Below are 72,089 nucleotides of genomic sequence, written 5' to 3' on the forward strand. Positions count from 1 at the left end.
TCACTGTACAGTGTCCAGGGACCAGCTCCTGATGTGGGCCAGTGCCTTAACCAGGAGCAGTGATAGGAGCACCGCAATGTACATGTGTTTGGCTGTACCCAGGTAAAAATTAAGAATATTTCAATGTACTAAAATGTACTTTAATATCAACAAGTATATTTCCAGCACATTATTGGTTTGTGTGCTAAATATAAGTTCAAAAAATATATTACAAATGTACTAATTACAAGTGCATTTCTACTTCAGTAGTACTTCAGTTTAATTAATATAAGTACACCAATTAGCACTAACACTTAAATTGATATTCAGTGTATTCACATAAAATAATAATTAATAAATATACTATCATCAAGCGTTCTGAAGTGCTATGATAACACACAATTAAGTTGTATTAAAATCAGAGATGGCAAAAGTAAAAGTAGAAGTTCTCTTGCTGAGAAAATATTGCGCAGAATTAAATTATCTTTCCTGAAAAAAACTTGAGTAATACAGTCACGCACTGTTTACAAAAACGGTTGTCAGTTTAACTCTACTTTTTTCTTTCTTTCTTCTTTTTTGCAAGAGTACTTCTACTTTTACTTTTTCCATCTCTGCACGGTACCATGCGCGGGACAGGGATTTCTTCTTCTAAAAATGGATGTCAGCGAGAAGCGAGCGATCCAAGTTGTTTGTCTGTTGATTTGCAGCCAACAAGGGGGGAAAAGAAAAGAATATACCTTGATGTTGTACAACTTCTCCCCCGGGTTTCCCTTCACCCTGTGTCTTGCGCACTCATTGGCTGTAGCTCGTCGCCACACTCACTGCCGGTCACAACACTTTTCACACTACAGGATTTGGACTCCCTAACAGGTCCACATATTTAGCCTGCTAAATATCTGTCAGGCATCGGCGGGTCTCTTGGATAGCGTGTTTGAACAATTCACACATAGCGATGGAGAATCAATTTGCGAGCCTCGAGCGAATGCTGATTTGCCTGTGATCTGGGGTTTTGTCGGTGATCTCCAAAAACTTCCCGCGAGTGGAAAATCAGGGCTAAAATCGTGTAGTGTGAACTTAGCTTTAATGGTGTCTCAAAATAGTACAGTCAAGTACAGTAAGGTGTATTAAGTGTCTTTAATAGGACTAATGATATATAATTAGTACGCTTAATACATAATTAGTACATCAAAAATAGCACACCTTTAGTACATTAATCATTTAATTAAGTATAGTTCAGTGTACTTTCTTTTCGCTTGGGGTGGGTAGAGACAAGGGGTTGACCGATTTTTTTTTTCTGGGGTATACAAACTCCACACAGAATGAAGTCATGACTGTGACTTCTAACCAGAACCAGTTTCTTGTAACCACAACACCAAAATCTCTTGCCCCTGATCAGAAATCAAACCCAGACTCCAGCAGGGAGAGCACCAGGGAGTTAAGCAATATGTAAGTGAACTGTGGTTCTGACTGAGGTATGCAGTGAATTAATATGATGTAACAAACTGATAAATGTGCCATGTATACATGAGTGTGTTCTAGCTGTTTGTACTTATGGAGTAGCTGCATTACACTACTGAAGATAAAAACATTGCCTGTTAGCCGTTAGTTTATTACTGGCTAAATCAGAGGAGCAGGTTTTGTTTTGAATCTGTGAGAGACTGAATGCAGTACTGCTGTGTCATTTAAATATCACTCTGCAGGATGTCAGCCAGTTAAACCTTGAGACTGATAAAAGATACACACAGTCACGCTTCTGAGTTTTCTTGTACTTTATACCCTTACATCATTCAGAGTACTGAAATTGTCCAACAGTTTTAAACTCTCACATTGCTCACAGGGCTTGCTTTACCCAAGAAAATGCTTTGAGCAAAACTAGAGAGAAATCTGGGAAACATCTGAGGCAGTGGTTCACAACTCCAGTCCTGAGGGGAGCCAGTGTCCTGCATGTCTTTGCTTTAACTCTTCATTATTACAGTTAGTTGAGCTAATCAAGGGGTTGATGAGTTAAGACAAAGATGTGCAGGACAGTAGCCCCCCAGGACTGTAGGTTGAGAGCCACTGACCTGAGGACAGTGTTTAGGGGAAAATTAGAGGAAAAGAGGGTGAAGGAGGTATTTCAGGTGAAGGAAACCAAAATTGTGGACAGGTAAATAAGCCCAAAACAAAACAAACAAAAAAACTGTCTCTATATGGTAACTGGTGGCACAGGCAGACATATTCTGTCATATATTAATCAAGTTAAACCACTAGCCACACCAGATTCGTTTATTAGGGGAAAAGGGACACATGATACTGCAAATATGGAAATTCCACACAGAATCAAGGTCTCTTATACCTGTGTATCACCATAATCATATTTTACAATATGTTCCCAACAATATGGACCCTACTTTTTCAATTTTAAGTACAAGTTTTAACTAAAACACAAATTTAAGCTTGTTTGGTCCGAGTTGACCAGTTGACCACAGTGTTTAAGAGCCGGTGTGGGAACACATGTGACCAGGGAGGGCTCAGAGAGGCAGGGGCCCATTGTGTTCCAGAGGTCAAAGGTAAAAATGGAAGATGTACATTGAAGAGACTATATGATGTAAGCCACCCCTTGACTAGCATTTTCCCTTTGAGTTTACTGATGTTTTAGGTGGTTTAGGAATGATTGAGTCCAGAGATGGCAAAAGTAGAGGTACTTTGGCTAAAAAAAAAAAATTACTCTAGGTAGAATTAAAATATCCCTCCTGAAAAAAACTTAAGTAAGAGTGAAATAGTCACTCACTTACACTTTCCAAAAACGATTGTCAGCTTAACTCAGAGTACTTTTTTTAGCAAGAGTACTACTACTTTTACTTTTGCCATCTCTGATTGAGTCTTTATTAGTTGGGGAAGAAACAGCAGTGTACAAAAACGTGGTGTGTAAACACTAAGGTCCTGTCAGAGGTCACATGACAAGCATGATGTCATCAGTCAGCTTGTTTCAAATAGGCTAATACTGTGTTTGGATGTGCTGCTATGTCAGCTTGTCATGTTAGATGATCTTTTCCAAAATTGTCTTTATCCTTTTTCGTAATTCAAATAAACAATGCATGAGGATTTGGTGATCCTCATTCATGTTGAATTTTTAGAATTACATTTGTGTTAATTTGTTATGTCTTCTCAACCTGACCACTTTACAAGTTTAATTTGTCTGTTAAGCCTTCCACCTCAAATCTTTAATATTAGCATTACTAATGATCAAATATTAATCAACTACACATTAATCTTCAAACTGCTGATTTCCCTTTCATACCATACTGATGAATTAGACACAGTTCAAAGTGAGGCAGCAACTACAGTCTGAAAGGAAATAAAGTTTAAGAGGAAGTATTGCTGAGAGACAGTAACACAGAATTGTCTGAGTGGTGTTTAGAGAAACCCATCTATGTATTCATTGCTCACTAGAGTTAACCAGGCATTTGTGAATGTTTAATACTTGTCCTTTTGTGCGCTCGGTGGCTCTTAAAATTCACACATTAGGGCTGAAGTATGTACATATCAGAATATGAGCTCAGTTGTTGTTACAGAGACACCAGGGGGAGGCCTAAATACTCATCTCAGTTGAGTTAACAATATGTCTGTGTGTGTGTGTGTATGTGTGTGTGTATGTGCATGCACGTGTGTGTGTATGTGTGTGTGCATGAGTGTATGTCTGCATATATGTGCACAGGTGTTTGTGTTTATCTGAGACTTTCACTGGGACAGGCACCTGAGTGAATCTTTTTTTTTGCTTTGCTTTGTCTTGGGTGTTTTTGGTATTGTAATATCTGGTCATGTCTGGAACAAATGGACTGTGATCATGCTCTGATAAAGGCAGAAGTGTGCTACAGCCCACATGCTCTGTCTTTACTATGCCAGACACACACACACACACACACGTGTCCATGCCCCCAATAACCACAAACATACTCTACACACAAACAGACACACACTCACATACACTCGCGCACACACGCACACACACACACACGCACACAAGAAGAAGAAGAACAACAACAACAACCACACCACTAAAGAAAGAAAAGAAGTCTTGGAATGTCTAATTAATGAGAGATGAATAGAACTGTGGGAGGGAATAAAAGAGGAGTGACGAGGAAGAGAAATTAGAGCAGTGGAGACAAGCTGAAACTTGGAAGCAGGAAATTTATGAGTGGAAATTTATGTGAAATATTTGCTGGAATTTCTTCTCAAGCTGAGCTAAAATAGTTTCCCACCCATACCGATAACCTAGTCTTTACCCAGATTACCCAAACACTCACTTTATTGAACTGATACACAAAAATGTGCAGAGGGCAGAGCAGTGTGTGTGTGTGTGTGAGTGAGAGAGATAAAGAGATAAAGAGAGAGAGAGAGAGAGAAAGAGAGAGAGAAACAATGAAATAATGTGAGAAAGTCATCAGGTGCAAGAGCAAACTCCAGGTGGAGGGTCATGGGTAAAAGTGTGTGTGTGTGTGTGTGTGTGTCTGTCTGTGGGAGAGAGGAAGAAAAGTTGCAGGTGTGCAACTGGTGTTTTACCTGTAGACGTTGGTTTGTGGTCATTAAAGCTTTATAGGCTGATAAGAGAAACTGCTGATAATTTTCTGCAAACAAGGCTGGAACTAACCCACCATTTCCATGACAACAGATCTGCCTCGACAGACTCCCTTTCCAGCATAAGTATTTTGAGCTTAGTTATTTCTCATGATGATTATGACAGTGGTGGTGACAGTGTTCTTTATCAGACATATTTTATCCTGTGCATATAAACATATATTATCTTCTGTGTTCATTATCGTGTAAGACAAATATATTTTGAAACCCTCAACTCCTTTACAACATCTGCATACAACAACCTGAACATTTTGATTCTCTCTCATTCTCATATTAGAGGAAAAGAATGATAGTTGGGTTGCTGGTTCAAATCCCAGACACTGGTACCCTGGCATGTTGAGAATCACAGAGCTGCTCTTTCTGCCTCTGCCTTGCCTCTGGCTGTCAGTGTACTCTTAGGCAATAAATGAACAACAACAACAAAATCCTTATTGATGTTTTACCCCATCAAATAAATGTAAAAAAAAAAAACCATATTGATGTTTTACCCCATCAAATAAATGTAAAAAAAAAACCTTATTGATGTTTTACCCCAGCAGGAACAGCAGTTTTTCCCTCAGGAGAAGAATCAATACGTTTTCAAAGATTTTGGTACAAAGTTTACCATAGTACTGCTCTTTCCCATAGTCTTCTACAGTCATGTGGTCTGTCTGATGGAGAGCACATGATCTCATCCTTTGCTTTCAGAGGGCATCTGGATTAGAGCTTGAAATTCAAATTCAAGCAGAAATTGCTTGAGATCTCTATTTTCTGTAAATTTATTTTTCAGAAAGCCCTCTGAACTCTATTTTTTAGTCTGTTCACTGCTACATTAAAGTTCCATGTGCGTGAGCTCTCTCTTTGACCACATGATTAATATTACATTACCCTCTGAGTGTGCTTTGACAGCCAGTACTTGGTGAATATTTGTGTGTATGATGGTTCCCACACTTCTTTTTATCAGGTTTGAAAACGCTAACTAGGTGCCATAAAAAAGGGCAGAGATAAGAGTGGGCCACAGAAGCCCCCCTCTACACACACACACACACGCTCACACCCCTGCATGCCTGTCACCCCTACATACCAAGCAGTAAATATCACTGTAAGTTTGCTGAGATTATGAATGACTGCTGACTTCGGGTTGAGTTTGGACATCACTGAGAACAGAACTGGCCATGTCTGGGAGAGTCAGTGTATTATCACACCTCAGTGAACCCCAACATCAGTGGAACACCTGCAGGCAAACCCAGGGAGACAGTGTAAGCAGTAAGCCTCCACATGCACTCCCACAGAAACATGAAAAGAGGCTGTGGTTGACCGTGCATGTATCAGAGGATGGAATGTACGGGTATACACTGGCCCACAGATAGTCACAAAGAACACAACAAACAAAGGCAGTCTTTTAGTGTAAAACTCTCTCCCCCTTAATCCTGTCCTAATGTTAACCATCATGAAGGTAATCGCTATTTCATGAGATGTTAGCACAGTAAGGACATAAAGGAAGAGAAAGGAGGAACTGAAGTCATCAACCAAATTCCAATATTCTGAAGAATTCCTTTACTTGTAATTGCTTGTATTACAATTTTTGACAGTTTCTGCTACTTGGCTTCTACCCATCTGTATGTACATCAGATCTTAGGTTTAGCTTTTTGGTATTAAATGTTTGTGCAGTTGAGAATGACCAGAGATGGAACTCACCAAGACATCACACTAGTACTGTTGCGTCCAGTTAAATGGGAAAGTCAATGTATCTGACATGCTGAGAGAGGACAAGAAATGAGGTTAAGGATGTGATGTGCACAAGTCCATTTAAACGCAGAACACTAACACTGTTAACACTGAGTAACTTGTACATGTAATACCATTCACAATAGATGAACATACCATTGAAAGACATGACTGAGGTATAGGTCATCACTAGAGGGCGCTGAGAATTTGGGGTTAATCTGTAAACTATGAAATCGCTCAAAATTAAACGCCAGTCCAGTTCTGTAAAGTGAAAATGATATGCATAACTACTTCGGGAATTTGCAAGTTAGACAATACATTTGTTTTTTAAATGCCAACATTTATGTGCCTACCGTGTCTATGAATTTGTCGACAGAAACTTAGAGAGAAAAGTATTGTATTCAGATTTTTTTCCTGTGAAATTGTTTTGGCCAAATGATGAGAACCCCAGCGATTTATGTACTCCGCCCTCGAACTTTGTGGTTGGCTTTTTGCAGACCCTCCGCAACTGTTGGAGTAGAGGGTTTGGGAATGGTTTGTTAAACTGCCAATCAAACGCACAGCGGATAGCTCGCAGTTTAGTGATCCGGTAAGGGCTGTGTACCACGGCAGGACCGTATGTAAGTGGGCAAAGTATGTAGACGTTTGGGTAGTGTCGACAGTCTTGCCTGATCTTGCATATTGCGCTCATCGGGAACGGTATTGGACCGAGTCAATCCCCAGTCCGTATCTCGCATGCATGGATTCAAGGATAACAGACGGAAAGCAGCATTATTTTCGAGGAATAACTGTTTATTCTTCTTCATAACACATGACACTGTAATCATTTATGAATCATGTGGAGTTATCTAGGCAGTTGCTTTCTGACAGCGTGTCTACTTCTGACACTGTGTGTGAAGGTAAATGAACTCCCGTCCTGCTTCTGAAAAATTAGATTTTGTTCGAGAGATACGATCAGTTGCTTCAGAACTTTGAGTCTCTTTGTCCTTGAATAGAGTTCTTTCAGCTTTATGTTTTGAATGTTTAAATTCCGACGCTAATTAAATTATGCTGTTATAGGTAAAATGTCTGACTAAAGTGAATCTAATTTAAAGGGACGCTTTGATGTGAATGTCTCTTTGTGCGCAACGCATCATACAATTTCAAACTTAAACATTTTTAACTTCTATTGGATGTTAGCTTATGTGATAATAAGCGCAGTGACTTAATTCAGTTGTAAATAGACAGTAACATATTACAAAGTTGAGTGGTCGTAAAATGATGTGAGTGCTTGACTTGTCGCGCGGATCGAACCTAACAAAATGGTTTGATTACAGACTTGCACTAGGGAACATCCAAAATCATAAAATTGATATATGGCGACAGTTTTCCTAGTTTACACTTAACAGTCGTTTACTACTGTAAGGTATTCGTATTTATCATTTTAAATGTTATTTATAGGTGTCCCAGTCATCGGGTTATTTCCTGCTACAGCTTGTAAGTGTGGAGAACGAAAGCGGTGAACTGGCGAGTGGGGAATGCTGCGACGGCACAAGGAGCCCGCAGGACAGCCGTTGCAGTCAGGACGAATGTGACACGTATTTAAAAGTGTGTCTTAAGGAGTATCAAGTGGAAGTCACCACTTCTGGCTCGTGCACGTATGGAACTGCGTCCTCAAACGTTCTTGGTGGAAATTCGTTTCAACTGAAAGGCGCTAATGATACCCCAAACAAGATCAACGATGTTGGAACGATCCTGATTCCCTTCCACTTCGCCTGGCCGGTAAGTGTTGTCTGTTGCGTACTTTCATTATTTGGAGACAATACCGTCTCTGAGAGCTATGCGCCTCAACAGTTGATACATAGTGCTTAATTAGCATGCCACAGAAATGTTGGATTGACGCGGATCGGTTACCTGTGTCTTGAAAGCCCCCTTTTACAGACCAGTAAATGAATGCAGAGCCTTCATTTACAAGGGCAATCCTGATATCTTGTACGCAGATATTTCCCATGTACAAGTGAAAAAAAAGCTACAGACATGTTGACTCTTCAGTGTAAAAGTGCGTTGCATGCGTGTAGTATGAGCTTACATTAGCTGTCAGTGAAGAGCTACGAGCGGCCGTCTGACCGTTGTCAGCGCGCCTCTCTTTAGGACTGCATGTCCAATAGCTCCGGTCACTCATTCATGTTTCACACACCACGTGTGCTGTACACAAGACGTATTTTTGACATGTTAAGTAATTCAGAGTAACATGAATACTTTTTTGTACTGTGTAGATGAGGAGGGCATTGCCGTTTACTTTCCTCAGCCCTCGTTTGGTCAATATGAAAACAAGTGCACACCCTGTGCTGTACTCTCTCTCTCTCTCTCTCTCTCTCTCTCTCTCTCTCTCTCTCTCTCTCTCTCTCTCTCTCTCTGTAACATTTGGAAGGGGGATCAGGTACAGAGGAAGATATATGTGTTTGTGGCTAGAAACGTTACTGTACTTGAATCTCTCAGATATGTGTATCAAAAGTGATGTTGAAGGAAAACCAGGCCTTATGCATATTTCTTGGTGGTTGAAATTCACGCAGTACAATATTCTGAAGTGGAATTTCTCTTTGGCTGATTAGCCTGCATTGTTTGATGTCAAGTAAACGTTTTGTATGTTAATAAATACATAAATTAATTTGCCATCTGAAGATACCATCATTAGTCTATTACTGAAAAAGACAAAAAAAAAAACCCTCCAAACCACCCAACCAACCAAGAAACAAACAATCATGTAACTCCAAAACAAAATTAGATTGCTACCCTTGATGAAAGTTATTGCATATACTATGCAAGCCTATTACCACTACAAAATACATTAATGGATGAGCATCTAGTCAGTACAAAATTATTTACTGCACACTGCTGGAAGACTAATCAGGCAATTGGCCATGACTGCAGATTCATACAATGTGCTGATGTCTTCACTCAGGATGATAATTACTAGTTAAGTTGCCATCGGTCCCCAGGACCCATTCTCTTGGACAGCATGAAGTCAAGGAAAATGGACCAAACACATTCACCCCAGTGTAGCACATCTCAGCTAATGTCAGCTCACTTCATTTTTACAGCAGTCACAGATCCAAAGGAGCCCATAGAAACACCCAGCTGGTTTTCATGAAAACTCTCACACAGGGTCCTGCTTCAATGCTAAAAACGGCACTGGGGTTCATTGGACTCATGCCCCAGCTGCATAATTTCCTAAGTTCATGCTCAAAACATTACTGAAACATTACTACACTGCAGAAAAGAGAACATGTCTAGAGTAATCATGATGTCTCTTAGCTCTATTTTCTCCTAAATGTTGAAAATCTTCAAAGGCACCAGTTTGATCAGCATTATAACAAGTTTCTGAAAAGGGAGACTCTACATCAAGCCATGCCACCATCACGAAGCAGCGGCGGGTGTGATGGGAAGCGAGCAGTATCTGCTTATGGTTTAACCAATAATGATGAAACTAAACAGAAGTATTACCCATATACAGGCAGGTTTGGTCTAAGATCATACAGGCATGTGTCTAACTCTCTAGTGCCTCCTTTTGGCCATACAAATTGAAAACTCTTTGCCACACTTTCACCTATAGGTAGGAGACTTACATCTATTCATTCATTTTGAACTTGCCTCCACTACAGTGAATCTTAGCTTCTTTGAAGACATCGGATCAAAACAGGAAGTTGGCTGTATCTGTTTCAAGTGTTTGCCAATGCTGCTGAAACCTTAGGGTCATGTCACTTAACAGTCTCTGACCATGCAGGTAGAACATTTTTCTGACTCTCTGGTGCCATCTATGGGCAAGGCTGCATAAAGTCACCACATTGCCCATAGTTATGAAGTCTACATTCAGTAGTTTTGGTTTGGGATTGTAAATGAACCTTGCAGTCAAACTTGACGAGCAGGCGTGTTTTTTGTAGAGCAGTCTGGGGCTAGATCTGGCTTGCTTTGAGGAGAAAAGAGACTCAGAGCTGAGTCCACGGTAGAAGGGAGGGAGTTGCCAGAATGATCGTGTTTCAGTGAAGAACATTGTTGTTAAATAGACTATACAAGATACTGTCAAAGATTAGGGACAAGATCATGCATGAAGAGAAAGAGATCTAAACAAGGAAGCAAGAGCTCATGTGATTCCAATGTTAGTTACTGTAGCTGGAGTTTATGCATACTTATGTGGGCTATTGTAGCTGGAACTGATGTGGTTGTAATGTTAGTTATTGCAGGTGTGCTATTGTGAGTTATCCACTTTCTACTTTGAAAATAGTAGTGATCAGTCTTAGCCCCAGATTCAGTTCCTCTAGTTACGGTGACCCATTTGAACGTTCATATTCATTATAAGCCAACACTTGACACACTTAATTCAACCAGTCAAGGGCCTGACAAGTGAAAGAAATGAATCAGGTGTCTTGCTGCTGGGCGAGAACTGAAAAATGTCACACCACTCCTTCCCAGAGATTAAACATTTCATAAACTCTTCTGATGTCCTGAAGTGCTTACCCAGTATGACTAGGTTATGTGACAAGGTAAGGGCACAAGTAAGCAGCCTTGTTGTCTCTCTTCAGTGTGTAACTACCACTGAGTTGGTTCTATGGTAGGCTTGACATTCCAGCCATCATAGTGATGTGTTACCACTCTGCATTGTGTTTCACACTGGACTCGAAACAGGGATGGGAAGCGGGCATGCTAGCGAGAAGGCTAAAACCCATGGGCGCTAGTGTCAATTGCAAACACGCCAGAAGTGAGGCATACTCACTGTGCAGCACTCTACTTGTTCGCTCGCTACCGTTACATATGTAGAGTGCTGACACAAAGTCCTTCAGTGGAGTTTTTTAACCTTCACACAAATTTAATACATTAGTTGTAACCTTACTCTGTCACACCTGGTTGACCTTGTTGCTGAATGTCAAGCCCTTTGTTTGGATGTTACTCAGTTATGGTTTTGTCCAGTATTGAAAAGTGAGAGGCTCAAATGCGAGGGTTAGGGTTAGGGTTAGCGATTTACATACCCACCCATAGTAAGAACAGTAAAATCAGTCCCTTTTTCAGTCCCTTTGTCTTTTGAGGTATTTCAGCTGAAGTTGGTGATTATGTGCATTGTGACTCATAAGTGAAGCAGTTTAAGTGTAATGTACAGTAACTTTGGAATTCAAACACCAACACAAAATGACATCTGCTCTTAAAATCATTCGGGAGTTGGTACTGGTTGCTAGGAGACAGCCTTAGTAGCCTTTTAGTAAGTGGAACTCTAAGAGTGTACACATTTATACATACATGCATACACACTGACCAACCTACACATCACCTCTTGGATGTGAGAACGGAGCTGGTGACAGGCTGGCAGGGAGATGCATGGAAAAAAAAGTTCTGCTGGTGTTTGGTTGGCTGTTTCCTGACATAGTGTTGTGGTTGTTTTGTAAGGAATTTAACCATGTGGACATGTTTTTTGTTTTTTAAATCAGACACAGGAGAGATCGAGTGAAAGAGTGGAGGATGCTGGTGAAAATGGATTTCCTCCTCAGCCTTAATGCATTCCTTAGTCACAAGGGAGGGGATATTTTTAGCGACTGGTTTCTTCACAGAGAGCGAGTGAAGAATCTCCAACCCTGTAAAAACGGTCTTTCTTCTCTTCTTCTTTCACCCATTTAGTCCACTGATTATTTTTAGACTTGCCTGTCCTCTTTTAACCCACCTTCTTCTTCTCTAAATGAGGTTAGAGTCTTTTCTTTCAACGTTATTTTCTTGAGTTGATAAGGACATTATAGCGAGCATAACTCATCCTTCATAGATTGTCCAACCAATGACAATGTGGACTGTGACATTGCACATCATAACCTTTACGATATGGACTGTGCTACAGTACGTCATTACAAGAGGGTGAACCATGATCAATTTCATCTTTAAAGTTGTGGGGCAGTGAATTGATACCTAAACAAATCAGCGGAGCTGCCCTCATTAAAAAAAAATCCTGAGACTTGAGTATGCTTCACCTGATTCACCCGACTAACACTGAGGGGTCAAATGGCCTACATAAAGAACCTTACAGACTGTTTAGAGAATCAAAGTGGGAGGGGCCTGTTCCTGACCTGAACTGCTTCTAACTGGGCTGCATTTCATCAGACAAAACACACTGTACACATTATATGTAGTGGAGTGCACTATAGTAAACTGACAATTGGATGTATCTGTATTTATGTGTGTGTGTGTGTGTGCGTGTGTGTGTGTGTTTGTGGTGTGTGGTGTGTGGGTGTGTTGTGGGTGTGTCTGTGTGAGTGTGTGAGTTTGTATTTGTGGGGGGGAGTGTGTATGTCTGTGTGTACGGGTGTACTTTTGAGAAACTCAGATGAGATGAAGTGTGTGTTTGTGGCCAGGTTCAGACTTTTCTCTCCCTTAGTTACTCTCTCTCTATCCCTCTGTTTCTCTCTGTTTCTCTTCCTCTCTCTCTCTCTCTCTCTCTCTCTCTCTCACTCACACACACACAGACACACACACACAGTTTGTTGTTTAAGCTGGTTACTGACTACGACATTTGGATGTGTTGAGATATTGTGCCTGAGTATGTACAAGGAAAGTAAAGTCGTTGAAAATGTGAAATGTAAAGTGCTCTGTTTCTGTCAGTGTTCTGCCAGTTTTGTAAAACTGTATGGTTTGTGTGATCTGAAGTGTGCAGACAGAATCCTGTCAATAAGAGGAATCCCCTCATGCATAGAATACAATGTTTATTTGATGGAACTTCAGCTTTTAATGAATCCAGCTGTTAATTAATTCATCTGTGCTGGAGGTGTTCATGAGCTCTGTGATTTTGCCTGATGGAAGCCATGCGTTGAATGGATTCTGTTGGATGGATGCTGTTCCAATGCGTAGAACCAAAAGCCTTCTTGAAATTATTGAATTTGAGATGACAGGGCTTTTCCATTCCAAGCAGCTATACTCTGTGTTGTTACTCAGTGTGACTGGATGGCCCATGCAGACTTTCCCTTTCCTGAAACCAGTTCGTTTTCTCCTCAGATTTTGCTTGCTTGGTTTCCTTGTGTTGTTGATCAGCCATGGTCTCAGTTCTTTTTTGGATAGATCACAGTTTTCTCAACTATCGCTTTGTAAGTGTCCTGTACTATCTCCTGTTTGGTTTACACAAGGTTTTTCATTTGTGGTACTGAGTTTTTCTATCAAGTTCTTCATCCTGGTTTTTGACTTTGTGTTTTCTTTAACCTCAATGACATTTTTTCAATGGCAAGATGGTGGTCATATACCTCTGCTCCTCAACTGACTCCTTTATCAATGGTTGATGTTTTTCCTCTTGGTCATTTATGATGACGTGGTCAGTTTGGTTTCGGATACCCATGTCGGTATGGGAATAATCCTGTGAGGGAGGAGTGTTCTTCCTGTAACCAAGCTATTTCAAGGGCAGGAGCTGGCAAGCCCCTCACCATGTTCTTTCACCTTTACCCATGGTCTGTGTGTGGTTAGTCTTGTCTCTTATAATAAATGGCATGTAGGGCAAGAGGTGATTATAAGATTACAGAGCACAGGTATTCATCTGCTTCATTTGCTGATCGATAGCATTGAAGAATGATTAGTTTGCTGAATTTTTTAAAATTATAATGGCCACTACCTTTCTGCGACAATCATCCTGTACAGTGTGGATCCATTGCAGTGATAATCCCCTAGACATTTTGTGCTTTTTAGGATATTGGATATAGGAGGTGCACATTTTAGGTTCCAGTAACATTGTTGTGCTTTGCGTTCTGGCATCTCTGTTTCCCCTTTCCAGTGTCTCTCTGTGGTTGGGCTGGGACATGCTTCCTGTCACATGGCAAGGAGTCATTTGGTAGTTTGGCACAATTAATGTGCTTATTACTTTTCTATTGTTGCTAGTTATGTTCTACTGGATGTGACATTGTTCGGTTTTCCAAGGTGGGGTTATTACAACCATATCCAGTCCCCAGCCTGAAGGACAAGGGCTGTAATAAACCCACACCAACATTTTGTCTGACTTTTACATGCTGACAAGTCCAGCATGGTTTGACCTGCTGGGAACAAAAAGTCCCTCCAGCATTGCTCTCACAGAGGTACACAACCACCTCGACCACGGCGAAGCAGAACCAGTGACCAGACACATGTAGAGAGGAGGAGTATGCACTTAACCCCTCCTGTAACTATGTAACCGCCTTTTGTCAGTGACCGCTGTGAGGGAGACTGACTCAACACCCCCCTCCCCCCAAGGGACCGTGGACCGTTGTGTTGTGGTGGACTCCTGTCTGCAGTTGGCAAGTGTGGCACAGCTGGGATTCCTGACTCTAACCTTGAACCCTGGATTTAGGAGCTAAAAGATGCACAAATATGTGAGCCATGGGAATCCGAGGAAAACGTTACAAGTTTTAAAGGGAAAGAGCATTCAGATAAACATCACTAGGCTTTTTCAGTTCCTCACAAATCAACAGGAGTAAATCAGTGTTTGAAATGGCTGGCAGTGTTGTGTTGTGCCTTTAGCTCAGGGCTGGGTGCTGCAGTACATCGCTTGATTTGTGGGAGAATTGAAAATTTGAACTTGTCATTTAGTTTTGTGTAATGGAAAATGATCATTCAAAGGTCTCCCCCTTCACACACATGCACGCACACACACACGCACACACAAACACACACACTGAGTTAAGCACATGTGTTTGGTATCGGGTGTCTGTCGGTAAAGGTCAGCCACCACTCTTTGGGTCACTCAGACACAGCGTCGCATCCACCACCGGTGCCCTCTTTCACTTACACCCAGCCTCAGAGACGCTCGTATGCAGGGAGACGCTGTAGTGTAGACAGACGCTCTAGTGTAGAGAGAGCTTCTACTGTATAGAGGTTGTAATGTAGAGGGAGATTCTACTGTAGAGAGATGCTCTAATGTAGAGAGAGGTGGAGAGTGTGGAGAGAGGTTCTAATGTACAGAGATGTTCTAATTTAGAGAAACACTCTAATGTGGAGAGAGGTGTTCTAATGAATGGAGAGGTTCTAATGTAGAGAGAGGTTCTAATGTAGAGAAACACTCTAATGTGGAGAAAATATCTAATGTATGGAGAGGTTCTAATGAAGAACGAGGCTCTAAAGATTCTATTGCTGGTAGAAGTTCTCATGTATAGAGACATTTTTTGGAGGAGAGAGACAGAGTAATGTAAGGAGACTAAGACAGGTGTAAATCAAAGATCAGTTGTAATGCAAAGATATAATAATGAAGAGAGAAATGAAACATATAGGATTTGTACTGTGTATTCCATAAAGAACAGATAGAGTAATTTGAAACATGACACATTATACAATTACAGAAATGCAATACTGTTATGCCTTGTTATATCCCTGTCTTTCCCTCAATTCTGGGTTGAGACCCTCTTGATAAAAATACCTCCCACCTCTTTATTTATATGCGATGTTCTTTATCAGTAAACATTCAGGGCATTTTAAGCTTTAAACAAAAAAACATGGACCAACAGTACACGACTATATTCAGTCTCCATACAGTGGAATGAAATTGATCTTTTTCATGGAATTCAATGCCCTGTAATTCCAATTTAGACACAGTTGTGTTTGAGGATTTTTTTAAAGTCCAAATCAAATTAAATTAAGCTCTGCACTTAAATTAGAAATGATGATTTCCCTCATGAACTGACTGCATGCACCTATGATACATGACACATACTCTATATTTCTGTTACCATGTGCTTTTGCCACGGTGCTGTTTTAATGGATTCAGTAAAGTACACAAGTCCAAGCTCGACAGGGGCTGTGCTAGCAGCTTGATTTAATGTAATCTAACAGCCGAAAGGTTAATAGAAATTTCCATAGCCTGTGATAAAAGTATTAAGGAAAAAAGAAATAGTCATCCGGAGAAAACTTAAGTTTAATGGAGTCGTCACTGGCAGGCATATGAAAGGCTCAGTCAAAAATCAGTGATTGAAAATGAAAAATGGTGTGTGTGTGGAGAGCTATATGATTTAAAACATGTCTTCTGGTCTCCAGAAAAGACCAAACTAAGACCAGACTAAACATTTCGGAGACTTGATACTGGTACGTTTTCTCAGGGTTCATAGTGTGTGAGAGCTGGATGTAATGAATTATGCACATATTAGTTTCTTTTGTGCTGACTTCATCCCAGCCTTGTCCCACTCTCCATCTGGTTTATTATCCAATAAGTTATAGATAAGTGGAACCAAAGTAAAAAAAGCATTCACACACATACACACACTCGCATGTGCACAAACACACACACACACACACACACACACACACACACACACTCTGAAAAATGTGACTTTTTTTAAAAAATTATTTTAAAATGAAAAACCCTGATGGCTGCAGGGTGAAAGGGATATCAGACAAAGGAGGACATTCACCCATTTCACCTCATTTCACTGATGTACCAAATGAGAGACAATCATTAGTATTATTATATATTTACATGCTTGAGTGGACTTGCTTTGAGAATTCTCTACTGGATGATGGTAAAACGTTACAGTTATTTGCTTACTTCAGGCATTGGGGTTAGGAATTGCAAATTTGTGAGTGTGTGTATACATGTAAGCAAAAGCGAGTGAGCGAGACTGAGAAAAAATAAAGAAAGAAAAAGAAAGAAAGAAAAAAAGAAAGAAAGAAAGTAAGAACAAGAATATTGGGCAGATCCTTGAAGCTCATATGGGATCAGGTAATTTCAATGCAGAAAAAATACCAAGATCATGAAACTGACAGCCATGTGTCCTGTAACTGTGCACTGCGTTTCCCATTGAAAGGGTTTGAACAGAACATGTGTTTGATGAGTTTGTGGTTGTGTGTCTGTATTAGGTGCATCAAATGATAGAAGAATTGTATCGTTTTGACTGGTTTGACAACAGTTTGCATCCTGCAATATTTTTTGAGTGTGTATATGTGTGTGCACATGTGTTTGAGCGTGTATTTGTGTGTATGTATGTGTATGTGTGAGTGTATGTGTATGTGAGTGTGTATGTGTATGCGCGTGCATGTGTTTGTTTGCTCATGCCAATAGATTCTTTTCTTACCCTACTGACTCTCTCTCTCTCTCTCTAACTCTATTTTTCTCTTAGAGAGCATACACCCTTATTGTCGAGGCATGGGACTTTGATAACGACACACTTGATGACAGCAGTAAGTAATCTTGAAAAAGACATTCATTTTTCTACAGTTTGCTGTGACTCTACACATTCAATACTGATCTTACAGGTATTCAGATATTACCTGGGTTACTTGAATTTCAGTTATTTGAATCACTGAACCGTTGAAAATAATTGTGTTAAAACTGAATGACATTACTTTTGACTGTCTACTCCTACATGACTCGCTATCTGGATGTCTCAGCTCCAGGCATCTGTACTATTTGAGTTGTTAATAGCGCTGTGTTTGTGACGACACATTACTCAGTGGAATTCACTGGAAAACCAATAAGTTGCACAAAGCACAAATGAGTGTGAAAGGCAAAACTAGCAGAGAAGTGCAGCAGTGCAAAGCAGTTACGCCATGTGTTGAATTTGCTGATTTTATTTATTTATTTATTTTCTTATTGCCAAGTTGAAAGCAATGAATCTGATTACATAGAAGTCTACAATAATAAAACTGATTATAATTTAATCTCATACTCTGGATAAGACAATGTAGTTTCATGTGAGTTTAGAAAAATGAAAAAAGACAAGCCACGCTCTGCTTTTTTTAAAACCCTTGTTTAAATTTGTTTTTACATTGACATAAACCCAAAATGATGCTTTAAATCTAGAAAAGAAATGCAGTAACACGTCCTCTCTGAAGTCTTCCTGGAAACAGGTTTTGATGTTCAAATGTGTGTTCAGCGGCACAGTAGAAGTCTGGAACAATGTGACTCACATAAGAGGGAAATGCGGCATGACGGAGATCTCCTGTTTTTCTCAGGTAGTCGTGTCACATTTGGGAACTGAACCAGAAGGCAGTCTGATTCATATCATTGACCTGTGTCACACACATCAAGGAGCTGTTTGTTGTTTTCTTGAAATGAATAACATCTTCATGTGGCTGTGTAATACTTGGTGTGTGATTTTTTTCCAAACCGTTAGAAGTGAATAGGTATGCTTAGGCGTATGATATTTAGAAGTATTGTGGTAGGCTAAAATGCAAAGTAACCATAATGTTTCAGACTTGTTTAGAAACATGCATGTTGGTACTCATTCAAACACAGCTCTTGAGCATTCTTTATCCAGCTCATTTGAAGTTAACTTATAACCCTCCTGCCATTGTCTAGGGATAGAGAAATGACTGAAAGTAAATATAGTAAAATATATTTTGGGTGAAATCTCTACCATAATTCCAAACCCTATACATGAAGTGAAATACATTTATTTTGAAATTTAGGGCTAGATTCTGTCTTGGTATTGTGCTGTGTCTTGTATTGCAGATGGCTGTAATGGCATTGTTTTTTTTCCCAGGAATTATGACGTTTTAATGATTTTGCCGTGTTATGATTTTTGGTAATTTAGCAGGCTAGTTTTGGGCATTGGGTTAGTGAGGATACTTCCCGCTCATTACCAGTAACATTACCTGTTTTGCTTGATTGTGCTGCCAAAGGAGAGAGGAGAACAGTAAGCATTGTGTGAGCTAGCAGGTGAGCCACAAACAAACAAATAAATAGTACAACGATGCTGTGCAGAATATGTTACCTTAAAATGAATAATGAACTCTGAGATGATGCGAGAAGAGGATTAAAAGAGAATGCAATAAAGAAACCACCATGCCACCAACAATGAGTAGTAAGGAGAAATTATGAAAATACCACTTGATATCTGGTGCCCCAGATCAAACTGGGATCCAGACAGACGTATGGAGTGTAGACCGGGTGTGATCACTGACTAAGTGACTGCAGGGTTGGGACACGACAAGCTTGTTGAGCTGCAGCTCAGGCAGTGATGTTCCTGAATGAACTGAGCAGTGTTGTGGAGGTGAGATAAAATCACGGAAGAGAACAGGTCTATGGAAAAGACATGAAATATGGTCTAGAGCATTATGAGTGACTGACAACCAAGTTAGCCATCTCAAAAGGAATGTTAGGGTATTGCAGCTTGACCATCCTTTATTGGTTACACTGGGGATGATGGCTGCATTGCCCTAAAGTAGTTATTCTATCGCATGACCAATTTAAAGAGTGTAACTGATTCTCTAAACTGAAAAATTCAAGGAGCTGGTGATTAGCAAACCACTTTAAATGTTGAGACATTTTGATGACATCATTGTATAGGAAGGAAATGCCATTCCAATGATTGAGGCACAGATTACAGAGTCTCAGATCAGAAAAATACCCATCATGCAGTGCAACCTCATGATGGATAAATCCAGCTCGTGAGTAATGAATGTATTTGTGAAAGCTGTGGTGTTGTGGGACTGTGAGGCGCTGGTCATGTTTATCACTGCCCTTAACCTGGTTTGTCGGCCAGAACACCACTTAAGGCCAGGATAAAACTTATTGAACACAGGCAAAGACTTCACCAGGAGACCAGAATAAAGACTGATATTAAACTGTATTCAACCTTGTATGTGTGGATCTGTGAACAAACAAAGCAAAGCAATGAGTACATGTACAAAGTAATGTTACACGTACATGCAGGCATACACACAACACTTGTACTGTTATCAGAAAAATATACAGGCAACTTCAAACAGAAGCATACGAAGCAGCACTCTTACACACACACATACGATCAAATATATCTACCGAAAATGTGCTCAATAAACTACGAGCAGAGACTGTTTAGCTAACTTATTACAACCTGACATACAGAGCGAACTATAAGTGTATATGCGAACATGTTCCATTCATGCTATAATAACTCTCGGTATTCACATTTAACTGCTTATGCGAACTTAATTAATGTAGGAATCGCATAACTTACTTTTTGCACTAACGCACAACGGAGAACGCGAAAAGTCGTGAAAAATCCGAAGAATCGCAACACGCCATGCACACAATGCTGTTCTTTCTACAAAGTCTATTCCTTATTACGCAAGCACTGCACCTGACTCGAACACCATCCAAATTAATTAACTTAAAGAACCCAAAAGTGTAAATTAAATTTATTTAAACTAAGGATTATTACAAACTGAAACTAAATTATTCTGTCTAACCCGCATCCACAAACAAACACAAAATGAAACCAAATAAGTTTACGGCCTTTTGAACAGAATCAGTGGTCTTAAGGGATAATTCACATGGCAAAATTTCAGTGACCCAAAACAGGGAGCAGGTCCCACCTAATTATTGGTTGGAAGGTGAAAAATTGAGAGTAAATTTCACAGACACATTTTGGCATACCTCAGGGGGAAGAGACTTTCATGTTGATAATCTCAAGGGTAGTGCTGGAAAATTACAACAAGGCGGAACAAACTACTGCCCTCTCTTACGAACGCATTGCAGCCAACTTATTCAAAGTGGATTTCAGTTTAGACCAGTGGCAGCTGGTGGTTGTAAAATTAGGGGAGGAAGGAAGATTGGCTCGGTGAAGTTTGGTGGTGGTGGTGGTGGTGAGGGCATATGCTTGTATGTAAAACTGCTTTAGACACATCTAAAGCAGCAGTAAGACGTTTTGGTCAAAAACTAGTGAGCTAACTACCTAAAAAAACAACAACAGCATAGTAAGCTCTGATAAAAACTTGCTACCATTCTAACTGGTGTCTTTTTGGGATATAGTTGGCAATGTTGTGCTGTTAAAGCTGTTCTTACATTTTCAAAGGGTGGTCTGACCACAGAACCACATAGTATAGTTCTAGTTATAGTATAGTTCATAGTATAACTGTCTGCCTGGGTGGCTAATGGGAATGACAGTTGTGTTCTGTCCTTTACATGACCACATACTATAAAAATGAATTTGAAGATAACACCAAAACTACTTGCCATTAAAAATATACCTAAAATGTGGTAAACTGCTGCACGCTACATGCTAGAATTTAAAAATAGATTATTATATTGACTGAATTCACTGACTTTACCGTTTGGTTTGTTAATCTCAATTTTTGGAACTGGTCTGCCTGCTGCATTGACCCTAACCTTCTCATTGTAGTCCAATGAGTTAAATGGTGTATTTAATAAAACATGGACAACGTCCTCTGCTTCCATTGTGGCTTTATTAGCAATCAACAAAGCTAGCTTCCAATAGAAAAAAAACTTCTTGACTAAACATGACAATTCTTATCCTTGCTGTATGACTGATGGCACAAGACAAGATTTTTGCATGATATCATTGATAACCCCCTCTCTCAAAACTCTGATGAGGTATTCACCAGCGCAGTCAGCTCCGCTGATTGGTTCACTGATGTTAGACGCTAAATCCAGAGCCTCTGGCTAGACCCGCCCAAAGGGAGGTTCTTCCTCTCTTACTGCCATTCACCCCCGTGTTAAAAGCCAGGACTCACGAGCTGCTGGGGTAACAACCATTTATAATGGACATCAGTGGGAGGCCTGGGGTCAGACCTCTGTACAGTAATTTTCAATTGCGGTAGGGGGTGCTGTTGGTATTTTGATGTGGGGGGATGATTTTTGTGATTTCGAGGTGTTAAAACAGTAATATTATCAATTCTTTAACAGATTAGTCTGTTAAATTTACATGTATTTATTTTTCTCTCTATGAAATTTTAGGGAGGATGGTCCTCCCTTTCAAGTTTCAGGTTTCAAGTTTCAAGTTTATTTGGAGCCCAGTATCACTGTTTACAGTCTCAAAGGGCTTTACAGGCCACAACAGTCAAAATTAAAACAGGACGGCAACCCCTGACTTAATCCTCATGGCGGGCAAGAAAAAACTCCCCAAAAACCCAAAAGGGAAATGGGAAAATGGGAGAAATCTTGAGAAGGACCACAGAGAGAGGAGACCCCTCTTTGGCCAGACAGGTGTGCAATAGATGCCGACCCAGCGGGCAGTTACAATTGCGAGTAAATTGGAGCGTGAACAAAGGGGATGGCGATGCTGACAGGAGGCTGACAGGGGGATGAAAGATGATAAAACCAGGATGGATCAGTCCAGAGGGCAGGAGGAGTCAGGATCACTGGTATCTCAGGAGTAGCATGTGTGGCAAGTAGCATGTGTGGCTCGACAGAGAGAGAGTGAGAGAAAGAAAAAGAGAGAGAGAGAGAGAGAGAGAGAGACATTGTTAGATGTTCATTTCCACATAATGGTTAAGGGAAAATATACATCGTGTACCGAGTGCAGGCAGGGACTCCAGCAAGACTAGCTATTACAGCATAGTTAAAAGGGAGAGCTAGAAGGTAATACAGACATGAGGGCACTCTGGGACACAAGGCGGCCACCCACTCCACCGTCAACAAACCTGAGTGAACATGTTGGGGGGGGGGGGGGGGGGCACAGCATCCAAACATCCCAGTTCACCAAACATTCTATGCCCGAGAACCCTCCAGATCTGCTCCTTTACCTAGTAAAGAGCTGTTAGCAAAAGGCTTGGCTAAACAGATACGTTTTCAGCCTTGACTTAAACATAGAGACTGTGTCTGAGTCTCGAACATTAATTGGGAGGCTGTTCCATAACTGTGGGGCTCTGTAAGAGAAGGCTCTGCCCCCTGCTGTAGCCATCAGAACTCGAGGTACCAACAAATAGCCTGCACCTTTTGATCTAAGTAGGCGTGGTGGATCATAAAAGACCAGGAGTTCACGCAGGTACTGTGGCGCAAGACCATTTAGTGCTCTATAGGTTAATAGTAAAATTTTATAATCAATACGAGATTTGATTGGGAGCCAGTGCAGTGCAGTGGATAAGACAGGAGTGATGTGATCATATCTTTTGGTTCTAGAAAGAACTCTGGCTGCTGCATTCTGAACTAACTGTAGCTTATTTATACACCTAATAGAACATCCAGACAGTAAGGCATTACAATACTCTAACCTAGAGGTAATGAAAGCATGAACCAATTTTTCAGCATCTTGAAATGACAATGCATTTCTTATCCTGTTAGTATTTCTAGGATGAAAGAAGGCTATCCTGGTAATGGTATCTACATGAGCTTCAAATGAAAGACTGGAGTCAATAATTACACCAAGGTCTTTTACTGCTGCACATGATGAAAGAGAAAGGCCATCCAGAGTTACTATGTGATCGGAAAGCTTACTCCTAGCTACATGCGATCCTAGTACAAGTACTTCTGTCTTTTCAGAGTTAAGTGAGAGGAAGTTAGTAAGCATCCAGTGCCTAATATCCTTTAGACATTCCTCAATTTTGTTAAGCTGGTGTCTCTTGTCTGGCTTCGCTGAGACATACAACTATGTGTCATCAGCATAGCAGTGGAAGCTAATACCACGTTTACGAATAATATTACCTAGAGGTAGCATATATAAAGAAAAAAGCAGTGGGCCTAAAACAGAACCTTCCGGGACTCCAGACTTTACCTCAGTATGTGCAGAGAAGTCACCATTTACATCAACAAACTGATAACGATCAGTCAAGTAGGACCTAAGCCATAAGAGGCCGTTCCCTTAACTCCAACAACATTTTCTAGTCTATCAAGGAGTGGTGTCAAAGGCTGCATTGAGGTCAAACAACACAAGCAAGGAGACACAACCCTGATCAGAGGCCAGTAATAGGTCATTTGCAACTTTAACCAGTGCTGTCTCTGTGCTGTGATGAGGCCTAAATCCTGACTGATACATTTCATGAATGTTATTCCTATGTAAGTATGAGCATAACTGCTGTGCTACAGCCTTTTCTAGGATCTTGGAGATAAAGGGGAGGTTAGATATTGGCCTATAGTTGGACAACGAACAGGGGTCGAGGTCAGGTTTTTAAATTAGGGGTTTGATGACTGCTAGTTGAAAGGATTTAAGTACGTAGCCAGTGCTAAGGGAGGAATTGATTATTTTTGGAAGAGGTTCGATGACTACTGGTAGTACCTGAAACATGTAGGTAAGGGATCTAATACACAAGTTGGTGATTTTGATGAAGAAATTAGTGAGGTTAATTCGGTCGCTTGAAGGGGAGTAAAACATCGCTGATCTGATATAGTTATATTGTTATCTACAGTGTTAGTTATCAAATTATCTGGTTTTAAATTTATAGTCTGAATTGTTTGCCTGATATTTTCAATTTTGCTATTAAAAAAATTCATGAAGGCGTCGCCACTGTATATTGATGGTGTGCCTGTTTCCGAGGTGCTCTTATTCCCAGTTAGTTTTGATACGATATTAAATAAAAATCTAGGATTATTTTTGTTGTCTTCTATTAGGGTGGAAAGATACATTGATCTAGCGGCACTAAGAGGTTTTCTATAGCTCAGGAGGCTCTCCTTCCATGCTAACTGGAATACTACTAATTTAGTTTGGCGCCATTTACGTTCTAATTTTCGAGTGGTAAGTTTTAAGGTGCGTGTGTGCTCATTATACCAGGGAGCTAGTTTTTTTTTTCTCTGATTATTTTCCTTTTAAGTGGGGCCACATTATCTAAGGTGTTGCGGAATGTTGACTATAAAGATTCAGTTGCCTGATCAAGTTCTGTGGGGTGTGACAGTGATCCAATCAAAGTTGATAACTCTGGAAGATTATTGATAAAGTTCTGCGTAGTAGCTGGCGTAAACGTACATTTATTATGATAGTGTGGCGAGGTGCATATATTATTACTAAGAAACATTTTGAATGAGATAATGGATGAGCCCTTCTCTGGTTTAGACAATGTGGAACCAGGCAACAGTTGAACCATGGAACAACTGTGAGACAAAAGTCTTAGGCTGATCAACAGTATCCAGAGCAAAGCCTCAGATAAGACACTAACAAAACAACAACTACTTGGGCATTCCAGTGTCAAACTGACAACAAAATAAGACAGAGATTTGCACTGGACAGCAAACACTGATTTTGAAAGTGGTCATAATGTCAGTGTTGACCAGCGACACACCCTGACCTTTGAGTTTAATTAGACTATTAACCCTGTTGACTGAAGTGCATTATGAAGAGTATGGTATGAATATAATAATGTTTTTCACCCTAGAATGGGCTGCAGCTCAGAATGGACATATTGAATATTTACTGCTTTTTCCCCACAGTATTTGTGAGTGAGTTCACCAATGGGAGTAGTGTAGACATCAAAAATATAAAAACCAAAAAAAACAAAGAGAGAGCAAGGTATCCTTTATGAACCTTTATTATAAGCTGTTTGGACACGTTGTAGACTCGTTTAGTGTGGGTTACAAATTCTTGCAGACCAAAGTTTTTTTTAAAGGAGCATGGCTGAAATGCTTTTGAACATAAATTGCCTCTTTCTCTGAGCTGGCCAAGAAGATCTTGGAAGATGAGGGCATATGGATTTGGGAAGCAGGTTCTTACTTTTGGCAATGTTTGTCAACAGTTGGGGCTCTGAGAGGTGGCCATTTAGGAGCAAAGGATGAAGAACTAAAACTATAAATGCAAGGGACATGAAGACCTTGGATGACAGCTTTTGGGCACAGTCAAGTGGGGTGACCAAGAGAACTGCACATAACTTAAGCCAAGGTTCTGTGTCTGCCAAAATGCCAGAATTTGGTATCAAGGATTGACCAGTGGAGCCTGACTGCAGGAGACCTCCCTTAGCTGAGAATATTCAGTGCTATTCATAGAAAAGTGACCTACCACACCTAAGGCTGGCTAATGTCATGGATGAGGGCTAAATATGAGTCTAGGTTTGGTCTTTGTATAGGATGAGCAGAGCAGATGATATATCTTTAGACAGGGTTAAGAGGCTCTCATCAGAGTGCTGATATCTTTGGAATCAGTGACCTGTCACACACATCAGTGGGGCGACTGCATTGACGTGAGACTCGTGTCTTTATTTTGCAAATGCTGAATGTGAAATTGCAGTGGAACTGCAGCAGCTGGTAAAGTGAAGGATGTGTCAGGGGAGGAGCCGGAACTGCTGTAGTGGAGGGTGAAGCTGTTGAGACAACATGGAGCAAATCCTTGCCTCCTGAACTCCAGCAGTCTCTGTGATGTCTCGAGAGATGTCACAGCTTGTATGAAACCAGAAGCCGCCATGGGTCGACGAGGAGGGTGGGTAAGTCGAGGACATGGGTGGAGCACTTGGCTGTACTGGGAGCATGGGTGACCTGGAAGGGAACGTTATCAGTGGGAGGATCAGGAAAGAGAGCAGGTGGTTTGGAGGGACCTGGCAAACCTCAGGCTTTCAGAGTGAGCTGGAGTGAGAGATTCCAGGAGCAACAGGAATTCCATGTTCTTCAGACACAACATGTTCCGACCACTAGGAAACATCTGAGGAGAGACAGACGATGTGCTAACCCTGATGTAGAGTTGCTCTGTTCTGATCAGCCTGAGGACTCTGAGTCTCACATATCTGCTTGCAACATTAGTAACATTACTAAGAACTACATTACTACAGAACTTCTGAACTACATTACTAAGAACTAAGCTGACAGTGTCTGAGTTGTTATGTAAAGTTTGCCATCTGAAACCCTGTGATGGTTTGGAGCGAGAGGTTTTTATTGTTCGTAAGCCAGGCGGTGTTCCACACGAAGCTGTTTCCTGTTTTCCTTCATCTGTACTTGTTTTCTGCTCTGGTTCTGTACTGCTATGGAAGCAATCCTGGCAGGAAGAAAGGTTAATGAGCTCAATCTGTGTGTGTGTGTGTGTGTGTGTGTGTGTGAGTGTGTGCAAACGTGTGTGTGTATGTGTGTATGTGTGTGTATGTGTGAGTGTGTGCAGACGTGTGTGTGTATGTGTGTGTGTGTGTGTGTGTGTGTGTGTGTGTGCGTGTGTGAGAAATATAAGGCCTTTGGAGAGATCCAGATATGACCTCTCTGACATCTAGACATGTGGAGTGAAATAGTATGGCCTGCTGCTCAAATACACATCAACCTAATTTCATCACCTGGTGTAGTGTACAACTCACTCAACAAGTTCCTCATACAAGTCTACCCCGCATCACTGCTGGTGCTGGAGGTCTTCAAAGCATCCTAAGGAGCGGCAGGAATTTTCTGATCTCTTAATGTCCGCATCAGAGAATGTGCACAGTTATTATTAAGGTTCTGACAGTTTGAGTATGGAGTACTGCTGGTGTAGTTTATGACAGCTGAGATTATATGGAGTGAAGTCATTGTCAGATAATAATAATGTTTAGTATAGTTTTGTAATGTAAGGTTTGGTTTAATGTAAAGTTTATAACATGGGCCATGACAGTGGGTTTGTTAAAGCTGCCACTGTAGTACAGCGTCACATTAACATCTAACTGCAGTTAGACATTGCTGTGTCTTAATGGACATGGTGATGGTTGTGAGTGCTGAGTTTAGCTCTCACTGCTGATGCAAATGTGAAATTCCTTGCTGCAGGATGGAGGTTTGAAGTGAAATGAAGTTGAAGGTTTTCTGTTTGGTTATATCACGAACTTATGGTGATGTATGAGAAATGGTCTGTGACTGTTTCATGCCTTGTGTGATCACACAAACCCTCTGAGGGATTTGGAGTCTATTTAAAGACGGTGAGAGCATTTCTTCTCCTAAGCCATTAATTATTGTTGGCTGCTTGTCGTTTTCCACTGAAGTCTGTGTACTGATTACCAAGTGAACAGCTGCATAGCTACTGCATGCTAATTCTTCACCCACCAGTGTGTTTCCAATGATACACCCCCCCCCCCCCCCCCCCCCCCCCCACACACACACACACAAACACACACAGACAAACACTCACTCTCACGAACACACGTGCACACACACACACACACACACACACACACACACACACATGACACGCATACACACAGAGCAGTGGGAGAGACTGATCAGTCCCTGGTTTAGTGGGAGCTTATGCTGACATTTCTAACAATCCGCGGCCAGAGATGAAGTGGAGCACAAATCGTCATGAAAACTAGCTCAGTGTGGCTAGATAACCTTGTCATACCAAGGAGCTGAACTGGCAGTCTGCTGGTGACTGGTGGGATGGGTCCCTGCAGCACAGCATGCACTAAGTGAGAAGAACTTTAAAGCTCAAACACTTGGGTTTGGTTTCCGATTACTCACACTGACATTCATTTAATCCAGGATGAGTGGATAAGCTGAAGTTAAATTTATGATTTAATTTAATAACAGTCTTGGAAATGGAGCATGGCCATGTTGGGTTCTCCTGCCTCATGCCCTGCTAAATTCCAATATTGAAAAAAATGAGATTTTATTGTTGTTTCATTTGGCTTTTGATTTTAAACCTCTGAGGCAGCATGCACTGACAGGACAAGATGGAGTTGTCATCAATCAAACATAATGGATTTAAAACAAACCTTTTTTCCTCATTACCTTACTTATCATTTGAACAAACGTCATGTTTTTTCAGATTAATCAAAGTTCAGAAAACAACTTTTGAATAGGTTTGCTCCATGACTCTATCAAGCCTAATATAAAATCACAGAACACTCAGGTGTCTGTCCTCAACACTGAAATGAGATGGGTACATTTTTTTTTGGGCCTGTTTAACCTCAGGAGAGGAAGCATGTAGTCAGCCCATGCAGTGTCTTACTTGGCTGGATGGAGCTGGATGATTCAGTGAGGTCATAAAGTTCTATGGCACACTTAAGATTATAAAAAAAGAAAAGGTCAGATAACAGTGTGGCACAGTGTGCAGACTCCCAGAGGCAAAGGTAGCTCAGGCTTTGTGTTATCACAACATGGGGCTGATGTTGGCTGGATGTGGATCTGAGAGAGCCACATTTTTTGCTCTATCCTGGGCAGTGGGCAGCAGAGGCCCTAGGAAGAGAGAGAGACATTATGCTGTTTACCTCTCAGGAAGTCTCCTGTGTCTGTCTCCATGTTTGGAGTCTAAACATGAGCCAGTGCTGGAAATATCAGTCCCATTGTTCTGGATGAAGGCTGCATTATTAGTGATTATGCCTCTTAATTCACTGGTCACATGTTTTGGAAACAAAGACAGGAGGAAGCAGGGATGCAAGGATGGAGGGAAGGGGAAGAGAAATACCAATTTACCTGGACTCGTCAATGAAAAATGAGAGAAAGCATGACACTCACACACGCATACACTCACCAGAGGTGGCAAAAGTGAAAGTAGAAGTATTCTTTCTAAAAAAAAGTACTCTAAGTAGAGTTAAACTGACAACCGTTTTTGTAAAGTGTAAGTGAGTGACTATTTGTCATGCCCTGGTCCCTCTGTCTTCTCTGTGGCCCCTTTTTTGTTAGCTCTCCCTCTAGTGTTGAGTCTGGGTTCTGTTTTCACTGTTTCTCTTGTCCCCTCCCTTTGTCAGTTTTTGGTTCAGCCCTGTTTTGTCTTTTAGTTCAATCATTGTTCTCACCTGTGTTTAGTTTGTTACAGCTGTTTTGACATGTGCACAATTTATCATCTCATCACATGGGCGGAGCTTCCCAGCATGCCTTGGGGTGATGAACTGTTGCCCAGCCCCAGTTAATTATTGTCCCGTTTATGTTTTCCCATTGTGTCTAATAGAATTGTATGTGAATTGTTCATCATTTAGTCTTTGTGTTGTGTTATTAATTCTAGTGATAGTTTAGGATTATCTGTGCATTGTGAATGTAACTGTCTTTGTGAATGGTGTAGTTCCTTCTCGCTATATATTTATATGTCATGGTTGTGTTAGTGTGGTTAGTGACTCTCTCAAACACAAAAGAAATGTAATTCTATTATGCAATCTTACTTGATTGGTTTGAGGCATTGAGCTCGCCTGAGAGTTTTAAGTTAACTTATTGACTTTTACAGTGTGTACTTGAAAAATGCAATTTAAGCTAACACATCAGTTTCTCTAGTAAGTTGTGTAAACTTAAAGTGTCTTTATGAATTCTACTGACTTCAAATTTTGAAGTTGTTATAACACATAATCCAATCTTGAGTTATGTAAACTAAAAACTTTTCATTCATTTCAAATCACTTTTGGATTAAGTAAAGTTAACTTCAGATTATGAAGTCACTATAGCATGAAATTCTGGAGTTCCAACATCATACGTCAGCTCCACGGTACATGATGGGGGGCGCATCCGCATACATTTGACTCAGCAAACTTTCTACAGTGATTGGAAAGAGTTTTTAAAAAAGAGAAAGGTCACTACAGTTGTCATTACAGCTACTTTGGATTTGGTGCAAGCTACCATCTGTGATATAATGACTGAACGCCTCTACCTCAGAATCTCGCCTTCATACAAAAATATGGTGTAGTGATGGTCACCAGTTAATGTGGAACAACCAATACTCACTAAGTTGGGGTCCTTCTCTGAGCAAGCAACAGCAATCTAATGCTCCTAAACAAAACATGAAATAGGCAGCATTTTAACTTAAAAGAATAAGTTGTTAACTCTATCATCTGTCACTGAAATATTACATTATTTGTACATATTACTAAAATATTTGAGTTGATATAATCAGTAATTTCATTTAACTTAAGTAGTACCAGCAATTATAACTTAAAAATTGCAAACTTCTTGCTTTTGAAGGAATTAACTGAAAGGTTTTAAGTAATCAGTTGCCTTAATTTTTTTAAGTCCTGCTAACTTATTTGGGTTTACAGTGTACTTGACAAACACAAGTTAAGCTATTATAAAAAGATCCATGCAGCATGTTGCCTTAATTTTTAAAGTGGTTTCAATGCTTGTCTCAATTGACAGGGCTAAATAAAATTAGTTTGACCAACTCAAATTTTCCCGATAAACCAGTTGCATCAGCTTGAGAATTCTAATTTTTGACACAAAGATAAAATAAGTTGAGCTACCATGTTACTTTCTAGCTGCCCTGAGTTAAATAAAATGATGTATCCAATAATGGCATGTATGTTCATTACACTTAAAAATATGGCAAGTTAAACCAACGTAAAAAGATCCATGCAGCCACTTGACTACATTTTTTTAAATTGGTTTCACACATCAATTTTTAGAGTACAGTTTTAAACATGACACCATGTCTGTTTGATAAAACAGAAGTTCATATTGAGGGAATCATTTGTGATGTGACTTGTAGACCATTTTCAACACAATGGCAAACTGTTAGTTTCATTTATGTTCTAATGGTGGACCGATTGAGTTACCAATAGAGATGTGGAGATCATTGCATTTGCTGGATTAAATCTGTTACATATGCAATGTTTTTTTTTTATACTCAGAGCCCCTGGGTACTCAGACTTAACTGAATCATGTCAGATTCAGATGCGGAGTCCCAGAAGTATGACAGAAGTACAAAAAGATCTACACTGACGCAAAAAAAGATCCACCCTGGAGCTGAGAGGATCTGCTCTGAAGCCAAAAAGATCCACAATGAAGCCATTCCAGATTTTCCTACACAGGAACACACACCCCACTGACCCCTGAACATAGAGATAGATGTCTTGGTCTGGTTTATATCTTTGTCTGGTTTACCTGTTTATGTCTAGGTCTTTTTTTATCTGTATAGGATCTTATAAGACTGTTTCATTTCGAGGAGTTTGCATAGTTATCCGCTGTTTCACTTCTTCAGTTCTATTCTTCTATATCATCTGAACTATTAGACACTCTTTTGTTGGCTTTCTCTACCCTCTGCTCCTCTCTTCTCTCTCCCAGTCCTGCCACTGTGGCTGCAGGTTTTGGCAAGGTCACTGTTTCTCCACTGGAGAAGTGGCTCTATTTCCTATGTTACTCTTCCACCCTGTTACTCATGAGTATAGTTTCCCCTCTGGCTCCTGAGCTGTCTGAGTGGAGACTTCCTTAGAAGCAGGGAAACTGTGAGAAACAGGGAAAAGTGAGAAACAGGGAAAAAAAAAACCAAAACACAACACAGCGGAGGGCCAGAAAGCAGACTGTTCAGTTATCAACCCCTCCCAGTCCCTCAGCCTGTATGTGCCTGTGTGCCTGTGTGCGTGTGTGCGTGTGTGCCTGTGTGCGTGTGCGTGGATGTGTGTGTGTGAGCGCGCGTGCGTGGGTGTGCATGTGTACCGTGTGTGTGTGTGTGTGTGTGTGTGTGTGTGTGGGTGAGAGAGAGAGAGAGAGAGTCTGTTGTGAGGTACTGAATTTGACGTGGAGTTGCTCTGTCTGATTTCTGTAGGAAGACATAAACAATACTTGAAATGGCCTTTTATGGCATTCCTAGACAGCAGTGTTGCATTGTGAATGATAGCAGACATAGAGTAAACACATAGTCCTATTAATAAATACCATATGAGCCAGGTTATAACACATTTACATGTGAAATTTGCATGTGAAAACAGAACTAGTAATATTGTTATAGCCATTTTCGTTTTACATATTGAATTAAGAATTGTGTTTAAGATATGAATACTTATTGAATAATTGTGATTGGTAGTTTTGAATTTATATTTATGTTTCACGTGCCTAACGTCGTGTTTGATGCCACGTAAGTTTATATGACATAGGGCGCAGTTGAATTTTGGGGTTGAGTCGATGGAAAAGGGGTAGCTTGGTTAAACACACTATTTTGACCACGTTTCTCCTCACCAATTCATGTTTTTCGTTAGGTATGACTACAAGGATGAATTTACAACCACTTTTCATTCAATTTTTGTTGCTGTAAACTGACAAAATAAATTATATTTCAACGGTACCCAAGGCGAGCGAGAGGTGTGCGTTAATCCAGCCAGGCTTCTACGTTTTTCCATTGCATGGAACGAATGGTCGACACAAATATGATGGATAGCTGTGTGGTCACAGCTCTTTCATGTGAGTTTGACAGACTGAGAGAGTCAATGCTCCGATGATCAGACGAGTGACGCTGCATTTGGAAATGGATATGTAATGTATTCTGTTTTCCACAGTGCACTACTCAGCACATCTCAGCTAGGTCTTACCAATGAACGTGCTATATCCATGACACACAAAGACACAACACAACACACACACCACCCTATACCTAACCTCATCTTCTCTCTCTCCCTCTATTCACTCAGGTGAGGAGTTACTGATTGAGCGGAGCATTCACCGAGGTGAGATGAACCCAGGTGAGGAGGGCCAGCTGCTACGGCATAACGGCCAGACGGCCATCCTCTGGTACAGCATGCACGTGCGCTGCGACCGTCACTACTACGGCAGCAAGTGCAACAAGCAGTGCCGCCCACGCGACGACTATTTCGGCCACTACACATGTGACCACCTGGGCAACCCCAAGTGCATAGAAGGCTGGACGGGAGAGGGCTGTAAGAAAGGTGTGTGTGAGTGTGTGTATGTGTGTCATGATGGCTGTATGTGGTGAATGAGAGTTTGCACATCATTATCTTCTATGTAGTCTTTCCTGGCAGATTCCTCTGCTGTCTCTACTCTTGTCTCTATTGTCTCTACTCTTGTCTCTATTTGAGAAAAACAATGTTGGAATAACTTCAGTACATGACGTGAATTGTGATGACTCTCTGCCTGTGGTCTTTATGATTCTGGTATATAAACATTTTCTCTTTTCTCTCTCTCTCTCTTTTTTTTAATGTTTCCCTCCTCAGCTATTTGTAAACAGGGATGCAGTGAACAGCACGGAGGCTGTGTGGTACCTGGCGAATGCGTGTGAGTTTGATCCTCTAATCTCTCTCTCTCCCTCTCTCTCTCTCTCTACCTCTCTCTCTACCTCAGTCTCTCTCATTCTCTCTCTCCCGCTCACTCTCTCTCTCTCTTTCTCTCTCGCTATCTCTCCATGATCAGAGATTGCTCAACTGAACACATTGTCTTGTCCAGTGGATCAGGTATTTGTTTTTCCTCTGGTTGTTTTCCTGATTTGACTGTTTATGACAAACTGAATGAATTTGTAAAGGATCAGATTGCTCTAGAAAGTTCTCCAGGGTTTCTGATGTTTCTTTGTTGATGTATTAACAAGTCGTCAAAGAAACACTCCTGTCCAATTCCCTTTTCAGGTTCAAACATCACTTTTTGCCTCATGTGATTTTCTTCTTTTGGTCATAATTCTTCAGAATAGATATGGAATTGAACTTGATGCATTCTTTACATGTGGTCAGAGTTCAGATCACTCCCCTGCTGATCATCACTCAGTGGGACTTTTGTGGAGTGAAAAATACCTCACAACCCCCAAGAATGAAACAGAGCTCTGGACAGGAATGTTTTAATCTCTTGGTTGGACTTGGCTCTGTAATGTATGTGACCATATCTCTCCTTACTCTCAGTCTGTCTCTCATTTCCAATCTTAAATTTGATGTAATTCAGTGTTAATTTTAGATTTAGAGTGAGCATAAGAGGATGATGAGGCTCTCAGAACAGTCTTTATCAGCACTGAGTGCTGTCGTCTACATTATATGACAGAAACAAAACAGTTCTTACCTTTTCTGTAGCCTTTGCAGTCTCTGATGTCTTGCTGTGAAAGGTATTCTTTGTTATAACTAAGTCTTTGATGTAAAATGATTGTTATGCTGTAGATTGAACAGGTTTGAGTTGTGGTGAGTCAGTCAATTCTGCAGTAATTCGGTTGAATAAACTGCAGCTGTCAGGGCAGACTGGTGGGTTGTGTTAGCGATTGGTTTCTTTCAGTCCTCTGTATTTTCGTGTTGCCGTGGAAGCCTGTTTGTCTTACGGACACATTGGCAGGGTGTACATTGAGCCACATGCTTGGCTCTGTAGCTGTCAGTGTTCAGAAGCTGATATTGTAATTCTCGTTTAGTGTCTTCTTGTTGTCAGGGCAAACAGTTGCCAGTTTGGCAGAATGTAGTGTAGCGTGGACCAGTTGCATAGACAGCTGGTGTGCAGGTTTCAGACTTCAGGGCTGCTGTAGTTAGTATAGCATGGCTGAGTAGTTGTTTGCTCCTGGTGTGTAAAACTGGAGACACTATCCTTCTGTGGCTTTGTGTGTATGCATGGCATGGCCTGGTTAAGTGGTCTGTTAGCACGCACGGGTTAAAGCATTACTGTGTTGAGAACTGAGAAGTTTTAAATAGTTCTGAATGAAGTGAGGAGACAGCTGGAGCGAGGTTGACAGAGAGCCAAAGGAAACCGTCTGATTGGCTAACCCATCACCAGCCCTCCTTTAAGTCTATGAGTGTGTGTGTGTATGTGTGTGTGTGTGTGTGTGTGTGTATACATTGTCTAAGTGCCTGTCCATATGTATGTGTGTGAATGTGTGTGTGTATGTGTGTGAGTGTGTGTGTGTGTGTGTGGATACGTCCCATCTCCCTCCGATGTCTCAGGGTGTCTCATCACTACATTACATGTGCCGTGGAAGTGCCCTTTGACCTGTTGCCTCTGTGGAATGTCCTGCTCTGTAAGGTTGGGAAGGGGGAGGAGAGGGTTTGTTTGCTACTGTAATACAGCACATATCATAGTCTGTCATCAGAGATTTTCATTTCTTTTCAGTCACTACATGCAGACTGACAGATTATCCAAAACTGATTTGTGCATCCCTGACTTCATGTGTTGTTTTATTTTCATGTCTGTAACTGGTCAAGATGATGTTGGAATGACATTTCTTTTGTTGTAAAATTTGATTTTGAAGCGTTCTGATCTTTTTAACCACCATGTATATTCCACATCAGGCCATCTGTTGGTTTTCACCGACTGGTGTATGAGCACCAATTCTTCTGATCTATCACTGGTTTAAAATGAGTTTTCTTTTCCCGTAGTGATAACAGATAAGTCTGCCTTTCTGAATGCTGCAGTGTGCAGCTGGGAGACAGCAAGAGCTGAAAGAGGACAGAGTCAGGGTCCACAGAGAGGAAGTGCTGTGTCAGTTATTGGAATGATTCATATCTATTCTTTTTTGAATACAAGTTTGACTTGGGATGTTATGTAGGATTACGGTATTTTGATAAAGAATAGATTTTATTTGTTTCAGTATGAACTACTGATAACATTTCATGTTTTGAAGATGCTCTACGATTACAGAGTGTGTGAGTGTGAACTGCTGAGCTAATGTCTTAAATGTTTGAGTTTAGTGATTAGTTTAGATGTTGTTTATTATAGTGATGCACCGTTAGTCCTTTTCAACATCTTGTGCTCTGTTTTCAGCGGTTAGTTATTTGCCACCTTATTACATCTGTAGTGTGGAGTTTGTCTTCACACTGTTGCTGAATTAGTCCTGTGCTCTGATTGGCTGTGTGTTGGGCTGATTTTTGGGACTTTGTGTGTTGCTCTATTGTAGTTTTGCATGTGGCGTTTATGTGGCTGGATGCCTCTTCTAAGGACCAGGCAAATTAGTTTGTTTATGCAAATACTGATTCATAATCCACTTTCCAATAAAAATAAACCACTTTTCACTAAGTGTAGCTAAATGCTCCACCTCTCTGCCTGATGATTCCTCTTGGCTTGTTTAATGTTGGGCCAAGGGTAATGGCCAGTGACACACAGCATGGGCTCCATTATTACCGCCGAGCTGAGTAACCTTAATGTGTGAAGTGGCAAAGTTGGTGTATGAGTCTGGAAGAGTAGTGTTTACCAAGTCTTTTATGAGTTAGTTTTACTGTTATTAAAATGATTGCTGTCTGGTACAAAGCGTACAAAAGGCAATGTGGTGAGGGAAGTGACTGATGCTGCTGTGATGTTATAATTGACTCTGTGGAGAGTTCAGCTCAGTGAGGCTTTACTGGAGGACAATGGAACACTTCCCTCTGAGCCCTGGTTATGCCGGGTGGAGAGATAATGCATTTGGAACAATTGGGCCATCCCAGATGGAACCTCAGCACTGACTAGTCTTGGTGGTGATTGTTGTAGGTGTAACTATGGCTGGCAGGGTCCGTTTTGTGACCAGTGTTTGACGTATCCAGGATGTCTGCACGGCACCTGCTCCAGACCCTGGCAGTGCACCTGTGAGAAGAACTGGGGTGGACTGCTGTGCGACAAAGGTGAGATTATGTCTCACACACACACACACACACACACACAAACACCCACACACACACACACACACACACAGACTCATACACAGACACACACACACACATACACACACACACAAACTTAGAAACTTTAAGGCAGCATGGTAACTTTAGTAATGATGACCTGTTTTGTTGTATGTGTGTGTGTGTGTGTTTTATATCCAGACCTTAATTACTGTGGGACACACCAGCCCTGTGTTAACGGTGGTACATGTTTAAACACTGAGCCGGATGAGTACTACTGTAACTGTCCAGAGGGTTACTGGGGCAAGAACTGTGAAATGGGTGAGAAGACATCTCATTTCCAGTTTAAGGACCGCAACTGCGTTTTAGTGACTAACACAACTGTCTGCCTATTCAGAGCCAAAGAACCTGGAAAAGAACATTTCCACATTTCCAGTTCGGGTCTGTATGTCATATCAGTGCTGAGGTTCAGAGGATTTTTGCAGAGTGGTCCAGTTTGTTTTTTTCTCTCTGGCTCTGTTATGTCCAAAAGCGTTTTAGACTGTTATATCCAAAATCCTGTGCAATTATTAGTATTAGCCTTAGTTCAACCATAAAAACAAAATCAGGCAGTCATTACTCATCACTCATACAGAGGAGATGCCCACACATAGAGAGGGTTTGTATTATTACTTAAGTGTGTATATTTACATCAGAGTAGAAAACTACATTTCACACAGTTTTTTTTTTTTCATGTTTCTGTAATTTGACTTTTGCTCCACCTGTGGGATTCTCCTATGTGACTGGTCTTCAGTGAGGCATGCATGTGTGTCAAACCCTTGTGCCAACGGGGGTTCGTGTCATGAGGTGTCGTCTGGGTTCACATGTCAATGCACCGCTGGATGGGAGGGGCAGACCTGTGCAATAGGTAAGAAGAGGAAAACATACAACTGTGTGTGTGTGTGTGTATGTGTGTGTGTGTGTGTGTTTGCGTAGTACCTGATTTTTTAGAAATTAACTGTATTTTTTGTGTGTGTGATGTGTGTGTAGTACCTAATTTTTAGAAGTTAACTGTGTGTGTGTGTGTATGTGTATGTGTATGTGTGTGTGTGTGTGTGTGTGTGTGTGTGTGTGTGTGTGTGTGTTTCAGACACAGATGAGTGTGTGTCTAATCCCTGTGCCCATGGGGGGACATGCATTGATACTGAGAATGGCTTTGATTGTATTTGCCCTTCGCAGTGGACTGGGAGAGCTTGTCAGATAGGTACGTCTCTTCTCCCTCTCTGTGTCTCTCTCTTTTTCTGTGAGTGTGTTCGTGTGTGTGTCTGTGACATTTCACATTTGTATCTTGTGGACTGATGTTCTTTTGGAGAGATGCATCCATGCAGAGATCCTTGTCTTGAGCAAAGTAAAACATTCAGTTCTGTAACTAAATTGGTGCTCAACTGGACCCTAAAGCAGTTCTTCATTAGGATATTAATGTAATATAAGGCCTTTAAAGGAGTAATGAAGATCATAAAGCAGGTTTTGATTACGGGTAATGTAGATCATAAAGCAGGTTTTGATTAGGGGTAATGTAGATCATAAAGCAGGTTTTGATTAGGGGTAATGTAGATCATAAAGCAGGTTTTGATTTGGGGTAATGTAGATCATAAAGCAGGTTTTATTAGGGGTAATGTAGATCATAAAGCAGGTTTTGATTTGGGGTAATGTAGATCATAAAGCAGGTTTTGATTAGGGGTAATGTAGATCATAAAGCAGGTTTTGATTTGGGGTAATGTAGATCATAAAGCAGGTTTTGATTTGGGGTAATGTAGATCATAAAGCAGGTTTTGATTTGGGGTAATGTAGATCATAAAGCAGGTTTTGATTACGGGTAATGTAGATCATAAAGCAGGTTTTGATTTGGGGTAATGTAGATCATAAAGCAGGTTTTGATTTGGGGTAATGTAGATCATAAAGCAGGCCAGTGTAGACTTTAGTGTACCTTCATAAAGGTGAGCTGCTCCTTCATCAGTAGTTCTCAGAGTGTGCAGATTGCATGTTTAATTTAATGATGTGGTTGTGGTTAAACATTAAGTGAACAGTTGCACTCCTTGTATTACCCCACAGCCCCGTGTGTGTGCGCGTGTGCGCGTATGCGTGTGTGCACCTGCGTGTGTGTGTGTGTGTGTGTGTGTGTATGTTTGTGCCTGTGAGTGTGCACGCGCGTTTGTGTGGGTTTAAGTGTGTATGTGTGTAGACATGGCACCAAGCTGTACATTATCTGTACCCTGGCCCAGCTGATTTGAAGGTAGCTAAATATACCACATGTCCTGGCAACCACAAATCCAGAGGCTAAATCTACCCTGCGTTGAGCCTATCTTTGGCTGTGCAGTTGGATGGCGGCTGAGAGGAAGGGTGGAGGTATTTTACCCCAGCATCCACTTTAAGTCTAGAAGCAGTAAACTCTTTAGAACTTGGCAACAAACTGGGGAGCTAAGATCGAAGCTCTAGTGTACTGTTACCACGGAAACAGCTCTGGAGTTGTGGGCTTGAGTTACCTTGGCAAAAGAACAGCCAGTCAAGGGTCATCTTACAGTCTGCACAAAGCACAGGTGCCTAGTACAGAAAAATAATAGATATTTATTAACTAAATAGCAGATATTCATTAGTGCTTAAATGGACTGTGCAGAGGAAAGCCTCACTCAACATCCATGTATTTAATTATCAGTGTACTGTAGGAGAGATTGGCCAAATCAAGTGGCCAACTTGGTTTCATCTCAGGGAATAACTGAAATAATTCAGTTTTTCAAGTGCATATAAACCTATATGGTGATTTCATGTCGGATTCGAGTTGAAAATTAATTGAGTCTCAATGCTAGTATTTTTTTCAGGGAATGTGTCCTGCTTTCTGTTTGGAAATGATGTGGGTTTTGTGTTCCTTTAGTGCTTTATTTTTGATTTTTGTTTTTGTTTAAACTGAAACGCAGGCCATGCTGAAGGGCAAGTTGGACGCTCTTGGCTCTGAGTGTGTTCAGGAATAGTGTGCCAGGCTCCTGGTGCACTGTGGGAAACTGAGTCCCTGTGTGTTGATTTATCACACTGTTAATAATTCTGTATTGTGAAATATTGGTAGCTTGTAGGGTTTGAAGACAAAATTTCAGGTCTGTGTCTCCCCATCCCTCTCTTTCTCTTTCTCTCATTCTTTCTGTCACTCTGTCATCTCTCTCTGAGTGTTTATCTTCACCCTTCATTTCCTCCTCCTCTCTCTGACACAGATGTAGATGAGTGCATACGGAGGCCTTGTCTAAACGCTCACTCTTGTAAAAACCTTATCGGTGGATTTCACTGCGCCTGTTACAGTGGCTGGGTGGGACAGAAGTGTGACATCAGTCAGTATCTGCATGAAAATCACAGTCTCTCTCTCTCTCTCTCTCTCTCTCTCTCTGTGTACCTCTCTGCCCCCCCCCTCTCTCTCTCTCAGCTTCTCTTTCTTTCCCCCTGGAGCTGAATCGTGCCACCTGACTCTCTCTCTCTCTCTCTCTTTCTCTCTCTCTCTCTCTACTCGGTAAACTGCTATGTAAGAACAGAGCTTAGAGAAGAATACTTGGACATGTCTGTGTGGGAATTTTTTCTCTGGCCCTAGATCAAAGGCAACAAAAGGTGTTCAGTTCTTGAAAGACATTTTAGAGAGATTAATGTAAAAGACATGCTCATGTCAAGCAGTGTGGAATTCATAGCATTTATATTAGCTGTTTTTTTCTTTCAATGTGCAGTGATTTATTTGTGAGAGAACTTCAAAATGGAAATCACCCTTCAAGATAGAACACGTCTGGTTCCACTAAGGAAGAGAGATTTGATTCACTGTCCATATACAGCATTCTCAAACAATGGCAGCTCATCTCTTATTTAACCTCAGTGAGCAAAGACACTGAGTAGTAATGGATTCAGATGTTAGTGCTTTCCTGGACAGAGAATAGAAGCTCAGGTAGAGAATAATGTGTTTGGATTCAGGAGACACTGAGGCTGGCCTACCTACATTTCTCACTGCATGAATCTCAGCTTGCATTTCGACAGCTGGTATTTTCCCAGCAGCTTTTTAATGAACGCTGTGCATGTGCAGCCGGCACTGCTTTTATTCAGCACACAGCTGTCTGATCCTTTACTTTACATACTCCAGTTTGTTCAAGTTCAAGATTAACACTCCTCCCTGCCGCCTTTCCTTTACCTTATTTATTTTCATGTTCCAGATATCAACAGCTGCTATGGCCAGTGTCAAAACGGAGGAACATGTCAGGTAAATGGAGAGAGTGAGAGAGAGAGAGACTGACTCTAAAGCAGTGATTCTCAGCTCTAGCCCTGGGGCCCACTGTCCTGCATGTCTTTGTTTTAACTCTTCATCATCACAGTTACGTGAGCTAATCAAGGGATTGATCATTGGAATCAGACAGCGGGCCCCTCGGACTGGGGTTGAGAATCACTGCTCTAAAGACATTGAATATGTGTCTTTTTGATCAAATCACATCAAAAAGGTCTCCTAAGAGAACAAGCCAATATATTTATATATATATATATATATATATATATATATACATACTGTACATGCATGGTAATCTAGCATGGTCAAACTGTCAAGCTAAAACAAGCCATTTGTGGTTGCAGCACGTACAGATGTGATTGAAGCACTGTGTTCCTGGTTTAAAGATAATGACTGAAGAGCAATGATTACTTACTGGGTTTTTCCTCTGTCTGAGTGTATGCTGATAACTGTGAACTCTTCTTGTCTGTGGCAGGCGGGGAGGGGGGGCTACACCTGCCTTTGTCGGCCAGGCTTTGTGGGGACACGCTGTGAGCTGCAGTGGAGCGGGTGCATCAGCGCCCCATGTCAAAATGGGGGCCAATGTTACACGCTGCTAGACAGTTACACATGCCAGTGTCCTCAGGGCTTCACAGGGACTAACTGTGAGGTACGTAAAGCCACTGCTCCAGTAAGTACCTCGTTCACTCCATGGTTAAAGATCACAGGTCAGCTCCTAATTCCCATGATTAGAATAATCCAGTCACTGCTGTCCCTGGAAATCTTTATCGTTTTGGTCTTTGTTTTGTTTGCATCCTGACTCCACCCCAGTCTTCTCTTCCCTTGTCCTGTCCTGGTGTCTGTAGGTATGGACTGATCCGTGCAGTCCTAACCCATGTCAGAATAATGGCCAGTGTCTGGTTGTGTCTGGAGATTTCCACTGTGCCTGCCCAGACCAGTATGAAGGGAAAACCTGCTCTCAGCCCCGAGACCACTGCAAGAGCAGCCACTGCAGAGGTATAACCCTCAACCTTTAACCTCAGCCTGCCCCCAGTAATGAGGCAACTGTCAGAGCAGTCCGTGTGGAGGTTACAGCCTAATCTTTACCTCGACACCTGGGATTATTCACAATTACCCAGTCCAGTCTGAACCTTAATCCCAAACCATGTCTGATTTTAAACACAATCTCAAAATTATCACTTACCCAAAATTGAAATCCTGCACTATGCCTTTATCATCATCTAAAAGCTCATCCTAAATGTCAACGTGTTGGCAAGTGTCTCTCATCACTGTTTAGAAATTGCCAGGCATTGTTAGTCATGTGTCTGTGCAGATGTGGGCAGAACAAAGTGAATAGAACTCTACTCACAGTGCATCATTCTACTAGATGATGCTTCAGGATTCACAGTGTGGGAAAACATGCATGACTGGCTTCCCATGTGTCAAGAGGGTGTGTGTGTGCTTGCCTCAGCTGTGTTTGCTCTTGTGCAAGAGGAAGACTTGAAAGATCATGGGTAACAGGGCATTCTAAAATGGGCTAAAGTAGAGGCAAAAACAAATCTGAACTTTAGACCAAAATGATCTCCCTTCAAAGACTGTCACTGCAGTTGGCGTCAAGTTACTCTTGTGCAAATATATTATTTTAACTTCCAGCTAACATCCCACTCCTGATGCTCACCCTGTGATGTCATCTTAGAGAGAAAAAGAAACCTGCAGTCTCTGTATTTAAACCTATAGTCTCTGTGTTTAAACCTACCGTCTCTATGTTTAAACCTACAGTCTCTGTGTTTAAATCTGCAGTCTCTGTGTTTAAACCTATAGTCTCTGTGTTTAAATCTGCAGTCTCTGTATTTAAACCTATAGTCTCTGTGTTTAAATCTACCGTCTCTATGTTTAAACCTACAGTCTCTGTGTTTAAACCTACAGTCTCTGTGTTTAAATCTGCAGTCTCTGTGTTTAAACCTGCAGTCTTTGTGTTTAAACCTGCAGTCTTTGTGTTTAAACCTGCAGTCTCTGTGTTTAAACCTATAGTCTCTGTGTTTAAACCTATAGTCTCTGTGTTTAAACCTACAGTCTCTGTGTTTAAACCTACAGTCTCTGGGTTTAAACCTATAGTCTCTGTGTTTAAACCTACAGTCTCTGTGTTTAAACCTATAGTCTCTGTGTTTAAATCTGCAGTCTCTATGTTTAAACCTATAGTCCCTGTGTTTAAATCTGCAGTCTCTGTGTTTAAACCTATAGTCTCTGTGTTTAAATCTGCAGTCTCTGTGTTTAAACCTATAGCCTCTGTGTTTAAATCTGCAGTCTCTGTGTTTAAATCTGCAGTCTCTGTGTTTAAACCTATAGTCTCTGTGTTTAAATCTGCAGTCTCTGTGTTTAAATCTGCAGTCTTTGTGTTTAAACCTACAGTCTCTTTGTTTAAACCTATAATGTCTCTGTGTTTAAACCTACAGTCTTTTTGTTTAAACCTATAATGTCTCTGTGTTTAAACCTACAGTCTCTGTGTTTAAACCTATAGTCTCTTTGTTTAAACCTGCTGTCTCTGTGTTTAAACCTATAGTCTCTGTGTTTAAATCTGCAGTCTCTGTGTTTAAATCTGCAGTCTTTGTGTTTAAACCTACAGTCTCTTTGTTTAAACCTATAATGTCTCTGTGTTTAAATCTGCTGTCTCTGTGTTTCTCTGTGCTTCTCTTTGTTCTCCCAAAGTGATTGACAGTTGTACCACTGCAGTGGTGAGCAACTCCACACATGAAGGGGTGTGGCACATTTTGTCCAATGTGTGTGGTCCCAATGGCCGCTGCATCAGCCAGTCAGGAGGGAACTTCAGCTGTGACTGCCAGCCGGGCTTCACTGGGACTTATTGTCACGAGAGTTAGTTGGTACACACACACACAGACACACACACACACACCCCCCACGCCTGTGCGCTCACAAACTTACACACACACACACACACACACACACAGGCTCTTCTCTGCTTAAATCTCACCGTAAATGAAATTTACTTTTATCTGTTCATATCGTTTTTTCATCTTTTATCTCTCTCTCTCTCTCTCTCTCTCTCAGACATAAATGACTGTGTGTCATCTCCGTGTATGAATGGAGGGACCTGTGTTGATGGGGTTAATTCATTCTATTGTCTGTGCCCAGATGGGTGGGATGGGCCACTGTGTGAACACAGTGAGTTTGCTGATTCCCTCCCTAACCCTAACCCTAATCCAATCCTTCTGCATACATGTTTGCTTGCTTATCATTGTGTCAACATCTTTCCCTCTCAAATACTTGAATTCTTTCTGTCTCTCTCTCTTTGTCTGTCTGTGCACTCCTCTTTCTGTCTTCACACTCCTCTGTCATTTCAGATGTGAATGAATGTGATGGTAACCCCTGCAAAAATGGCGGCCGCTGTCAGGATCTGCTTAATGACTTCTACTGTCACTGCACAGACAACTGGAAGGGCAAAACCTGCCACTCACGTGAGTGTGTTTGTTTGTATGTGTGTGTGTCCATCCATGTATTCTTGTGAGTTAAAGTGCTTCAGGTGTGACTCTTTAATGGTTCAGTGTAGGTCATGTTTACTTGTGGTTTCTCAGAGATGCTGTTTTTACTCTAGGAGTCAGTGTGACTCTAACACATAATGGTGTTTTCACTTTAGGAAAGAGTCAGTGTGACTCTAACACACGATGGTGTTTTACTCTAGGAGAGAGTCAGGGTAACTCTAACACCAGATGGTGTTTTTACTCTAGGAGAGAGTCAGTGTGACTCTCACACATGTGCTAACGGTGGTACCTGCCAGGATCATGGTGATACTTTCAGCTGTGTGTGTCCTGCTGGATGGGGAGGCAGTACCTGCAACACTGGTCAGTGTTGTGTGTGTGTGTGTGTGTGTGTGTGCACGCTTGTGTATAGATGTGTATATATTCTCCCATGTTTCAGAAAGAGATAATGAATGCATTTAAGATGAATCTTTATTAGACCATTTTGACTTTTTCTTTTTGAGTGGCTGTCATTGTGTTGGCCAGTGACAGATCAGGCCACGCATTCACTTTGAATGAAGACCCACACACATTAAGTGCTACACTAGGATTATCTTCCTGCCAAATTAGCTCTGATTTCACTGTCTTCTGTTCTCCACTGTTGTCTCACTCTCGTTCTGTGTGTGTGTAGCCAAGAACAGCTCCTGTGACACGGGACCCTGTGCAAATGGGGGCACATGTGTGGGAGGGGTCAGTGGCTTCACCTGCATCTGTAAGGATGGCTGGGAGGGGCCAACCTGTGATCAGAGTAAGACAACAGTCTCTCATTAGAGTGAACTTTGCCCATTGACTGTCAATTGCTGCCTGGTATTTTATAACAAACATCACACACCCCTTTGTTAATAGCTCTGACAACTGCCCTCTGTGACCAAAACAAAAGGAAACTGATATATTTTTCACAGCCTCTCCATTGGTTGTCTTTACAGATGTCAATGACTGCAATCCACATCCTTGGTAAGTTTTTTAAACCTTTATTTATTTACATGAATAAAAAATTAAACAACGAAAACTCTTAATGTCAGTTTGAGTATTTCTTGGTCTAACCAGCATTGAGACTGTCTGTCCACTCTTTAGTGACATGTTGAAGAGTTTTGGGAAGTTGTGGTAACACAGTCCTGAGACCTCAGTGTAGATGTAATCCTGTTGGAAGTCACTCTGTTTGAGCTGGAACTGTATCACATACTCACTGTTGGCATTCTCTCTCTTGTTCTCCTGTTCCCAGCATCTGCCTTCCTCGTCTCACATATCCAGACTTATTTCTGCTCTCTCTCTCTTTCTCTCGCTCTCTGTCTGTAGTTTCAATGGGGGTGTCTGTGTGGATGGGGTGAACTGGTTCCACTGTGAGTGTGCCTCTGGGTTTACTGGGCCGGACTGCCGAATCAGTGAGTGTCCATGGGTTGGGTGAGGTGGAGGAATATTACCCGTATACACAGTGAGGGGCATTCCCTGTCTGTAACCATGGTTACAGACCCAGCTGGTTAGGGTTAATCCATCCTGTCATATATTCATTGAAAGCTCAGACTCAACATTAATAAAAGGGTGTAGATTAATTAAATTTATTAGACCTCAGAGCTAATGGAAGGCTCATGTTTCAGGCCAGGGCTAGACCTGACTTAGCACAGACCCACAGTGTGAGAGCTTCAGACTTCACCCAGACAGAAAAGCCTGTTGTTAGATAGCATAAGAGCCGGCACGACAAGCTTGAGTCAGGATGTATGTTTGTATATATGAAAAAATTGGATGAAAAACGTATGAAGAAAACAAAAAATTCTGTCTCATGAGAACAAGGTCATAGGTAACGTGACCTCTCTCTCTCTCTCTCTCTCTTTATCTTTCTTTCTTTCCTTCTTTCTGTTTAAGACATTGATGAGTGCCAGTCATCTCCCTGTGTTTATGGGGCCACCTGTGTTGACGAGATTAACAGTTTCCGCTGCCTTTGCCCAGTGGGATGGGATGGACCGCGCTGCCAAGACTGTAAGTGCCCAGCTAGATGCCAAGGGAATGCCTGGTCTAACCTGGGAGGAGAGGGTCACTGGGCAGCCACCAGCCCAGCTCACAGTGCCATGAGCTCTAAAGCTCTGTGTCCCTTGTGTGGTCCCTAATATAGTACCTAATGTTTGCCCACCCCGTCTGTCCAGTCCTAGGTACCGCTATGGAGTGTTCCCACAGCGGGTCACGTCTTCCTCTTGGCTGGCACTGGGAGGAGGACTGTAACATCTGTCAGTGCTTTCATGGCAACAGGAAGTGTTCCAAGGTGAGCTGCGTCTCTGAGCGTCATTCTGTCCTTTTTCTCTTATTCTCATTCTGTCCTCTATTCTCATTCTATCCTTTAACCCTGATTGATTTTCATTCTGTCCTTTTTCTTTGAGCGCTCTTTCCTTTTTTAGGAGATGGACTTGGGTAACCTGGGGCTCAGGCTTTCCTCATTCACTCATTCACTCATTCATTCACTCACTCATACACTCATTCACTTACTCATACACTCATACACTCATTCACTTACTCATACACTCATTCACTCATTCACTCACTCATTCACTCATACACTCATTCACTCATTCATTCACTCACTCATTCACTCATTCACTCATTCATTCACTCACTCATACACTCATTCACTTACTCATACACTCATTCACTTACTCATACACTCATTCACTCATTCACTTACTCATTCACTCACTCATACACTCATTCACTTACTCATACACTCATTCACTCACTCATACACTCATTCACTTACTCATACACTCATGCATTCGTACATTTATACAATCGTTCACTCATACGATTATACAGTCACTCATTCACGCACTCACTCAAGTCACTCACTTATTCATTAATTCACTCAGTCACTCAAGTCACTCATTCATTCACTCACTCACTCACTCATTCATTCATACAGTTATTCACAGTCTTAAAAACACTCAGCTTCACTTGTCTATCTCCAACTGCATAGGCACCTAATAGTGACTGACCACTGCTAAGTGAGGGTAACCCTGGCCAGTTTCACTTACCTTGCTATGGGAACTTTGGCCAGTTTCACTTACCCACCCAAGGGACCTTTGGCCAGTTTCAGTCCCTGTGAATTTTGGTCAGCATCAGTCAGGCATGGGATGGTTGGTAATCAAACCAAGTAACAGACACAGGGCACATCTCTGCAGTGTTGGCCTGTTAACCTGGGTCAGCAGTGTCAGACAGAGACATGCTTGTGTGAAACTGATACAGAATCGTCACAGGTATGGAAGAGGAAATGCGTCTTTTGATCATAACCAAAATATTGAAATACAACACAGACTCTGAATTAGCTCTGTGTGCTGAGTTGTCCAGCCATGCACTAAGGTCAGCTGTGCTTGTCTGCTGGTGTGTTGCTCATGAAGACAGTATGCAAAGGTCTTAAGAACCTCAAGTGTTTGTATCCATTTTTTATTTCCAGGTGTATTGTGGACGAAGGCTCTGCCTTTTACAGGGAGGTCCTGGTATTCCAGAGCATTCCAGTTGTCCAGGGGACCAGGAATGTGTGACACATCACCACCTGTCCTGTTTTCGTCCTCCCTGCCACTGGGGAGTTTGCTACGGACCTGAGTACCTCGAGCAGGTCAGCACCATATGCCAACCCAGTGGTGGGCAGCAGGACAAGGACTGTGCCCATGTTACCCTGGTGTTTGACAAAGACAGCGTGCCACAGGTGAGGACTGGGCGTTGACCTGCCGTGACCTCTTTTCCAGTCGCTTCCAAGGCCCTATGTTAACTCTGTGTTAAACCAACTTACAACCAGCACAAATGTACCTAGAGATAATTACCAACTGTTTTAAACCTATAAAATAAATATTACGTTTTGCCTTGGGAAACTGTTCTGTTCCCATGTGCGTATGTATTTGCACGGTGTGTGCGTGTGTGTTTGTGTGTGCACCATGCGTGTGTGTGCCCATGTGTGACACTGTAGGGTACAACTGTGGAAGGTATCTGCTCAGAGCTGAGGTACCTGCCAATCACTCGAACCCTGGCCAAAGACCACACCCTCCTTATTCTCTGTGACCTGTCCCATTCCAGCAGCAATGCGGTGGAGGTTGCTATGGTGAGAGTCTTCTCACATTTTTACAGTCCAACATATAAAACCTAATTATCACACATTAATGGTTTAGCTTGACTAAACCATTAATGAGCTTACTAAGATCCAGCAAGACTGCTATAGGTACAAAAGACTAAAGATTACTCTCTGCCCATCCAAATGTTGTCGTTCTCTGTACAAGAATATTACACTTAATCACTCATTCATTTGCTGTATGTCTATCAGAAAAAATGGGGAGTGATGAAATAAGAACAGAAAAAAAATCCTTATTGCTCAAAAAAAAAAAAATTATACAGCTCATTATTCATCAAAAAACGAATATATTGCTCATTATTGTTCATAAAGCTTTATGTACCATTCCTTTGTTTAATTACAGTGTGTGTAATTAAGCCCATGCAGGGCTTACAATGAAGCCAACAGCCACAGATCTGGCTTTCATACTCAGCTTGTTCTCAGAGTTCTTTAGAAGGCAATTATTAAATCATAGTTTTTCTTGTAAATACTCTGTTCAGTCTCCCTCTCTCTAGTGTTCATATCAAATGTCAGTCCTCTTTCTCTCTCTCCTAAAAGTGCCTTTCTCTCTGTTAAAAGAGCTAAAATGGGCTAAACAGAGAAAACCTGTAAAACTACCTCAGTGATTTTTTCCTCCTCTGTCCTTCTGTAAGAGTGAGGTGTTTTCTACTTTTCTCCCTTTGCTACTTTTACATCTGTTTATCATTTTACCAACAGACCTCCCCTCCCCCCACCCACCCCCAAACACCATATGTCTCTTTACCTGCTCCACATCATTCATATTCCTGACATCTCTCTCATGTTTTCTCCGCACACACTGCTCCTCCCACTGTGAAGCAGTTGGCTAGATGAAAGTATTCGACTAGAACTGTCGGGCATTTTAGAGATATTTCACAATTTCAAGGGTTCTGGTGCACTAGACATTTTTAATCAATAATACATGCTTTCTTCAGTGTTTTGTTCTGTTAAATAGAAATAAGAAATTAAGGTTTGCTTAACCCATACACATTTCTCCATGGACGATTCAGTGGTATTAAATGTAAGTTATGCATATCATACTAAATAAATGCAAGACAGAGCTTGCTGTGGATGTGGTCAAGCATTTGGACCTTTTGACAAAGGTCAAATGTAAATTTTATTTATCACATATTCTTCAGTCAGAAGTTGTAAATCTTTATATCAGATGTTCAGACAGATTTTACCAATGTTCTGTCATGGTGTAGCATTTTTCTCTTTTTCTCTCCCTATCTCTCTCTCTCTCTCTCCTTCCCTCTCTTTTTTCTCTTGCCTTTACTCCCTCACTCAGACACACATACACTCACACACACGCACACTCACCTGTACTCATGAGGGATTTTTTGGTCTCCCAGACTATTGCCATAGAAACCAGACACACAGGGGAACTGAGCTTGACTAAGGGACTAAGCCTGTGATGGAGTGATTTTTGTTTTATGTGTCTCTCTCTGCTCTTATGCAGTCATTAAGCTTATTGCTATGGTCTTAGGAAATTCTGTCTGGAAAAGGGATGGCTGGACCTTACATTGTGAGCTCTATGACCAAGGACTTTGATTTTGTGTTTCAATTAACAGCCAAACTTTAGAAACATTCCTGTTGGAGCCAGACTCTACTTACTGGGAGATAAATGAAAGCACATTCATGCAAGCACAGTGCCGAAAGTGCATCACTGAGGAAGTCTGTCAGAAATATACATCATTGACCAAACCTGTCAGAAGTATGCTTTTGCCATGGCATATCTGTTGGTTATCATTGCTTATCATCAGTTTATCAATGACAAAACAATATTCTGGTTGGCTTTGACGTTGCAAAATCTCTTGCATTGTAGAATTTTTGTAGAGTCTTTACATCCTTCCATGTTGTTCTTCCATCTCTCTCTCCTTTACCCCTCTCCGTCTCTGAAGGCTTCCTGTTCTTTATTTCCTCCTTACACTTGAAACTCATACTTTTTTACACCATCTAAACTCTCTGTTTATGACCTTATTTCCTCTAACTCTTTTTTTCTCTATTCTACTTTGTTCGTCTGTCTCTTATTCCCCTCTCCAGTCGTTTGATGGGAATGGGGCAGGTGTGAACCCGGGGGAGATACAGGAGGTGGTCAGCTCCATCATCAGTGCTCTGTCCAGTCCTCACAACAGCACTGTGCTACTGGCCGTGCGAGAGGTCAAAGTGGAGCCGCAGGTCACACGCTCTGCTCCTGGTAAGTGGTTTGGTATGTGTGCCTCTTTGTTATCATGTTTTTCTTTTAATTCATTTGATGTACTTTTTTCCCCTTTTTGTTCTGTGACACCTGGGGAAATGGTGAGAATCACTGACCAGGTGTGAGTGGTGCAGAAACAACCAGAGAGGCACTGAAGACAAAGAAAAGGTGGAGAAGGAGCCTGTCTTTAGTCATAAATTCAGGAAAACCATTGAAAACAAAAGTGCCACAGTGGTCCTACATCAAACACTTCAACCCTGAATGAGCCGTGGTCTTAGAAGCCCTCACTCTGTAATGGCCTAAATACACACCCCTCATGGTCCTGTGAACCCTCCCTTTATGACGAGCTACTGGTCTGCATCATTTTCATCTCTGTATGAGGCTAATATACAGAACATGTGTTTGAAAGGAGCAGTTTTTAAACAAACACCTCACAACTGCATTCTTTTTAAATGATCTCCTGAAAAAAGAAACTTGCAGTAAGGTGCAGGAAAACTGCAGAGGTAAGACTTGTGTTCTGTGAGTCGGGGTTTTTTTTAGAGAAATGATTCTTTAAGGCTGGCTTGGTTTTAAAGGGGCATTCACAGTTCTGGTATATGTGTGGTGAGTGACATATTCTCCTGTGACACCCATGTTTTAACTTGTAGTGTTGAATTAGGATCCCTTAGCTGGAGTTGTAAAATCAACTGAAAAAAAAAATTTTGTAGACTTTCTGTGTGAGATGTTTGGCTGAAGATGTGGTGTGTAAGTGAGAGTACAGACTTTGCTGCAGGCTGTTCTTTGTGCTGTTCTGGGAAGATACTTTGGTTTTATCTCAGTGACTGCCACCTTGGCAAACAAGGATCATGAGGATTTTAAATATCATCAATCGTTTATGACATCTGAATAGAGGGGTTAGCAGAAATAAGATAATTCAGTTATGAAGCACAGTGTCTCTCCTCCTGTTTATTTAATTCTGATCTGTTTTATAGTCTGGAGTTCTGCAGTGATGAACACAAATTACAGTTTTTATTTTTAACTGAAACATTCCTAGCAACAGTGTCTCCATCAAAACAGTTTTTTCTTTTTCTTTTTTTCCCACCCCAATATGCTGATGTGTCATCTGGAAATTCTGCCTAATGTGAAACTCTAATCCTCTGAAACGTCTGGACTTCCAAAAGCCCAGCTGAGAGTGGTGGTCTCAGTCGGCTCTCTGTGGTCACCTCCAATGTCAAAAACGCCTACGATTGGCTGCCCTGGAAAAAGAAATCCATTTGTTAGTTTAAAAAAATCTATTTTATTAACCTAATGAATTTGTTATTTTTTTCAGCTGGAAGAAAAATCTGTTTATGTTTTATATTTTAAAATAATCTGTAATCACGTAAATAAAGCAGTGAACACAGAAGTACAGTCATATAAGGCAAAGAAGTCATTTATAAAGCTTATCAATGAAAAATAAATCAAGACTTTTGTTTATAACAATCCACCATGACCTCAACCCATTACCACCCCCATGCTGGCTTAGTGGGCCTTAGAAAGGAATTTGTGGCTAATTTTCTTTCTCAACAAAATTATCACTGTATGACCTGGTACAGTGCATTCCAATCTATTCATTCACTCCCTCCAACTGCAATATTTTTTAAATCTATGTTTACCAGAACAAATTACTGTCAATTAGGTGATGTCTTCCACCAGTACTTTTTTTTTAACTGTTTTTGTTGGTTTTGATAGTTGCACTCCAATCACTTTGTCTTTCCAATTAGGTAGCCTAGCCAGCCTTCAAGGTTTGACAATCATTGACTCCAACTTTAATTCACACGCTGAAATCAAGTCTGCTTTTTTTAATCCAAGACACATATCACTCATCCAACCCTAATTTTCCTCAAAAGGCTCTGAGAATTTAACTCTACTTTGTTTATTACTTGACCATCAAACAAAAATACAGACAGGCTACAGCTTATAGATAAGATATGATGTGTACAACTTTTGTAATTTAAATTCAATTTTCATATTTTTATTTCTATAGTGTTGACTTGCTTGTTCAAATTTTTCTCATTTTACATATTTCTGTTACTTTATCCTGTTCTATTTATTTATTTATTGTGCTCAACACTTTTTTTTGCCATTCTGTTTTTAAGTATATAAAGCACTTTTACTTGCCTACTTAGCCTAAAGGTATAAATAAAGTTTTTATTATAACTGTCATCATGCATTTATGCACCCAAATGAATTGTCACAAGGCTGTAAGCAATAAAAACACGTTATTAGCAATATTCTCAGAAAGGTGTTCACACAAAAAGAATTCCAAGTACAAGTACCTAAGGTTACTTAGCCAGTTATTTTTCATGACACCACCAATAAAAAATTTAACAATAATGATGATATATACTTTCTGCCATGCACAATTGGATATCAACAAGGATCCCCTGATGATTATGCTACAAAAGCCCTGGTAAGCTAAGCAGAAACAGATTCAGAGTTTGGAGACGTTGTAATTAACTATCTGAATACCGGACTAATAATTTAGTCATGTATGCTCCTCCCATCTTTGCAAACAAATCACATAAAATCAGGATAATTTATGATATACATGGTTATGTAGCTATGTAATATGTCTGAACGTTAGACTTGTCCATTTTTAAAGATCTGATTCGGTGCTAGGGGTGTCACAATATACTATTGACAATAACAGTGATATTTAAAAAAATGAAATATTGATATCATGTTAATAATACATATATATAGTAAACTAGAGATGTATTTCCGCAAGAAAATGCAACTGTGATTGCGCCTCAGCATCATCGAATCTTAACTGTCGAATTACTCGATCTGTCTCTAGTAGTCAAGGAGCAAAAGACCACTGAATCCAACTACTGACTGCCACTGTGTGCAATCCCTCGTCACAGCACTGGAGACTCCACATTCATTTTCAATGGGAAAATAAGCACTTAAAAACGGTAACTAACGGTAACTACTGGACCGATCAAACAAACAGGCGTCAACAATCATAATACAATCATTATACTTATTTCTATTAAAAGCTCTGTACCTTTGGCAAAAAAACAGTGATTCTCAGCTACAGACAGCAGCGCGCTGGCTATGTGAGGTTGTTCACCCAGCAGATCACGAGCTTCGCTGACAATCGTCAAACTATGTACACTCAGCAAGCACATTAATAACTAAAAACCAACAGTATTGTTAAAACCTAAACACATTACGAGAGTTCCATTACACTGGTTTAAAAGTACATTACATCATCTCCAGGTGCCGCTTGGCTGACGCTTCACCCTATACCAAACATGCATGTCAACTCATTACAACAGGAGCTAAACGATGTGTTGCGTCTTGTTTTTCCGCTTGGTCCTAGTGGCCCCCGTCTACATTCTCAATGGAAAATTAAGCGATTAAAAACGTCAATTAAAAAAAACTGAGTGGACTGATCAATTAGCTGTATACAAGCACACTACAAGGCATTAGGACGGAACTGTTACTGTTGGAATGGGATCGATATCGTGAAAACTGTGGGAGTAGAAGCACAAGCTCCCTGCATGTGATTTTGTTTCAGTTGACATTGTATTGATGGCAGATGTTAGGCCTTGGGAGATCTTTTGTTTATTTTGCTTATCAGCTCATCTGGTTGCCTTTTCACTATCCATTAAGTGGTGTAATTGTTCTTTTTGTACTCTTTAGTACAGTTATGGTTACAGACTCTCCACCTCACTACACTCGTATTTTGAATGTTATTCATTTGCCAAAAAAGAGACAAAACACATAATACAAATTTAAAGATGATTTTGACTGATAGCATTATTATTACTGTTTATTAAAATTTTCTACAGATATTGCGATAACATTGTTATCATGTATTCTTTTGGCCACAAATCAGATATCGTGACAGCCCTATTTGATATGTTTACAAATATGCGTGTCAGTCTAGTGTACCTCCTGTACATTTTCACCTGAAACCTAAACAGGATTTTTGCCTCTCTGTAAGTGTGCCAATATTTATTAACTTATTTTTTGTTACAGTTCTCAAGAGCTTTGTGTGTAGCTGGTATATATTCATCAATAACCACATTTGAAAATTTAATTTTCTGCAAAAGATCAGATCTAACTAATAACTAATGAGTTATCTGGAACTAGACAGTTGAGACCTGTCTTCCCAGTGTTTCAATCCTTACGCGCATGTTTAGTAAGAGTTGCTGAAAGAATAAGAACTGGAATATGCTGCCTGCAGCTATATTTATTATTATTTTTGTTCTCTTGCTCTGAGGCTTGCTTTCAGATTTAGGTGTTTGGTTGTTTAGTTTTGATCCTCTTCAGTGCTGATAAATGTTTAAGTTGTTTTTCTTGTTATACTTTTTTGGTGTTGATGGACGGATGATCTGTGTGCCTTTTATTGGCTCATGTACCTAAGTTTTGTGATTGAGTAAAGCAGACCTTTAAGTTTCCCCTATCCATTTCTCTCTCTCTCTTTTTCTCTCTCTCTCAGGCTACCTGCTGCTGGTGCTGTGTGTTGTCTTTTCCGTGTTGTGGCTTCTGTGTGCAATCGTGTGTGTGTGGTGGGTCCGTAAGCGAAGGAAAGCCACAGAGAGAGCGGGTGTGGCCCTGCCAGAGGACAACATTAACAATCAGTGGGAGATGCAGCATACTGTGAGAGTGCAGTCTAAAACGAACACAGCTAGAGACCACGCCACTGAAGACCCTCGGCAGGAGCAAAAGGCTCTCATGTCTGTGCTGGACAGGGTGGGAGACGGCGCTGAGGAGGTAGAGAACGAGGAGGACAGGGAGAGGGAGTTGGTTGTGGACAAATGTCCAACAGCAAAAAGCTCAAAAGGGCAGGTGGTGTACAGCATTCACAGGGTTTCCCAGGAACCCCCCCACCGGACAGACTACAGCAACAAACGCTACTGCTGTAAGAACAAAATGATGGAAGGAACCAAAGACCACTATGTATGAGCCAGATGGAAATGACAAAAAAAAAAAAAGGGTTTTTTTGTCTCAAAGTATTTTTAATTTTTATTGTTTATGCAAATGTACTGGGATTCACGGATTAAACACCAAGAGCACAATTATACAATCACAGGACATCAAAACTTATGTTAGGGTTGCATTTCTGTTATGTTGGCTTTATGAGCAGTTCAGTGTAACTCTTAGAAAAGCCATATCTTTTACAGCCCTTGGTGAAGTCAGTATTTGTGCTTAGAGAGATTCCCAGAAAGAGATAAAGAGATTCCCTAATTTTTCTGTGCGTTTTGATGCCCAAAGACAGAATTATTTTATTTTTTTAACCATTTGAAACCTTTCTCCAAAGCACCCTTGATCTGCAGAGTGGCATTTTATGAAAAAAATGTACATATGTAAATGTATAAGCAAAAAAAAATGTTGTGGATATTTGAATACAATGACTTGAGTCATCCCATTTTTATTTTGTTCTAATGGGTAATGTTTCAGTAATATTTCTATTTTGTATCTTTTAATGTTCTTTTAATGTTAGTTTTTTTATTCCCATTTTTTTCAGTTTCATTACTTTTATTTATGTTTGTCAAATAGAGACTAGTTTTTTTATTTAAAAAAAAAGACCAGATCATGTCTCCTGGTTTTCTGTAGTAGGTTTTTAGAGTTGGCCTGGTGATTGAGTACATGGTAATGTACTTTACATTAAAGGTCTGTTTACGAATGTAAAGAATTAAGATGACTTATTTTATGATCACTAGGAAAAGCCAAATGCACAAAATGACTGATGATGGCGGTCAGCCATAAGTACACATTATCACTGCTGTTGACAAGTTATTACTGTCAGTTGATTATTAAAATTTCATGCACTTTACATTAGGTAGGACAAATAATTAAACTTTATCCTCTGTGTACACTTAAACACATTTTTCTAATGTTATAATTTACCTCCGGATTTAAGACACAGTGTACACAAATATCCATTCAAAAACTTGACATTTTGTTTGCACGTAGCCCCATCAATGAATTTAGTATGGTATATATAAATATTTGGGATCTGCTGCCATTTCACAGACATGTAGATTTAATATGCTTTTCACAAACCTGAGGGCTGTACTACGAAGTGAGGTAACTGGCTTATCCAAGTAACTTCTGGTTGTTAACTCAGAGTAAGTAGTAAACCTAACAGAGGAGCCCTATGGCTTTGTTTTGCTATGAGAATGAAGCTATAGGTCACTTCTATTAGGAGGTTTACTACTTACACTGAGTTAACTTAACCAGAAGTTATCTTTACCTCGCTTTGTGGTCCAGCCCTCTGAACTATTGCTGTTAAAATGACACTTTTTACATAGTTTATATACAATTCATGCAGGAGTGTGTCACTAACTACTTTTACTAAGGACAATAAAACATTTGTTGCCTCTCTTTAAAACAGCTGTGGATATAACAAGCAGAATGACTTCACTTTAGCCAATATTTAAAGTCTTTTGACTTCCTGGATCTGTACACAAAGTGATGAAGGGAACAATTCATGTCGTTTTTATTTGTTATTGTCTATGGTTGTGTAGAAAAAGTGTAGAGATTAAGATTGTAGTTGATTACCTCAGATGCAATGTTATGGTCTTTGCTGAGTAATCGTCTTGGATGACAAGTGCGTTTTCAACACTCTGGTGACTTCAGTAATGCATATGGCATTTGATTTTGGATCATTACAAATCACTAATGGGGAAGACTCAAGAAAACTGGCTTTAAAGAAAGAAAAATAAATAATCATTTGGTTTGTAAACAGTCTTTTTCCTTCTTCCTGGGGCTGTTTATTAGGACCACAGACATCTAGTAACTTTAGATTGTAGTACTGCTTCTGGTATTGTAGTCTATAGTCTGTTAATCTGAATAATGTTTAGTTTTGGGCACCTGGCTGCACTGGATTAAATTATTTTTCTTGAGTATGGAATGTTTACATCTGGAAACATTTGGAGAAGGGATGTGTGTTGGATTGAGTTCAGATCAGGACTCAGTTTAATTCAAGGCAAATTTGGAACCATTGTAAAACAGTGCAATAGTGAGTAAACGAGTGAGGCTTTAGAGCAGTAGATACCTCATAATTTATAAGCAAATGCGATGGGTGCCGAGTTCTTTATTTCCTTGCATGATTTTGACAAACGTGGACTTAATTTTTTCCCTAGCACTGAACCAGCAATCAGCTGGAAAATATTGGACATTAGTAAGTAAAGGTAGTGGAGTCGCACATTCACTCAGAGTTACTTATATTAAGCTCTAGACATTCTTACTGATAATGCTATAACCCTTATTACCATTATCACTATTACCAGCACAAAAGCTGTTTTGCAATGCATTCATGTTCAATTCTGTAATAACTTCATTGTACTCTGTGACTCTGGGGTATGGTTGTGTGGCTTTGGTCAATGACTGTGGTTGTATCAAGTTGATGACTTTGATAGCTAAGGCAACACAGGTCCTTCCGAGATTTACAGAACCTCCTGAGAGACTGGGTTCCGTTAGTAGAATTCACCACATGTTCCGATGCTTTGTGTAAGGAAGATTGCACCAACAGGGTAGGTGAGTGGTGAACTGCAGGCCAATATAAATCAATTAGATTGAGAATCATTTGCAAGATCTTAGTACCTAGGATGAGTCCAGGTGCTAGGAGGGAAGGTGTGCTGTAAACACATAAAAGAACAAACGAGGAACACTTGGGAGAACAGCCAGTCAGAGAGATTTCTTATGCAATATCACTCAAATGGAACATCCCTGAAATTGGACCTTTTTGTTTGGCAGGTTCATTTTTATTGCCAAAAATGAATTCTTTGTGCAGGGAGTGGAGGCCCTGCATACAAAATATCTTAGAGGATTATCTCTGCCATTCCCACCTTTCCTCAGCGCACAGTGCGAGAGTCATTTAAAAAAAAGCAGTGTTGTGTTTCATGTCATGTTGACAAGCGTTTGCTCTTTTTTCCCTCACATCAACAGTTTGATGGTACAAAAAGATTTTACTCTGCCAAGTATGTGTAACATGGCACTTTGTAGACTACCGTTTCTGTTAAAACCCCTTTACATGCCCTTGGCGAACATTAGGAAGTGACTTCATGTACTGTGAAGTCTGTAGCAATCTAACTACATAACCTGGGGCTGCAACTGTAGTCATACAGCCAATAAGCCCTGTCAGATCAGGTGAGGTTTGCGTGCCTCCCTGTTGGCACTGGTAATACAGGTCAATCTTTAAGACCTCTGTATCAGGGGAATAGTTGGCTCAATAGAGTGGTTGACTGCAGTATTTGCTAGGTGTGCAAGGGAACCACTGAGCAGTTCTGAGCATCCTTAAAGAGCTGGATTTCCAGTTGTAGTTTTTGACTTCACATCATTCTACATCTGCTGGTGCTATGTAGATTGCTTTGTGTATGCATCTGTGTTTTGAGCCAAAGTAAAAAATCCTATGTGTTGGAATCATGTTAGTATATTTTGCTCTCAGATGATTAAATTGCTCTGGTGGTGAGGCAGCGTTTGACCTGTGTGTGTGTGGTATCCACATGTCCAGACGAAGCTTAAGGAATTCGATAAACATGTAAGTGCCAACAGGACCATTCCAACCCAAACCCAAACGCAGTCCAGGTGGTTATCTCAGAGACGCTCATCTTCCATGGGGAGCATACCTCCACCCTACACATCAAAGGCGGGGGGAGCTCCCAGCACTGAGGGGGGAGGGAGACGCTGAAACTTTGGGCTTTGTCAGATTATGTGTGTGAGGGGTTTTTCAGGGGAAATGTTTTGCAGTTTGAGACTGTTATGAGAGTTGTGATTTAGAGCCGTAATGACAGGCTAACAGGGCTAATGTGAGGCTTGTCTCTACACAGTGTCAGAGTGGATTTCCTGTTAGTGCAGATACAATCTTTTAAAAAAGAATCACCTTTTTTTTGTTTTCTTGCTCTATGTGATCCCTTGTCGGCACTGACGAAGACATTTTGAAAATGAGTTATGATACAATTTCATCAAAACATATCACCCAGCTGTGTATTTAGTGATATATTGCAATACACACATTTTCATAATTTACTGAAATATATAACACTATGCAAAACTAGCAGAGCCAAAAAATTTTTGGATTGAATTCAGTCATGAAAGTCATGATGAACGTCTTTATGAATGAATAGAAATATTTTGTTTACCTCTGTGTTTTGTCTGACATGGAAAGCAGTTTACTTGGGTAGGAATTTGGCAGGACAGTTTGTTCAGGATAATGCTTTTTGGCTGAGATCCTTCTCAATAGTGCCATAAAAGTTGTGTTTGCAGATGTGTCACTTTGAGTGTGAGCAATAAAATGAAGGTGATGGAGATGAGTGAGACTTGATGTCACTTACTGGTGCAGAATGCCTTTTTAGAGCTGATCTGTTCACTATTGAGATGCCACTGTGACATGCCATATTGATTCTAGCACTTGGACAATGTTCAGAATCTGTAAAAATTAATCTATCTAAAATCAGTGTTTAGCTAGGGTGATTTTCCCCACGTTACTGAACACAGTTTGTGATTAAGGAACCATGCTGGAACTGAAGTCTGCCCAGATCCAAGCCCTTTCATTGCCATCATGTTCCCATGTATGTCGTTCAGTCACAATTAATGCAGGAACATCTGTTTGGATTTCAATATTTGTGTGTTTATTTCTTCACTTGTAACATATTTTCACAATAAGTATTTATATGGCTTGTTGGTAAACTTAACACATTTTTAAATCGTTTGTAAATATTTTCTCAGACTTCCACGTCACGTTAATGTTGTTGTCATGCAGTTATGTAACTTCTGAGTGTGTGATAAAGACATCTCACATCACAGGCACATGGACATCTACAGAAGAATTGGGACTGAAGTGTTGGGATAGTCTGCAACAGTTACATCTTGTCCCTTTTTAGGGTCCTAAGTTAAATCCAGTTTCCACATTATTGACACTGTATGGTTTAACAGAGCTCAAGTTGCTTTGTCCGGGAATAAAAGTACGTCAAGCTCTGTTTGTGTAGCCGATGGCTATGTAATTACTGACAAGCCTGGGCTAATAGAGGAATTTCATACTGCAGTAAAGGACCACATCCACAAGAGTGAATTTATAGTCACTCACTCACTGTAGAGATTACATAAACCCTCTGCTGTGAGAGATTTATTGGCAGGAAGATGAAAGGATTGACAGTAAGGGCTTGGACAGAAATATCAGCTCGTCAGCTTAATTGACGGTATTAAACAATACCACCATGAAACAGTGGCTCAGCCATATTCCACCTGAGGTGGTGTTCAGTATCAGTCAGTGTGTGTGTGTGTGTGTGTTTGAGTGTATGTGTGTTTATGTGTGCTGTTTTGAGTGTGTGTGTGTGTGGTTTTGAGTATGTGTATGTGTTTTTGAGTGTGTGTTTTTGATATGGCAGTGTAAGGGCCCAGGGTCTCACAGTGCTACTGGTTACATGACGTGCCGTCTCGCTTTTTAGATCGACTAAATGTGATTTCCACGGCTACTGTAATAGCATTCATGTGTGACTGCCATGGGTGCGTATGTGTGTATGTATGCATGCGTGAATGTGTGTGTGTGTCTGTGTGTGTGGACAGACAAAAAAGTTTGGTCTGACGGTGAACTGTAGCTGTGACCTAAAAAAATATTTGGTTTGGCACTGGTGAATGACCTGTCAGATAAACCAATGTTTCCTCACTGCAGTCCTGGGGTTTCCATAGACAGTTCATTTTAGTTCACTCTCAGCACCAGCATGCTCAGCGCACAGAGCTCAGGGTTGAGTAAACAGCAGATACAGTTGAGTCAGGTATGGCAATGCTGGGCTACAGTAAAAATGTGTTTTCTGGAGTCGACAAACACAGAGATAAGCAATCATCCTGTCATGCTGAATGCGGATATATGTGCATATAAACGCGCACAGACACACACACACGCACACGCTTGCACGCACACACATACACACACCCATGCAAACACACCTGCGTGCACACACACACACACACACACACACACACCTGTAGCCCTCCCACTAAGCTGATTTTTGATTGTCTTAAAAATATGTTGTTACCTATATGTTGTGGCCTGCCACCACTCTATACACATGCAAGGGAGGAGCTTAGATGGGATCCACTGACAGGATATATGTCTAGGGCTTAGTCTTGCCAAGGGTGTCAAAGAGGCCTGGGCTAGCCTATGGAAATGGCTACAATTGATGCCGAATGGATAACCTCCCTTGCTTATCTGTTATTAAAATACGAGCCCCCACTTTGAGTTTCACCCTCAAAGATACCAACGATAAATACTGTGTCCTACCAATGAACATTTATTTGCCCGCTCACGCTATCAGTAGTCATCAGAAGTTACACACATCCACACACATATATTCACACAATAAACAACCAACAAGGTGACATAAAAATAAAATACAATTCCCGGGTTTTGACATACAAAGACAGTCTGGGGTACCCCTTAGTTGGCGCGCATGTCGAAATGGTGGACCAAGGCACGTATTTTGCACTCACTGAACCTTTTGACTGTTCACAAAGGAAGTGTAGCAAGACCTCCACGGCTGAAGAGTGAAGTTGACTACGCTGTCTTTGCTGCTCCGTCCGCGCTGAAATCTCAATGGCAGTCGTCCTTGACAAAGTCCGGGAAAACTCAGTGTCCACTGTAGTAATCCACAAAATGGCGAGGACTCGAACTCTTCTAATTTCGCCAGCACCAAGAAAAACACCTCCAAAACTGTCTTGGAAAACAAATATACACTGGGAAAAAACAACAAAACTACAAACGACACACGTACTTTGCGTTTCGCAACTTCTGGTTAACTTTGGAACACTTTTGGGTTTAACTCAACACAATTCAACCTTCTTTCTACGCTCATTTTTCTCTCGCCACACTCTCTCCTCACTCTCCCCCAATTACTTCTCGAAAACTCTCTCTCATTAACCAGACACGCCCATGTAAATTGCTGCAGTCAAACGATAGGCCAGTTTTAACCAATCATGTCTTGTTTCCTTATTTTGTCCTCCAATGAACTAGTTTTAACTGTAAAACGAACATCGTAATGAGCTCTAATGAAATGAAAACCCTTGCAGATTTTAACAGCACTTATTAAATGAAAACATTTGCAGATTCTAACATTATTAAAGACATTATGATGAACACACATTAAATGAAAACAGTTGCAAATGACTCAAACATTGCAATCACACTTCTACAGCATCTTGGCATTGTACACAACAGTATACAAAAATAATAAAACTATGCCTCCCACAGGGGTGCTACACATGTACGCATACACACGCATGCACGCACGCACACACACCCACCCACCCACTCACACACGCACATACACACACACACACACACACACACACACACACACACACACACACAGTATATATACCACTTTTGGTGTTGTTGGGGAAGTGGTTACAAGTACATCACAGCCTCTTCAAATGCACTAATGTGATGTGTTTGCAGTAGTTTGCAGTATAAAGATGCCTTTTCCTTTAATTCTCTCAGCCTCTCTCTGTCTGTTGTTCTTTTTTGCATTGTTGAGATCAGGAGGATAGTTTTAACTCAGTTTGTGAATAGACCAGTATTTGCTGATGAAAAATAAAAGGCTTTAAAATGTCAGAACTGAACCTCAGCTACCTCTATTCACTGAAATTTGTTTTAGAATTCAGCTACCATAATTCTATTTAGGGGCAATAAATTTACATGAAATAAAATCTATTACTTCTTAGATTAAAAATCTTGACAGGTTCGTTGCATTTCAAACAAAGTCAACAACAACAACAACAACAACACCACCACCACCAGCAACAACAACAACACCAACAAGGTGTCTCTGGATTTGTAATTAAGCGTCACCTCTGCATAGAGGAGCAGAGACTGCGCTTTGAGAGGGGCAAGTTTGGATCTGCCTGTTGCCTGATCCCACGCTCATTTTAAGCTTAGATATGTGGGATTGAGCATGACAGACTAAGGAGAATGCCACAGATCCCTCTCACAGGAATGTATTACATTTACATTTCATTTTAGCTGCTATGTTTTTGAACGTCAGACTGTAGTGTACTGAATAATACCTATACATTTATGCTATATTGAAATAATCCACTGATTGCTCAGAGAGCTCTGGATTTTAGATCTATCTGAAGACCTGTGTGTGTGGAGAAACCCTAAAAGTTATGACTGCACAGACAGCTGCACAAGTATATCAAGAGCAAAACATGTACACTATCACTGTACATTAAGGGTAAAACACCTACACTGTCACTGCACATTAAGGGTAAAACACATACACTATCACTGCACATTAAGAGCAAAGCACCTACACTATCACTGTACATTAAGTCTAAAACACCTACACTATCACTGTACATTAAGGGTAAAACACTTACACAGTCACTCTATATTAAGAGTAAAACTCAGTGTGAGAGTATAAGAGTAAAACTGAGTACAAAGTATCAGACTAATTACAAACATCTCAGCTGTATTATTTTACACTGTACAGTTATGCGCTCTGGTAAAAGAATTTTGCAGCCTGGTTATGAGGTACTGTCAACAAATCAGAGACAGAGACAGCCAAACTACCCGACTCCTCCACGTAAATAAATTAGATTTTCATGTACCTCGATTAAGTATTTTTTGGATTCTGTTTTTTATGAGCAATGTTGGAAGGATTTTTGTTTCCAAACTGTGAGGTTTGTGTTATTGTAAAATAAGACTCTCACTCTATGCAAGCTTGCAGTCAGACAGGGCTATGTGGTTACGAGAGCCCCTGTGACAGGGAAAACAATGCACATGTAGCGCAGCAGAGACGAACACAGCCTGTGTTACATCTCTTAACGCAGGAGGACTGGGCTTTCCCCACAGCTCCGCGGGCTTGCCCTTTGATGTTAGACACAAGGGAGAACCTGTGTTGTTCTAGAGGGTGCAGTGGAGGAAGGCGGGGTGTTTGTCAAACATTGGCCCTGACAGCAGGCTTGACAATGGGATTCTTATCCAGAGCACTCAATTATCATGGATTTGAGACAATGGATGACTAGTTCTTTTCTTCTCGTTAAGTGTGGAATTACCCTCTTTCAAACATGACTTTGACCCCTTCCTCCCCCTCACGTTCCCTCACTCTCCCTTTTTCATTTCCTCTTTCTCTCTCTCTCCTTCTTTCTCTCTCTCTCTCTCTCTCTCTCTCATGTAGGAGATGTGGTGTTGCCCAGTTGCTCCTGCTGACTCTGGATCTCTGTGTAAGTGATACAGTGTTAGTGATATGGTGTTAGTGATACAGTGTTAGTGATACAGTGCTAGTGGCACAGTGCGTTCAGGTCCTGTTAGTAATACAGTGTTAGTGATACAGTGCATGCAGGTCCTGTTAGTGATACAGTGTTAGTGATACAGTGCATGCAAGTCCTGTTAGTGATACAGTGTTAGTGATACAGTGCATTCAGGTCCTGTTAGTAATACAGTGTTAGTGATACAGTGCTAGTGGTACAGTGCATTCAGGTCCTGTTAGTAATACATTGTTAGTGATACAGTGCATTCAGGTCCTGTTAGTGATACAGTGTTAGTGATACAGTGCATGCAGGTCCTGTCAGTAATACAGTGTTAGTGATACAGTGAATTTAGGTCCTGTTAGTGATACAGTGCATTCAGGTCCTGTTAGTGATACGGTGTTAGTGATACAGTGCATTCAGGTCCTGTCAGTGACACAGTGTTAGTGATACAGTGCATGCAGGTCCTGTTAGTAATACAGTGTTAGTGATACAGTGCATGCAGGTCCTGTTAGTGATACAGTGCATTCAGGTCCTGTTAGTGATACAGTGTTAGTGATACAGTGCATTCAGGTCCTGTCAGTGATACAGTGTTAGTGATACAGTGCATTCAGGTCCTGTTAGTGATACAGTGTTAGTGATACAGTGCATTCAGGTCCTGTCAGTGATACAGTGTTAGTGATACAGTGCATTCAGGTCCTGTTAGTGATACAGTGTTAGTGATACAGTGCATTCAGGTCCTGTTAGTGATACAGTGTTAGTGATACAGTGCATGCAGGTCCTGTCAGTAATACAGTGTTAGTGATACAGTGAATTTAGGTCCTGTTAGTGATACAGTGCATTCAGGTCCTGTTAGTGATACGGTGTTAGTGATACAGTGCATTCAGGTCCTGTCAGTGATACAGTGTTAGTGATACAGTGCATGCAGGTCCTGTTAGTAATACAGTGTTAGTGATACAGTGCATGCAGGTCCTGTTAGTGATACAGTGCATTCAGGTCCTGTTAGTGATACAGTGTTAGTGATACAGTGCATTCAGGTCCTGTTAGTGATACAGTGTTGACAGTAGATCAATCTGGTTATGTCCAGGTTGAGCCCTTCAATTACAGGTCATTCACACTAGTGTGATTTTGTTGGGCTGGAGTTTCTAAACATTCCAAAACAAAGGCCTCAGAATTGCTACAGGACTGAATACACACCTCCATATCCCAACATAAACATCCCTGATGTTTGCCTGTCAAAGCTCATGAATGAGAGGGCTGCTTTTAACACAGCTCTGTCAATGGGTGTCCCAGTTTCTCATTAACATCAGACATTCATCTTTTGTTTGCTGTTTCTGTTATTTTGTCTGTTGCCTGTAGATGTAGGTTTGAGCCTAGACCATAAAGCATGTGTAAGAATAGTAGACAAGCACGAGTGTGTTCATGTGTCATTTTCAGTGGACAGGTCTAACACACTGAGACTTAGAACAGTTGTCATTCCTGCAGCAGCTGGTTATTACTCCCGCAGCTGCTCCTGTAGCCCAGCTCACTAAGACACTGGTCACGTCGTAAACAAATGGGTTATTGTGTGCGCATGCTTTTGTGTATGTGTGTGCGTGTGCGCGCGTGCATGTGTGTGTGTTTCTCCACATGCTGGAGAAACCTGAGCCTTTGTGTAGGCGCTTAAAAAGCAGAGGCAGAATTACATTACCTGTCATTAGGGCAGGAGCCCCGTCAGCTGTTGTTTATCTAAAGACTGTTGGCTCACACAACTCACTGTCTACTCACACTACTCACTGTTCACACACAACACACTGTCTACTCACACTACTCACTGTCTACTCACACAACACACTGTTCACACACAACACACTGTCTACTCACACTACTCACTGTCTACTCACACAACACACTGTTCACACACAACACACTGTCTACTCACACTACTCACTGTCTACTCACACAACACATTGTTCACACACAACACACTGTCTGCTCACACTACTCACTGTCTACTCACACAACACACTGTTCACACACAGCACACTGTCTACTCACACAACACATTGTTCACACACAACACACTGTCTACTCACACAACACACTGTTCACACACAACACACTGTCTAATCACACTACTCACTATCTACTCACACAACACACTGTTCACACACAGCACACTGTCTACTCACACAACACATTGTTCACACACAACACACTGTCTACTCACACTACTCACTGTCTACTCACACAACACACTGTTCACACACAGCACACTGTCTACTCACACAACACATTGTTCACACACAACACACTGTCTACTCACACTACTCACTGTCTACTCACACAACACACTGTTCACACACAACACACTGTCTAATCACACAACACACTGTTCACACACAACACACTGTCTAATCACACTACTCACTGTCTACTCACACAACACACTGTTCACACACAGCACACTGTCTACTCACACAACACATTGTTCACACACAACACACTGTCTACTCACACTACTCACTGTCTACTCACACAACACACTGTTCACACACAACACACTGTCTTCTCACACTACTCACTGTTTACTCACACAACACACTGTTCACACACAGCACACTGTCTACTCACACAACACATTGTTCACACACAACACACTGTCTACTCACACAACACACTGTCTACTCACACTACTCACTGTCTACTCACACAACACACTGTTCACACACAACACACTGTCTACTCACACTACTCACTGTTTACTCACACAACACACTGTTCACACACAGCACACTGTCTACTCACACAACACATTGTTCACACACAACACACTGTCTACTCACACAACACACTGTGTACTCCCACTACTCACTGTCTACTCACACAACACACTGTTCACACACAACACACTGTTCACTACATGTTGGAAGCTGTGTATTGGTCACAGAGATCACTGAGATGTCCTTTTTTATTTTACTTGTATGCTGCTTTCAAATAAAGGAGGTAAATAAATGGATGCTCCTCAAGGTACTCTCTTCTCAGCAAACCTGCCAGTTTTAAAATAACCCAGCCAGTGTTTATATCTATATCAATATCTATATCTATATCTATATCTATATCTATATCTATATCTACTGTGTATCTACTGTATATCTATATGTATATGTATATGTATATCTATATCTATATCGATATCTATATCTACTGTGTATCTATATCTATATCTGTATCTACTGTATATCTATATCTATATCTATATCTACTGTGTATCTACTGTATATCTATATCTATATCTACATCTACTGTGTATCTACTGTATATCTACTGTATATCTATATCTATATCTATATGTATATCTATATCTATATCGATATCTATATCTACTGTGTATCTATATCTATATCTGTATCTACTGTATATCTATATCTATATCTATATGTACCTTATGTAATGTCTCAGTGATAACACTAATCAGCACCCAACTGAATGAAACCCAGCATCACAGCACTGAAAAAAAAAATCTGAAAAAAAAAAATTAGTCCAAATCTGTCTGTAAAAGATACCACCTCTGTGTTGCTATTTGCAAGCATGGATCAAAGAGGCCAAAGGCATGTAAGGAGAGTAAGAGACCATGGCAGAGGGGCCCAAGGAAGAGGAGTTTGCATGCATGGTGGAGGACTTATGGGTGGAAATACAGCATTACAGAGTTTATAATATTCAACATCTCTGAGTTTGAAAAGTATGGAAGAAAGAATGACATGGAAAAATCTGATGCAGTACAATAAAAATCTTTATTTCTGAGTATTTCTTATTCTGGGTGAAGTTTATTGTAAGCTTTATTGGTTCTTTGCTGAAAGAAGAACTAAGTACCAAAGATTTACCACAATGAATGTCTGAATTTGTCCAGTCTAGGTGCTTACCGTAGGTTTTACATGTCAATGACAGTTCATGGGCACAGAAATACCTGCACACAAGAATAAAATGAATAAAGAAAACTCAAAAATGTCTCTTTCTTTGCAGTATTTCAGCAGGGCATCTCAAAAAAGTGTAAAAAGTGCAGATGCAGAGTGCAGCAGGGTTTGTTATCTCCTATAAAATCGTCTTTGGAGAAAAGAATACAGTTCATGCTGTGATATGCTTGGTTGCCTTTTTTGGCAAGAAAAACTGTAATATCAGAATGACCAGAGCTACCAGCTAGTTTCAGTTACAACACCAGTGCTACAGTATTACTGACCCAGTGCTGAAAAAACTGTGTACTAAATACCTCAATAACGCATGCTATGCAAGCATACCACGTAACCTTTTTTTAAAACGTATGAATATATCCATATACGTGTATCCTATGCCAAAATTTTAGTAAAGCTTTACAGTTTTTGCCGATTGCTTACACACTGGAGGTTATGCCTAGACAAATATAAAAAGTTGCACCTTCTCTTTTTTTGCTCAGTTTTTGCACATTTAGCACTGCCAAATGTAACAAAAATTGTTCAACTTTTACTTTTTTAAACATTAAGTGAGAAATTCATATAAAATATTGTAATACCTGTTCCAAGAGTAATGAGCTGCATTAAAGCCAAATTATAAAATAACATATTATACAAATGTAAATGTTAAATGTAAATATAAATGTTAAACGTAATTGTTAAATATAACTGTAAATGTTAAATGTACATGTGAGATTTGAAAACTAACCATTTAACAATATACTAATTGACCACGCCTCCCCTCTGTGTTTTGCATGGAAAGGGGCGGTCTCAGACACATCGGCTAAAGCTGTGAATACCAGAAATTGCCTCAAAATGGTAGGGCAGTTGCAACGTCAGAAAAAGAAAAACGGACCAGAATCACGATACAACGTGAAAAGTTTATTGAGATGACAAGATTAGGCAATAGCGTGAAACTCATGTTTGAATTAGGAAGCGGTGTACGGAGAACGGATAAACTGAGGAATATGACTCATTACACGATTTGACATGAACTTGTTTTAACATGAAACGTTTCACGTCACGACAAGATAAGCAGTGTATTGTGATAAGTTTGTAGCTTGATAAGTTTGTAGCCTATGTCGTAGCGTAAAAATATCGTTAGCCTACAACGTGAAATCATCTTGTTTAAACGTGAAAAACATTTGATCTCCTTGTAACGCGAAACGTTTCATGTTAAAACGTGATAACTTAAATATTGTTATAGCTTGAAACGTTTCACGTTATAAAGTGATAAGCTGAGCGGAGGTGGACTCCCCGTGATATATACTCCAGAGGGTCGGATTTCTATACAACCCCAAGCAATTTTACAGCGTTTTTGCCGATTGCTTACACATCGGAAGTGAATGCCTAGACAAAGGCACCAGAACCTTAACTTTTGTTACCATGCCTTAAACAAAGGCACCAAAAGTACAAACACATTTTCTGCTTTGCACTTTGTTTGCAGTTCTGCAACACACTGTTTGCAAAACACTACACACTGTTTCCTACATTAGACACATTGTTCATGGATGAAACCTCTTGCAATCATTGGGAAAACACTTCTATTAGAAATGCAAAACATACCTGAAATTGGCAACACCCAAACACACATATGAAAACACTTGTACAGTAATTGAACACCAATCAGTCTGAGCCTTAGCACGACAAATAGACCTCAGGTAAGCTTTTGGTGGGGGTTGGGTGTCAGTGCAAGGTGTTCTCCATCACCATGCCACCCTAGGTCGCTACAACACAGCACACATAATCACATTTCTGGATGCACTACATGCTTGTACTGGACAGACCAGAGCAGCCCAGGTTTGTTGTGATCTGGGATAATGCTAGTGTCCACCAGGCTGCTCTGGTCCGAGACTGGTTCACTAACCACAATAACTTCACAGTTGTATACTTGCCCCCTTACTCCCCCTTAGTCCTACTGAGGAATTCTTTTCGGCTTATTGTTGGAAAGTGTATGACTACCAACCACATGCCCACCTGCCTCTTCTGCAAGAAATGGAAGAGGCATGTGGAGACATTGAGGTGAGGTCAGTCCAGGGTTGGATATGGCACGCAAGGCGATATTTTCCCTGTTGCCCAGTCAGTGATGATATTACTTGTATTGTGAACGAGGTGATGTGGCCAGACCCTAACAGAGGGCAGGGTCCATAAGCAATCCACCTCATCCCTTACAATTCCTTACAATACTAATTTTTGTTTACCATTGCACTGTAATTTTTACTGTAATTATTTTTGAGTTTAGCATAACATATTGATTACTAAACTGTAATTCTATTTTTTTTGTGTTTTCTTGTAAAAATGTGCAATGGCAAAAAAATAAGCTGTATATATTTTTCTTCTGAAGCCCTTCTTTTTTGTGTTCATTGAAATGAGAATGGATGTACTGTACTGGAACAATCTTTCACAGGAGCCTGTAAGAGAAAATTAAAAAGGTATATGAAATACTAAAGACAGCAGTGTTTTATATAAAGTACAACAGTGTGTTGTTGCCACTTTCAAAGAGGACTTCAGGTGGTGCATGTGTGTATCATTTTGTTGCAAAAATGCCATTTTGACAACAAAATGATTGTAAGATTTTGATTGCAGAGTTTCATTTTGACATGGAAGCGAGATCTCCAAGTTTATCTCCAAGTGTTGTGTCTTATTTGGCTTGTGTGTAGAGTTTTGACACATTGAGCCAAATTCTGCAACAAGTGTTTAAGCAATCACAAAAAACTGTAAAAGCTCAATTTCAAAGCCTGTGTAGCAGCAGAGAAAAATGTCGTTCAGGCTGCCACATAAT

General features: G+C 40.7%; 1 protein-coding gene across 1 annotated transcript; it reads left to right on the forward strand.

Moving 5' to 3' along the window:
- The first annotated feature begins 6,965 nt into the window (after positions 1-6,965).
- LOC115810647 (protein jagged-2-like) lies at positions 6,966-56,067 on the forward strand. The gene is made up of 26 exons (XM_030772623.1): positions 6,966-7,202; positions 7,744-8,064; positions 17,373-17,433; positions 33,157-33,411; positions 33,697-33,757; positions 36,902-37,032; positions 37,231-37,350; positions 37,823-37,936; positions 38,159-38,272; positions 40,269-40,382; positions 41,241-41,287; positions 41,784-41,957; positions 42,154-42,304; positions 43,994-44,158; positions 44,354-44,467; positions 44,647-44,760; positions 45,031-45,144; positions 45,452-45,568; positions 45,747-45,774; positions 46,117-46,202; positions 46,681-46,794; positions 46,959-47,074; positions 48,257-48,508; positions 48,767-48,898; positions 50,966-51,119; positions 55,591-56,067. Exons 1-26 carry the CDS (start codon positions 7,140-7,142, stop codon positions 56,055-56,057), a joined length of 3,699 nt encoding a protein of 1,232 aa, XP_030628483.1. The 5' UTR covers positions 6,966-7,139; the 3' UTR covers positions 56,058-56,067.
- The last annotated feature ends 16,022 nt before the right edge of the window (positions 56,068-72,089 follow it).

The sequence above is a fragment of the Chanos chanos genome, chromosome 4, assembly GCF_902362185.1.
Source record: "Chanos chanos chromosome 4, fChaCha1.1, whole genome shotgun sequence".
Lineage (NCBI taxonomy): Eukaryota > Metazoa > Chordata > Actinopteri > Gonorynchiformes > Chanidae > Chanos > Chanos chanos.

What these genes read in the sequence shown, in the direction of transcription:
- LOC115810647 (XM_030772623.1), top strand. Translation starts at nt 7,140, where the DNA reads ATGTGGAGTTATCTAGGCAGTTGCTTTCTGACAGCGTGTCTACTTCTG. An exon ending in TGGACTGCTGTGCGACAAAG is followed by an intron (nt 37,033 to 37,230) that starts GTGAGATTATGT and finishes TTTTATATCCAG; the next exon opens with ACCTTAATTACTGTGGGACA. An exon ending in TGGACCGCGCTGCCAAGACT is followed by an intron (nt 46,795 to 46,958) that starts GTAAGTGCCCAG and finishes CCGTCTGTCCAG; the next exon opens with TCCTAGGTACCGCTATGGAG.